This window comes from Cetorhinus maximus, chromosome 13 (assembly GCF_964194155.1).
Source record: "Cetorhinus maximus chromosome 13, sCetMax3.hap1.1, whole genome shotgun sequence".
NCBI classification, from domain to species: domain Eukaryota; kingdom Metazoa; phylum Chordata; class Chondrichthyes; order Lamniformes; family Cetorhinidae; genus Cetorhinus; species Cetorhinus maximus.
The window spans coordinates 46,988,314-47,060,402 of record NC_135891.1 but is presented as its reverse complement, the minus strand read 5'-3'; the positions used below and the strand labels follow the sequence as shown (position 1 = coordinate 47,060,402).

The window sequence follows — 72,089 nt, the reverse complement described above, 5'->3', positions numbered from 1 at the left end:
CTGGCTAGTTTACCCTCATATTTAATCTTCTCCCTCCTTATTTCTTTTTTAGTTGTCCTCTGTTGGTCTTTGTAGGCTTCCCAATCTCCTGGTTTCCCACTGCTCTTTGCCGCATTGTATGCTTTCTCTTTAGCTTTTATGCTGTCCCTGACTTCCCTTGTCAGCCATGGTTGCCTTGACCTCCCTTTAGTATGCTTCTTCTTCCTAGGGATGAGTTTTTGCTGTGTCTCCCAAATTACTCCCAGAAACTCCTGCCATTGCTGTTCCACTGTCTTTCCTGCTAGGCTCATCTCCCAGTCAATTCTGGCCAGTTCCTCCCTCATGCCTCTGTAGTTGCCTTTATTCAACTGTAATACCGTTACATCTGATTCCAACTTTTTCCTCTCAAATTGCACGGTAAATTCTATCATATTATGGTCACTTCCTCCTAAGGGTTCCTTCACCTTAAGCTCTCTTATCAAATCTGCCTCATTACCTATCACTAAATTTAGAATTGCCTGTTCCCTAATGGTCTCCACCACAAGCTGCTCCAAAAAGTCATCTCCTAGACATTCCACAAATTCCTTTTCTTGGGATCCACTACCAACCTGATTTTTCCAGTCTACCTGCATATTGAAATCCCCCATGATCACTGTAGCCTTGCCTTTCTTACACATCTTTTCTATCTCCTGGTGTATCTTGTGCCCCACATCCTGACTACTGTTTGGAGGCCTGTACATAACTCCCATTATGTTTTTTTTACCTTTGCGGTTCCTCACAGATTCTACATCATCTGACCTTACATCATTTCTTGCTATTGATTTAATTTCATTTCTTACTAACAAAGCAACCCCACCCCCTCTGCCAACCTGCCTATCTTTTCGATAGGATGTATATCCTTGGATAATCAGCTCCCAGTCCTGATCCCCTTGCAGCCATGTCTCCGTGATGCCCACCACATCATACCTGCCAATTTCAATCTGCGCCACAAGCTCACTTACCTTATTTCGTATACTCCGTGCATTCAAATACAACACCTTCAGTCCTGTATTTCCCGTCCCCTTTCTCATTGTCATCCCTTTATCTGGTGTGCTTGAAGTTAGATTCCTAGCCCTTTCCAAACACCCTGTCCTATTTTGTGTTCTGGAGACTTTAATAGCCTCTCCTGGGCTCTCCTTTCTTTTCAGTTTTTTCATAATTTTCCAATTTTCCATGAAGTTGAATCCACCCCCCCCCCACACGCTAACCTGCTGCTTTGTTTCCCATTAGTCATATTTCTTGGAGTTTTACCCTTCCCTCCCCCCCACTTTCTAGTTTAAAGTCCTGTTGACCATCCTATTTACCCTTTTCGCTAGAACATTGGTCCCAGATCGGTTCAGATGGAGACCGTCCCAACGGTACAGATCCCTCCTGTTCCAATACTGATGCCAGTGCCCCATGAAATGGAACCCCTCTTTCCCGCACCACTCCTTTAGCCACGTGTTTACTTCCCTTATTCTCGCATCCCTATGCCAATTTGCACGTGGCTCGGGTAGTAATCCAGAGATTACAACCCTTGAAGACCTGTTCTTTAATTTAGTTCCTAGTTCCTGATAATCCCCAAACAGGTCCTCTTTCCTAGTCTTACCTATGTTATTTGTCCCGAGGTGGACCACAACAACTGGATCCTCCCCCTCCCTCTCCAAAATCCTTTCAAGCCGGTCAGAGATGTCCCTCACCCTGGCACCGGGCAGGCAACATACCATGCGGGACTCTCGATCCTGCTTACAAAGGAAGCTATTAATTCCCCTAATTATAGAATCCCCTACAACTACCACTTGTCTTTTTGCTCCCCCCTCTTGAATGGCCTCCTGTGCCACGGTGCCGTGGTCAGCTGGCTCATCCTCCCTACAGCCCTCTTCCTCATCCACACAAGGAGCAAGTGCCTCGTACCTGTTGGACAAGGTCAAGAGCTTAGGCTCCTCTGTTCCTGAACACAGGATCCCTCTACCTGCATCACTTGCAGTCACACCCTGCTGACCCTGACCACTGACCGGACTTGAGGTACTTAATCTACCCGGTGTGACCGCCTCCTGATACTAAGCGTCCGGGTAACTCTCCCCCTCCCGGATGTGCCGCAGCGTCCGGAGCTCGGACTCCGGCTCATCAATTCTGAACTGCAGTCCCTCCAGCAACCAACACTTGCTGCAGATGTGGTCACTGCGGCTCGCAATGGGATCTGCCAGCTCCCACATCATACAGTTACAGCACATCACCTGCCCAGCCATCTCTACTTAGATAATTAATTTATTAATTAGCTTTGCTTTTTTTTTTTCAAATTTGGTGCTTCTTGGCCTTTTGGCTAAGATCAAGTGTAGTATCAATCAACTTAGTGTTTTGGTCAAATGTTACAGTAAATAAATATAAATAACACCTTTTTATATTGCTGTGAATATACAGAGATGAAAGACATTAGAATTGACAAGATGAAAGGATCAAAAGTGAACATAGGCCAGGATTTTCCCCTCGGCGATTTGGGGGTGGGGCCCGGTCGCCGAGGGGAAAATGATGCGGGATGATGTCGGGAGGAATCCCCAACGTCATCCCGGTCCATTTAAATTTTTAGGAAGGTGGGCGGACAGCAAAATCAGCTGTCCGCCCGCTGACCTGTCAATGGCCAATTAAGACCATTGACAGGCTAATTAAAATAATTAAAGACCTGCCCGTCCAACCTTAAGGCTGGCGGGCAGGCCAAGAGCCCCAGCGGGCTCCAGATTATTGATGAAACTTCATCCACTGACGGGATAAAGTTTCATGTCCGTATTTTTAAAAATTAATAAAGTTTATGTGGTCTTTATTAACATGTCCCATCTCGTGTGACATTGTCACATGAGGGGGACATGTTAATAATTTTTTAATTTTTGTATTTTTAAAGTTTTTCGGACTGTCACTGGTCTCCCTGAGACAGCACTTTGACAGATGCGGAATCCCTCCCCCCCGCACAGGAAGCGCATAGTGCTTCCCGTCAGGGATGCCACTGGGTGGGCTTTAATTGGCCCGCCCACTTAAAATGGTGGCGGGCCCCATTTCAGTGGAGGGGGATGGCTGCCTGCCTGCCACCAAGCCGGTGGGACCCGCCCGCCATCCAAGGGCAAGATTCTGCCCATAGTGTCTGATAACATCAAGTCAACATGAATGAGTACTGTGTACCATTTCGCACAAAATCCCAGGGGTTACCATTGACCAGAAACTGAACTGGACTAGCCATATAAATATTGTGGCTACAAGAGCAGGTCAGGGGCTAGGAAGTCTGTGGCAAGTAACTCACCTCCTGGCTCCCCAAAGTTTGTCCACCATTTACAAGGCCCTACCAGCGATGCCTACACACTGTGAATGAATAAAAAAAAAAAGAAAAAATCCTGACACCAGGTATCCAGGAGACTCACGTCTCTCCATCGCCAATGACCATGCATTCCAACACTCTGTTTATTTCTAGTGCTTTGTCCTCCACAGTGATTAGGTTGGCTATGACTGGGGGACCACCAGCATGCCCCCCCCACCCCCCCACCCCCAACCTCCAACTACCCACTGTTCTGCCTCTCCTTGGAGTTCTGTGCTCTCTTCTACTGCAGGGAGAGGGAGAAGTGAGTATGAGAAATGGAAAATGAAGGATGGAATCACAACATTTCCAGAGGGTGACTCTGAGGATGTGTGTGAGATGCACCAAAATGGGTGTGTCAGTGGTTACTGTTCAGAGGGATGTAAGGAGCTGCCTCAGTAGAGAGGGATGTGAGTTGGTCCGAGGAGTGTGGTGCAGGATGAGGCTGGGAAAGTAATGGTGAGGGGATTGGCACTTGAATATGCATGTCACTCATTTTTCCTGCCCCGATGAGGACTTTGAACCCCTGTGACACAACATCCACGAGGGAGGGAATGCACTCCTGCTGCTCACCTCCTCAGCCATTTCCAGTCACCCCTGCTTGGCTTCAGAGGCAGTCTATTTCCTCGTGTCTGCTGAGGCTTTCACAGTCAGGTGCGGCTTGTGATCATGCCCACTTGTTCTGATTGGTTGGGAAACCTGGAAGCAGAATACAAATGTTGTGATTCAGTTAAAGAAAAACCTGCTCCACGAACTTCCAGGTTCCCAACCTGCTGCCAGCTATTCCCACTGCAACGGGCCTGAGTATTAAAATCCAGCCCAATAGGTTCAGTGATACAAACAAAAAACTACTGCGGATGCTGGAAATCCAAAACAAAAACAGAATTACCTGGAAAAACTCAGCAGGTCTGGCAGCATCGGTGGAGAAGAAAAGAGTCGATGTTTCACTGCTTGCTTGTCCCTATAACCACCCCACCCTCAACTTCTCTCCCCCCGCCCCCCACCTTAAACCAGCTTATATTTCACCCCTCTCCTAACTATACTTCAGTTCTGTTGAAGGGCCATGTGGACTCGGAACGTCGACTCTTTTCTTCTCCACCGATGCTGCCAGACCTGCTGAGTTTTTCCAGGTAATTCTGTTTCTGTTCCAATAGGTTCAGTGTTCATTTTCCTTTTTCAGAATGATGGAAGAAGGAATTGTTAGCAGAGCCACAGGCATTTTGAAGACTGGATGTCTGTCAAATGGCTTCGACACAACCTGAACTCTAGGACCTTGGAAGCTGAACCATAAAGAAACCAGTATTGAGGCCTTTTTTGTTTGAGCATGTATTAAGAGCTTCATTAGCTGTAAGGTCATAAGACATATATCTTCAGCTTGGAATGCTTAGTTGGTGTAATAACAGTTCACTTTGTAACTAGATAACCTTTTTGCACTCTCTGACCTGTGGAGTGATTCAGTCAATGAAAATGTAAACATGAGTTTGTTGCTACAAGATGAGCAGGTAAACTCTTTAACATTAACATTAGCCAAATGTGTCTGCTTCAACCTTACTTACAATCATGGCCCTTTTTTGATTGCAGCTCTGATCATTTGGAGACAACAAAACACAATTTAGTACAGGTTCAAATAAATTGCTAAGTTTGTCAAGGCAGCATTCTGTTGAGTGCGATTAATAAGTAACATTCTTTTAGCATTTGGTATGGATTTTTTTTGTACTATCAAAGATTTTTCCCTCTGCTATTCAATTTTTGAGTACAAAATGTAAGAATTCAGGCTATGTATAAAACATTGCTACTTGTTATTACATGTGACACTTTGATATTTCCCATGTAGTCACACTTTTGTTGTGTTTGTGTGAAGGTTTTATCAAGCTATATTGAAGTGCTTTTTTTTCAGTTTCCCTACAAACTCTCTGACCTTAGGTTCTGCATGTTCCTTGTTGAGCAGATTAACGTCAGAATGAAAAAGCACATTTGAACCATCCTTAATGAATTTACTCACAACAGTTGAAATTTTGCTGTTGGTAGGAAGGTTCATTCCCAAATTTGTTACAAATACTGAGCAAATGCCACCATTGCCTACTTCAATTCTCACTGTCAGTGTGAATACCATCGCAGAAAATGGCTGTGCCAGAGTTGATATAATTATTAGAAAATAAAACTTCTGAGAAATTGGACAAGGAAAGTACTGGCCAAAAAAAACCCCAGCCCAAGATAAACTAAGTTGGAAATTTTACTCCTAATTTGATGCCCTGATTTCAATTGTTGACAAAAAAAGCAGGATGCATTTTATAAGTCAGATTTTTTTTTAGTAATTCATTATATTGTGATTCCTCAGAATATGAAATTGTTTGGCTTTGATTTTTTTTTCTCTAATTCTGGTATGAGCAAGTCAGAGGTGGGACCATTTTGCAGGGCAGAATTAACAATAAAAACCACACGCGTGCAATAGTAATAAACAATAGTACCAACTTTAGTTCAGTAATATTGAACTTCCTCACCCTTTTGTTTTATTTTATAATCGGTGAGAACTGCCCAGTGAAAGTTAATAAGATCTAGCAACATTGTTTAGGGTAGTGTATTACTACAGAGGAAAAACCTTTTACTGGAAGATGAAACTTGGTGATCATGTAAATTAAATTGGGAATATTCACCTGTCACTAAAGAATAGAGACAAAAAAGCTTAGTGTACTTAAGCTGCCACTTCAGCCAATAATTGGGTGAGTAGCACACAACCTGCAAAATATTTTGCATCAAGTCCGTAGATAATCATAGATTTTTCATTTTCAGTTGTCCTCAGAATACTAAAGGTACAATATCAATAATAATGTTTGCTTAAAGAATTAGTGTCTTGATGGTTTGTTCAATAAAACCTGCTTCAGTTGATCTTGTATGTCAGCCAACAGTTGGTGTACGAGAAGAGAATATGGAACAATGGATAGAATTAATTATAGAAATGTAAGTGGTACTGAAAAATGAACAAAACTCAAGGTGGATAAGTCATCAAGGTCTGATAGCGTACACTCTGGACTATTGAAGGAAGTTAGGAGATGGCAGAGGTTATGGCCCCAAATTTTCAATTCTTCTTAAATATCCAAATTGTTCTGTGGAACAAGATGGTAGCCAATGTAAAAACCTTTGTTCAAAAAAGGGAGTGAGGGCTAGATAGTTTATTGCTGTTTGTGGGCTAACTCTTAGAGCAGAATCTTTTGCTTCCGCCAGCAGTGGAATCGTGGCAGTCATTTTGCATGAATGAGAAAAATCTGTTTCAAGCCGGCGGAAAAATAGTTTAGAATTTTGTTCTTTCAAGGCAGGTAAAAGGCAAGTCGAGTTTCCTGCTGAGCAATGTTGGGAACCCCATTTAATCTTTGAGGAAGAGACCAATAGATAAAGGGAATGCAGATGATGTAGTGCATGTGAATTTTAAAAAGGGATTTGATAAGGTGTCTCACAAGAAACTTTTTAGAAAAGTTCAGGCAACTGATATAAGTCGGACTATAGCAACATGGATAGAAAGTTGGTTGACAGACAGAAACAAAGGGTTAGGGTAACAGATCAAACTGCAGGAGGTGTGGGCATGGTATACTCAAGAATCCATGATGGTTCCCTTTTTGTTTTTAGTAACTGTTGATTTGTTCTTGGGTTCAGGAAACATTTTTTCCAAAATTTGCTGACACCGAAAAGTGGTGGGTTTGTCAAACAGTGAGGAGAACTGTAAAAGATGTCAGGAAAGTAGAATGGGCAAATGGGAGGCAGATGCAATTTAATGTAAGTAAGTATGAGGTAATATACATTGCGAAAAAAAAGGAATAGGAATATAAAATCAATGGAAAGGGTGTAGGGATTCAAATACATAACTCTCTGAATTTTCAAATGCAGGTAAGTGAAGTCATATATGGTGGATGCAGGTTCAATTGAAGCATTCAAATGGGAATTAGACTGTTATCTGAAAAGGAAGAATGTGCTAGGTTACGGGGAGAAGGCGGAAGAATGGCACTAAGTGAATTGCTCATTTGGAGAGCCAGTGCAGACACAATGGGCTGAATGAGCTCCTGTAGTACTGATAGAATTTTGTGATTGTGTGATGAAAGGCTAATAGCACTTTGGCTCTACCCCTGTATAAATGAGGACATACAGTACAAGCATAATGAAGTTGCTATGAATTAATACAAAGCATTGGTAAGTACATATTTGGAGTACTGTATGAAGTTTTGAGTGTTCCATTAGAGAAAGGAAATTAAAGCCTTTGGATGGAATTTTACACACGCACACACCACCGCCCCTCCCGCTCTACCACCGGAACCAGTTGGCAGGTGGGTGGCCTAAAATTGGGTGGCATGGAAGGGGCACCACTAAAGAGTCTCCTCCCACCATTGCTGGTATTTTACCAGTGGAGGGGGTGACCATACCACGTCGCAAAGCCGTGAAGTAAACTCTGACATCCTGACTGTGGGCTCAACAGTCAACCACCAATGGTGGTTACTGACTCCACATGGCCCCCTCACCCAAGGCCTCCTGATCGCAGTTCCCACTGCCCCACTTACCAAGATCCAGCCTCATTCATGGCCCCTAATGGGGATTGCCTTTAATCCCAGCAGTAGCCACCATTCCTTGGTGGCGCAGTTTGGACATGCTTGGAAGCGGGACGTCCTCCTCTTCTGGGGGCAGAAGCCATGACCTATGTCAGTTAACAGCCTGATGGCTGGAAAATTAGGTCATAGCTTTCTGGCTCTGCAGAGGTAGGCTCGCTTTCGACTTTTCAGCCAGAGGCAGGGTCACCACCTCCATGAAAAATTCCAGCCATAGGGAGCACTGAGTTGTAGATTCACCAGAATGATGCTAGGAATGGGACACAATAGTTTGGAGGAGAGATCTAAAATAACGGGACTATTTCCACTTGAGCAGGGAAGGTTAAGGGCAGGTTCAACTGAGGTATTTAAAATTGAATGAAAATGAAAAGGCTATTTCCTTTGAATGGGGAGTTGACCATGAGGGTCATCAACCTAAAATCATTAAAGCAGATTATTTGATCATTATCACATTGCTGATTGTGGGACCTTGTTGTGCACAGATTGGTTGCCACGTTTTCTACAATACATAAAAACATAGAAAATAGGAGCAGGAGTAGGCCATTCGGCCCTTCGAGCCTGCTCCACCATTCATCATGATCATGGCTGATCATCCAACTCAATAGCCTGCTCCCACTTTCTCCCCACATCCTTTGATCTCTTTTGCCTCAAGAGCTATATCCAACTCCTTCTTGAAAACATACAATGTTTTGGCCTCAACTACTTTCTGTGGTAGCGAATTCCACAGGCCCACCACTCTCTGGGTGAAGAAATTTCTCCTCATCTCAGTCCTAAATGGTCTACCCCGTATCCTCAGACTGTGACCCCTGGTTCTGGACTCCCCCACCGTTGGGAACATCCTTCCTGCATCTACCCTGTCTAGTCCTGTCAGAATTTTATAGTTTCTATGAGATCCCCCCTCATTCTTCTGAACTCCAGCGAATATAATCCTAATCGACTCAATCTCTCCTCATATGTCATTCCCGCCATCCCAGGAATCAGTCTGGTAAACCTTCACTGCACTCCCTCTATAGCAAGAACATCCTTCCTCAGATAAGGAGACCAAAACTGCACACAATATTCCAGGTGTGGTCTCACCAAAACGCAATTGCAGCAAGACATCCCTGTTCCTGTACTTGAATCCTCTCGCTATGAAGGCCAACATACCGTTTGCCTTCTTTACCGCCTGCTGCGCCTGCATGCTTACCTTCAGCGACTGGTGTACGAGGACGCCCAGGTCTCGTTACACATTCCCCTCTCTCAATTTATAGCCATTCAGATAATAATCTGTCTTCCTGTTTTTGCTACCAAAGTGGATAACCTCATATTTATCCACATTATACTGCATCTGCCATGCATTTGCCCACTCACTCAGCTTGTCCAAATCACATTGAAGCATCTCTGCATCCTCCTCACAGCTCACCCTCCCATCCAGCTTTGTGTCATCTGCAAATTTGGAGATATTACACTTAGTTCCCTCATCTAAATCATTAATATATATTGTGAATAACTGGGGTCCCAGCACCGATCCCTGTGGTACCCCACTACTCACTGCCTGCCATTCAGAAAAGACCCATTTATTCCTACTCTTTGTTTCCTGTCTGTCAACCAGTTTTCTATCCATTCAATATACTACCCCCAATCCTGTGCGCGTTAATTTTACACGCTAATTTCTTATGTGGGACTTTGTCGAAAGCCTTCTGAAAGTCCAAATAAACCACATCCACTGGCTCCCGCTCATCACCTCTACTAGTTACATCCTCGAAAAATTCCAGTAGATTTGTCAAGCATGATTTCCCTTTCGTAAATCCATGCTGCCTCTGTCTGATTCTGCCACTGTTTTCCAAGTGCTCAGCTATTAAATCTTTTATAACGGACTCTAGAATTTTCCCCACTACCGACATCAGGCTGACTGGTCTATAATTCCCTGTTTTCTCGCTACCTCCCTTTTTAAATAGTGGGGTTACATTAGCTACCCTCCAATTTGTAGGAACTGTTCCAGAGTCCATAGAATCTCAGAAGATGACCACCAATACATCCACTATTTCTAGGGCCACTTCCTTAAGTACTCTGGGATGTAGATTATCAGGCCCTGGGGATTTATCGGCCTTCAATCCCATCAATTTCCCCAACACCATTTCCCTACTAATACTGATTTCTTTCAGTTCCTCCCTTTCACTAAACCCTGTGTTCCCCAACATTTCTGGTATGTTATTTGTGTGCTCCTTCATGAAGACAGAGCCAAAGTATGTATTTAGTTGGTCAGCCACTTCTTTGTTCCCCATTATAAATTCCCCTGTTTCTGACTGTAAGGAACCTACATTTGTCTTCACCAATTTTTTTCTCTTCACTTGTACAGTCATTTTTTATGTTCCCCACAAGCTTACTCTCGTACTCTATTTTCCCCTTCTTAATTAATCCCTTGGTCCTCCTTTGCTGAATTCTAAACTGCTCCCAATCCTCAGGTCTGTTGCTTTTTTTTAGTCAATTTGTATGCCTCGTCCTTGGATCTAATACTACCTCTAATTTCCCTTGTAAGCCATGGTTTGCTTACCTTTCCTGTTTTACTTTTGCTCCAGACAGGAATAAACAATTGTTGCAGTTCACCCATGCACTCTTTGAATGTTTGCCATTGCCTATCCACTGTCATCCCTTTAAGTAGTGTTTCCCAATCCACCATAGCCAACTCGCGCCTCATACCATCGTAGTTTCCTTTATTAAGATTCAGGACCCTAGTCTCAGAATCAACTATGTCACTCTCCATCTTGATGAAAAATTCTATCATATTATGGTCGCTCATCCCCAAGGAGCCTTGCACAACTAGATTGCCAATTATTCCTTTATCATTACACAATACCCAGTCTAGGATGACCTGTTCTCTAGTTGGTTCCTCAACGTGGTCCAGAAAACCATCCCTTATACACTCCAGGAATTCCTCCTCTACGGTATTGTAATTAATTTGATTTGCCCAATCTATATGCAGATTAAAGTCACCCATAATTACAAATACTCCTTTATTACATGCGTCTCTAATTTCCTGTTTAATGCCATTCCCAACATCACCACTACAGTTTGGGGGTCTATATACAACCTTCACTAACATTTTTTGCCCCTTAGTGTTTCTCAGCTCTACCTATGCAATTGTGACTACATGTCAAAAGCACTTCATTGGATGAAAAGCACTTTAAGACCTCCAGTGGTTGTGAAGAGTGCTTTATATTTAATTCTTTCTTTTTTCTTTTGCAACTCATCCATGATTTTCCCTCTGAACTGCTCTAGTCTTGTTTGAATATGTGAAAATGAGAGCCAGTGGCAAAAGATGTCCAGATTTCTTGAGGTTAGTTTGCTAAATTGAGATGATTGAGTTCTGCTTACTTAGGTTTACAGTTGGACTGTACTTTACTAAAACTTAGGACAGCTCTCTTGCTCATTTTACCCATGTGCATCATTTTATGGGACATAATGGAGCAGTAAATTTTGAAAACATAAAATCAATGGCACCTTTGCCACTGGAAGTACTGAGTCCAGATGTGCACTCTTTCTCTACTAGCTCTACAGAAAAAATAATGTCACTTATCTTTGCAGTGAAAGCCATTGGCTAGGTTGCATTCATGGGGCCCACCTGATTTCTTGTAAAGGATCTCAAACAGTTATTAGGTCATTCATTAGGGTATGAAAGCCCCTTAATCATTGTCAAACACCTGAAAAATGGTCAGATTTAATTTTGGGTCAAACATTTTCACGTGTCCTTGAGCCTGAGGAGGCGGACTTTTCCCTACCTGTCCGCAGTGGGTTTCGTGGTGGGCGGGAGTGGAGAATCTATCAGGAGCCAAAAAATTGGAAACCCTCCAGCGTAAAAACAGTTTGCAATTCTCCCAATGGTGGGCTAATGGCGGGTTGGGTGTCCCACTGAATAGTAACGAGAATGCCATTTGCATTCATTAGCATCTCATGAATGCTCAATAAATTAGCTTCTTGTCAGAATCACATGCAGCCTTCCAATCTTGAGTCATGCCAGCCAGAAACCAGCTGCAGGTGGGTGCCACCTTTCTCCAGAAGGACACCACTCTGCTGTAATACTCAGACAGGGCTGAGCATTCAGAGACCAGCATTTCAACTGGGGTGAGGGTGGGGGTAAGGATAACAAGCAAATGGTGAGGGGGGGGGGGGGGGGGGTGCCAAAGGGGAGGAAGGCTTTGCATGGGATTAGGTGGGGAGGGTGCATGATGGAAGGCAAAAGGGCATGAAGGCTTGTCAAGGTGTTGGGGTGAGGGGGAACACATGGCGGGGCAAAGGGGCAGGAAGGCTTTGCAAAGGCGTGTGGGGAAAGAGAGCACCTTGGAAGGCAGAGGGGCAGGATGGCTTTGCAAAGGGGTGAAGCAGGAGGAGAAATGATGGAAGGCAGAGGGGAGACTGGAGGCTGGGAAACTGGAGCCCGACACGGGAAACCGAAATGCTGACAAACAGGAGGGTGAATGGGATACCACATATATGAACGGGAGAGGATGCACACTTACTTTAAAATAGGAAAGGGGGCAATTGTTAGTGTGGCACAAAAGGGCTGGGTCGAATGGAGACTCATAAGTGGGCTGGTTGGGAAGGGAGCCAGTGTAGTCTTCAATCATGAGGGCAATGGGGAACTCTGTGAAAGTCAAAATTCTTGCTCTGAGACTGCACCCAGGCGTCAGAGAGCAGAGACAGTCCTGGGGCTGTGTGCACAGGAGTCAGAGAGTAGAGACAGTCCTGGGCCCTGAGAACAGGAGTCAGAGAGTAGAGACGGTCCTGGGGCTCTGTGGACTGGAGCCAGAGAGCAGAGACAGTCCTGGGCTCTGTGGACAGGAGTCAGAGAGCAGGGACTGTCCTGGGCTCTGTGGACTGGAGTAAGAGCACAGAGACAGTCCTGGGCTCTGCGGACAAGGGTCAGAGAGCAGAGACAGTCCTGGGATCTGTGAACTGGAGTCAGAGAGTAGAGACAGTCCTGGGGCTCTGTGGACTGGAGTCAGAGAACAGAGACAGTCCTGGGCTGTGTGTACTGGAGTCAGAGAGCAGAGAGAGTCCTGGGCTCTGTGGGCCTCCCAGTTTAGAGTCAGAGATTTGAGACAGTCTTGCTGCTGGGGTATTCATGATCAGCACTGTCCTCCTCCAGGGAGGGGCAAGGCGTGTGTGCTAAATAGGAATATAATGCACAGATTGGTGAGCAGGGCGTTTTCACAGTCGCTGTCCGTGGGCTTGTCTGTCTCTGTACTGGACTGTAGGTGGTTGGTAATGGTTATCAGAATCAACGGCAGCCTGTGTATGGAGAACACATAATAAAGTTGGAGGCGGGGGAGGTATGTGAAGCTTTCCTGGAGGTGGGGGGGTGGTTCTCCTCAGTATGTGTCCGTACACACAGCCTCTATATAGGAAGGCTACAGGTCCACATGGGGCATGGGCATGTCAGTAGCGATGGGCTCAGGGGGAGGGTAGGAATGTCCACAACTATGGGATCCAATATTAGGAACATAGGATCATAAGGAACAGAAGGCCATTCAGCCCATCGAGCTTGCTCCACCATTCAATACGGTCATGGCTGAATGAACACTTCAATGCCTTTTACCCACACTATTCCCATAATCCTTTACATTATTGTTAATCAGAAATCTATCAATCTCTACCTTAAACAGACTCAATGACAGCTTCCAAGGCCCTCTGATGTAGAGAATTCCAAAGATTCACAACCCTCTGAGTAAAGAAATTTCTCCTCATCTCGATCTTAAGTGGCTTCCTCCTTATTTTGAAATGGTGCCCCCTGGTTCTAGACCCCCCAACCAGGGGAAGCATCTTACCTGCATCTACCCTGTCTATTCCTTTAAGTATTTTGCAGGTTTCAATGAGATCACCTCTCATTCTTCAAAACTCTAGAGAATGCAGGCCCAGTTTCCCCAATCTCTCTTCATAACACAGTCCCGCCATCCCGGGAACAAGTCTAGTGAACCTTCGTTGCACTCCCTCTATGGCAATAATATCCTTTCTGAGGTAAGGGGACCAAAACTACACACAGGACTCCAGGTGCAGCCTAACCAAACTTCGATACAATTGAAGCAAGACTTCACTACTCCTGTACTCAAATCCTTTTGCAATAAAGGCTAACATTCGATTAGCCTTCATAATTGCCTGCTGCACCTCATGTTACTTTCAATGACTTATGGACAAGGACACCCAGGACCCTTTGTACATCTACACTTTCTAATCTCTTGACATTTAGGAAATACTCTGCACATCTGTTCCTTCTACCAAAGTGGATAATCTCACATTTTTCCACATTATATTCCATCTGCCATGTTCTTGCCCACTCACTAAGTCTGTCCAAATCCTCCTGTAGCCACTTTACATCTTCCTCACAACACACATTCCCGCCCAGCTTTGTGTCACTGGGGAAGGCTGGAGAATAACAGGAGGGAGCTCAACCTTCACATCGTGAAGTTCCAGGTGGATTTCTGGGATGCAGACAGTGAGAGAGAGAGAGAGAGCGTTGGAGCTGGTCTCAAAATAATAGTTCAGGACCACCATCTCGCACTATCAAAGTTATGGCACAATTATAAATCGAAAGTACCAGTGAATCTGCATGGGATTGGTCTGAGGCAGTGAGGGAGGAGCACACTGCTGGGCTGAAGGGCCCTTTCTGGGGCGTACTCTAACTCGTTGGTGCCATAAGAGTAAACTGGAGTCTGACTGGAGAGCAAGGAGGGAGACCTCCTTGTGAAGAAAGCCATTGGAAGACAATGCCGTTATCAACGCTGAAACAGGGATATTCAGGAGCCAATGGCTTAGCATCACAGTCACTGCATCTCAACATTAACACATAGGAATGTGAAATTTGGGATTGCAGGCAACTGTTAAGGAGGCACAGATATAGCATATATGACATCCCATCAACAAAGAACAGTCACCTGCTTTTCAGAATTGGCATTAGTAATGGGCCAAAGGGCATCCAGTCATTAATCATAAGCAATTTATTGTTAATTAGTATGCAGGATCAGAGATTGGAGCAGTGAGCTAGCTCAGGTCACGCATGTCATTCAAACTTTCTCCAACCAATGAGAGATTCAGATGTTAAGTATTGGGGATGGCATCTTGGTTACCTACATGGGCAGAATTTTACGACAGTGGGATTTTATGTTCCCGCTGTCGTCAATGGCATTTATAATGGCTCGCCTTATTTTACTGCCCCGTCCCCGCCAAAACGGGGCTGTAAAATTCTGCCCCATGTGTGCATTAGCGCCTCAGTCAAAAAGCTGCATCAGCGATAAGGCAAGTAGGGCAGAAACCATTATAGAGCATCATAGTTGCAATTGGTAAAAGATTGTGAACTTCACTATGTTGACCTATTAATCATTAAACTGTTCAATCTTTCATTTCCGAGAGAAGGATAATGCTATTATGGATCCAGGACTCAATGCTGTCTTTTTGAGGGTTCAACTTAAATGGAGGAGGAGAAGGAGGTAACACTGAGCACAGCTCCAGGAGGAGGCCCTGCCTGATGCCCAGAGTCAAGGGGAGCCACAGCAAGATCATGAAGGTCAGGAGGAAAGACCCAGACAATGGAAGTGACTCGCCAGATCTAGGGTATACCAAAGAAGACTCTCCTATTTACAGATGAGTGAGAGATAATTCCACACATGCTTGCGCTTGTCCTGAGCTCTGGTAGATCACATCTGCCACATTCTTCGCGAAGACCTAATGCCCTGTGGAGTTAGAGGCTATACCCTGCCAGTGGCTTTAAAGGTGACTGCCACACTCAATTTCTTTGCCTGCAGGTCATTCCAGGGATCCATAGAGGACCTGTGTGGTGTCTCGCAGTCCGCAACATATAGATGCATCAAGGAGGTCACAGCTGCCCTTTACAGCAAGGCACATCACTATGTGAGATTTACACTCGATGAGGATAGCCAGGCTGCAAGATTCACTGGCTTTGCAGCTATCTCAGGTTTCCCAAGAGTGCAGGGTGCAATCGACTGTACCCATGTGGCTTTAAGACCTCCGTGGCAGCAGCCCCTAATGTTTGTAAACCGTAAATTATTCCACCAACTGGTGTGTGATCAACGGAAGCACATAATGAACGCTTGTGCACAGTATCCTGGGAGTTGCTATGACTCATACACCCTGGCCTGAATTTTCAGCTTGGCAGGTGGCTGCAATCGACAGGGCCAGGAGTGGTTGGGAAATGAACCGCCGACCGCGATTTCATGCTAGCTGGCCAATTGACAGCCAGCCAGCATGAAATGCGTACTGAAAAGCTCAGCACTACTGGGGTTGGGGCAGCAGGAGGACAGGCGATGTCACTTCCGTGGGCACGGGCAAGCATTGTGAGAAAGCTCCTTGAAGATCGAGAGCTGCCTCAGGGAGCTGCAGACTGGAAAACCATGAAGTAAAGTTTTGAAATTCAGGAAAAAAGTGTCCAAGCATCACAATCAGGCACCTGAACATATAGATGATAAAAATCCTGTCCATAGATTTTTATTTTTATTTTATTTAATAACGGAAACCTCATCCCACCCTTGGATGATGTTTCATAAAAAATGCAAAGTCTGCTTGGCCGATTTGCCCGTCTGCCAATTGTAAGGTTGGACAGACAACAAAAAATCGGAGACAATTGCGCCGTTAATGGGCTTAATTTCCCTCTAAATTGTTGGCGGGCACGTTTCCAAAATATTGTGCGAGCATGGAATGACGTCTTCTCGCGCAACTTTTCACCTGATCGGGTTGGGCACGTGCCCACCCACGGGACGTAAAATCCTGACCCCTGAGTCACTCCCAGGTGCCTCAGATTTTCAAAGGGCCTGAACATCTACAGGGATGGCTGCTTGGGGATAAGGGCTATCCACTGAAATGCTGGCTGATGACACTGGTGTGTCGGCCTCAGAGTTGTTAGGAGGAGAGGTACAACGCAGCTCACAGCTCCACACGGTTCCGAATTGAGCAAGACTATTGGCATTCTGAAGATACGGTTCAGATGTTTGGAACGCTCAGGTGGCTCATTACAGTACACTCCTGATAGGGTGTCTCGCATCATCGTTGTGTGCTGCTCACTTCACAACCTGGCACTGCAAAGAGGTGATCCCTTGCCAGAGGGTGAAATGGATGAGGATGAGAGCTCCTCGGAGGATGAAGAGGCCCTGCAGAAACCTCAAGCGTGTGATGAAGGTCAGTTTGAACACGATGATATCTTGGAGGAAGCAAGGCTTGAGAGAAGCTCCCGTGACACTTTAATTGCTACCAGATTCCAGGAGGAGTAAAGTGAAGGCATGGGGAGATGGCCACATTTCTCCTGGCCCTGAATGCCATTCCATTTCGTTGAAAGGGATGCCCAACCTGTCACATCTAGAGCTAGTTCAGCATTCACATTTGCACCTTCTAGCTTCATAATTCACCTGGCCATGATCTCTAAGAAGGTCAGCGTTGCCCTCTGTATGCGCTTGCTCTGGGATGTGATTGCACTGGAGGGGGTGCAGAGGAGATTCACCAGGATGTTGCCTGGGATGAAACATTTAAGTTATGAAGAGAGATTGGATAGACTTGGATTGTTTTCGTTGGAGCAGAGAAGACTGAGGGGCGACCTGATTGAGGTGTACAAGATTATGAGGGGCATGGACAGGGCGGATAGGGAACAGCTGTTCCCCTTAGTTAAAGGGTCAGTCACAAGGGGGCAGGAGTTCAAGGTGAGGGGCAGGAGGTTTAGGGGGGATGTGAGGAAAACTTTTTTACCCAGAGGGTGGTGACGGTCTGGAATGCGCTGCCAGGGAGGGTGGTGGAGGTGGGTTGCCTCACATCCTTTAAAAAAGTACCTGGATGAGCACTTGGCACGTCATAACATTCAAGGCTATAGGCCAAGTGCTGGTAAATGGGATTAGGTTGGTAGGTCAGGTGTTTCTCACGTGTCGGTGCAGACTCGATGGGCCGAAGGGCCTCTTCTGCACTGTAATTCTGTGATTCTGAAGTGAGAGTCCACTTAACAGTGAGAACGTGTAAAAAAATCACTTGAAGCAGTTATCGCCACATAAATGAGAAACTGCAATGGCCAGTGAGATGAGGACATGGCTGGGCATCTCCTCCTCCCCTCCAGGTCTTGTCCTTTGACACTACCACTGAGGAGACACAATTGCCGCTAATCCCTCAAGGCTGCTGAGCTGCCCTCACACAATGGTGTATTGTGAGGAAGAAGGGTTACAAGTGCTTTAATCACACACTTCTAATAAAGATTTTAACACATCTCCCTGACATCACACGGGGGTGCGGAAACTATCTTTGGTGAGGTTGAATGTAAATTTCGCAGAGGGAGACTATCACTTAGTGGGAAGATGGTTAAACCTTGAGACATGAGGATTCAACTGAAATCAACGCCTTCAGTTGACCAGGCCATTCACATAAACATAAACATCTAATGTATTTACAAAAGTGCAATATTTTTACAGTGGTAACACACCTGTGACCCAAAAGTGATTTCAATATTTCTTAATTTTCCTATCCCTACCGCTACGCCTGGGTGCAGCCCCGACATCCACAGCAGAGATGGAGGCAGCCTGCTGACTGCTATCTCCTGATGACTGCGATTACCTTGGCGGACGTCCTCTGGTGGTCCGAGGCTTGGAGGGCCCCGGCCTGATAAGGATCACCTGCTCAGGGACAGGTGCATCCTCCTCAGTTTGAGTAGCTGGAGTGGATTGATTCACAGGCAGAGGGGACTCTGAGCAGCTGTACACTCTTGGAGTGTCCTGAGTGGAGGACCCCGGGTGTCCGGCTGATGCTCATCCTCGCTATGGGTGCCTAAAAGACCCACCATGACTCTTGCAAGAGAGGGTGCACCTGCAGGGGGTCAAGATGCTCATCCTCTTTCACCTATCTCTTGTTGGTGCCCACCAGGGTGTGTGGCCATGGAGTGCAGGGCCGAGCGCAAATCCAGCTAAACCTGCTGGACCAAGATGTCCATGGTGGTCGCCAACCTTCCCATGGTGACCTCAAGGCACTTGCATATCGGAGCCATGACATCAGACAGAACGTGGACAGGCTCCTCCATCCTTAGCTCTAGTCTGCTGGGTGACTGCTGAATCTCTGCCTGATTTTCCGCTGCCTGTTGTTGCATCTCCAGCATTGAGTTGGTGGCTGCTCGCAGGGGCTCATTGTCTGACGTGAACTGAGCTGTGCCTGATGTCCCCGCTTCTGACTGCTGTGGGGATGTGTCAGTGAAGTGTTCTCCAGTAGGTAAGCTCAAGCCTCACTGAAGTGTGTGTTTCTGAGCTTATTAGCACTGTGATGGTTCTTCCTCAGCTTCCTCTTCAGATGAAGTCTGGGAGCTGGGATTTATGCTGGCCAGCCTGGGGGTCTCAATCTGCTGGTTCCTATAAGAGAGAGAAAAGAGTTTTAGTTGATAAGCATGGGGAATATAAGACTGCATGTCACTCACTGTGATTATCAGGATGTGATAAACTGATGAAGATGTGATCCGTACTGGGTTACTGAGACAATCCGATCTCCCCTTCCCCACAGGAACAATCCCTGTCCTCCCCAATGATCTCGGCGGCATCCTCCTCAAATTCTGTGAGGACAGTAATGTCAGCTGCCCCTCCCTAGGTGTGATATCCTTCCCTTTTATTGTGGGCCAGTTTGCCCTGGAGGAAGATAAAAGAAAGGAATGTGATGAGAATGGATGGAACAGAGTTTGGGGAAGATGCACGTCCCCTGTGTGTGGTGAGCCCTCCCCAGAAGGGGCTGAGGATGGAGTGTGAGCTGCATGACAGATGGGATGGTGGTGATGTGAAAGTTTCTGTGAGGCAATCAGTGGTGATATGTGTCCCCCAAAAGTGGTTGTGTAAGATCCCTGAAGAGGCTAGCCCTTTGAGTACATGATGCCATGATGAGATCTTGATAATGGAGGGAGCTGAAGGATGACTCACCCTTGCGAAGTGGATGAGATCATTCATCCTCTCTCTGCACTGGATGGCATTTCGGGTGTGCTGGCCAGCTGTGCTGACATCCTTTGTGATGGCCTCCCAGACCTGAGAGGTGAGACTGGTGTGCTTTCTGGAGCCGTCCCTGGGATAGAGCACATCTCTATGTCTCCACACTCCTCTTATCGAGGCCTAGAGGGCACTGTGGCTGAAGCAGGATGCAGCCGCCTTCTTTTGGGTCACAGACACCTCTAATGGTCTCCTGGAGACAGCTGGGCTGGAGAGTGTGAGATGTGAGATGTGCTCTGGTGGGGTTTAAATATGGCGTCCGGACCTTCGACCCTGCCAGGTAACGGCGTGGCAGACGAATCAGCTCCTGACTCGCCAGGTGATTCAGAGAGATACTTACCTGTGCATAATCAATGAGCATCCAAGTGTGGAATTGGGCTCAATTTCCCGCCATTCCAAGCAGTGGGTTATGCGCCACGGAACACACTCTCCACTGCACTTAATTCTAAAGATGGGATATTCCGCCCAGAGCGTTATGCCCCAATTTGGTCCTTTTTGTGCCCTTAACAGACACATCAAGATTTGCTTGCTCACTCTTCATGCCTCCATTAAAAACTTCCTTGATTTTCTTTTTTATATACTTATTGTTATTAATTTCTTTTGACATACCTGTTTTCCTTCTAAGCTCTAAATAGAGTGCATGATCATCCAAGCCCTTTCTCCTCCCCCCATCCCTACTGTGTTGAAGTGAAGGCTCATCACTTTTTTATTATTCATTCTTTCCCAAGATGTCGAAAAGGTGAACCTTCCTTAACTCTCCATATCTTTCATTCCATGTATTACCTTAAAGGTTCATATCATCTAATTACTACTCTCTGGTTTACCTTGTCTTCTCTTTACTCTCTTCAGCTTACACACTGTACACTGAGGGCCTTGATTGTTCAAGCTGATTGCTCAATGGAAATGTTTAATGAGTCTTTCATGTTCACCTAATTGTATTACATAAATTTACTAAACAATCAAATAAATCAAGAATGAATAATATTCATTTTAAAATTAAAATTCATTGCCCTTGAGGTATGCAGGTTCTCTACATATTCTTACAGAATATACAGAAACATTTTTTTGAAGTGATAAGAGTTCATTGAGTTCATTGAGTTCATCTCGTCATTTGGAAATGCATTTTTGCATCACACATCATCTCTTCTAGTTCACCTCTTCCCAGAATAAACCTAACAGCCTCTGCCTCTGTCTTGAACTTTAATGTTATGTTTCTCTACAGTTTTCATTATCAGAGCTTTGTCACATTGTGTAACGGCTACCAGGAAAGGCATTCTGTTCCACCTATCCACACCTTTTGTTCCTTCACATCGGTTCAGTTTAATAATTAAAAACTGTCCCATTGACTTATTTTCAACCATGCACTCAAAGTACATTGTAGTTATTGTGAAGTTTTGTAAGGCATTTTAGGATTTATTTTGCTCTGTTTTCTAATATTAGTAAAAATAGTATCATGAGTGTACAGAAATTTTCTCTAATTTATCCTAAAAATATTTTACATTGTGATTAATGAATCATGTAAAATATGCCTTCATTAGTTTTTTATATGTATAATGGTACAATAAGTGATAATGAAATATCACTGCTCACATTAGTTGCAACAAATTAATTATTTTTAAAATGATTTTGTTTTCACTAACCATCCTTAATGCATTGAGATCTAGCTGAACTACAGTTTTACAGGTGCTGATCCCTTCTAGCTACTTAACTAATTGTCCAATAATCACAGTGATAATTAGTAGGCCATTAGCTCACAGGGAGCATCTCATGCAAGCCCACTTCTGTCTACATTCAACCATTGCACATGTGGTGCAACAATCAAAAACAGAATTACCTGGAAAAACTCAGCAGGTCTGGCAGCATCGGTGGAGAAGAAAAGAGTCGACGTTTCAGGTTCACATGACCCTTCAACAGAACTTCAGTTCTGTTAAAGGGTCGTGTGGACCCGAAACGTCGACTCTTTTCTTCTCCACCGATGCTGCCAGACCTGCTGAGTTTTTCCAGGTAATTCTGTTTTTGTTTTGGATTTCCAGCATCCGCAGTAGTTTTTTGTTTTTATCATGGTGCAACAATCAAGTGTCAGAACCTCTTGGCTTCTTGAGTGTTTAGAGATTATGAGCATTCTATTACCTAAATCAACACATACAGAAATTGAGATTAGAACTTTTCTAGACTGCCTGGCTTGAATTTTTCACTCATCAGGCACGTGCAATAGGCGGGCCCTGGAGCGGACGGGAAACGGGCGCTCGACTGGGATCAGCCCCCAACTGTGACTTCACGCTGGCTGGCCAGTTAATGGCCAGCCAGCATTAAACACGCGCTGAGAAAGGCTCAGCGCTGCCAGTGCGGACAGAAAGGAGGTGGGTGCCAATGTCACCGCGGGTGCTGGTGTGCACTTCCACTGAGCTCCCTGAAGGCAGACAGCTACCCCAGGGAGCTGCAGACCTCCACAGAATAAACAAAATAACAAAAATGCTGCAAATTATGTCCATGCAGAACAATTAAGGACCTGAAAGCACACCTCATAAAAAAAAACACTCCCCAGGTCTCTCTTTTTATTTTATTTCCCCACGGAAATTTCATTCCGCCCTGGATCGAGGGTTGAGCAAAAATGTAAAGGCCGTCTGGCCGATTGGCCCGTCCGCCAACTGTAAAAGTGGACGGTCCATGAAAAATCGCTTTCAATTGCCTCTTTAATGGGCTTAATTGCCCGCTTAATTGTCGGTGGGTGCGCTTCCAACTGCTGCGCGTGCCCTCCGAGCGAGATATCGCCCGAATGTGCAATGATGTCGGGACACTCGCCCGACGTCATCGCGCTCTATTTCGTGGCTGGATGGGTTGGGCCCATGCCCAGCCGTGCGACGTAAAATCCTGGGCTATCTCTCAAGTTCAAATCAGCTATTACATTTATCCTTCCTTAGTTACATTCAGCATTATCCTGATTTTAATCAAGGAAAATAAAGTAATCCATCCAGATTTTTCAGGCGGTTTAAAATCCAAATACCCTCACTTTTCCTTCAATTCCAAGGACAAAATTGTGTTCCACTGATTATTTTGACATTTGTTATTACGTTCCCCCTACACTCAGCAACTTTCTTCAGATTGAATATCCTCATGCACACAACCTTCAGTTCTCTCAGTGCAATGGCTGGATCGCTCTGGCCCAGGTTTACAGTAGTTACAAGAGTGAAAGTGTCTTGTTCACCATCATTCCTCCTCTCAGCCTGACAGTCACTTCGCAGTGAAACTCAGAAATTCAGAAGTTGCTGTCAATATTTCTATACTTCCCCAGAGTGTGCACTGTTGAAGACCACCCTCCCCCTCTAAACTGCAATCAATTGGAAATCATTTGAATTGTCCAGGATTCCACTCTTATGCAGTTAGTCACAGAATCACAGAATTGCTGCAGCATAGAAGGAGGCTTTTCTGCCCATCATGTCTGCACCGACTTACAGTTTTAAAACCCTTGAAAAGGTTACACTTTGTTGAAAGAGGCCTAATTGGGTTTTTAATATTGTACTAAGACCATAAGACATAGGAGCAGAAATTAGGCCATTCGGCCCATCGAGTCTGCTCCGCCATTCAATCATGGCTGATAAGTTTCTCAACCCCATTCTCCTGCCTTCTCCCTTTAACCTTTGGTCCCCTTACCAATCAAGAACCTATCTATCTCGGTCTTAAATACACTCAATGACCTGGCCTCCACAGCCTTCTGTGGCAATGAATTCAATAGATTCACCACTCTCTGGCTAAAGAAGTTTCTCCTCATCTCTGTTCTAAAAGGTCTTCCCTTTACTCTGAGGCTGTGCCTTCAGGTCCTAGTCTCTCCTACTAATGGAAACATCTTCCCCACGTCCACTCTATCCAGGCCTTTCAGTATTCTGTAAGTTTCAATCAGATCCCCCTCATCCTTCTAACCTCCAACTTCTAACTTCTTAATTACTGCTAAACAGCCTCATAGGTCCTGAAAGAATACGCTTATATGTGTTGAATGTCAAATTTCTCCATAAAAATGCCACATATTTTTAAAATAATGTTTCGAAAATGTGTATATTCTATTTTATCTTCTACCTGAAGCCCATGCATGTGTTCCAATCATATATTGCCTCATTTATCTGTAAAACTTTAAAGTTAAAAGTGAAGGGATTCAGGGCTAATATTTTTCTGGTTTGCTGTCTGTGGGAATACATCAATGTGAGTGGCTGCTAACCCTGCTTGCCCACGTTGCTGTGACTGGATGCCAGGAGATGTCCTTGATTTGGGTTCAGATTTAAACAGCCATCAGGAGAGCGGAGTCTGTGCTGCAGAGATCATTAGTATTTGTGGCCAGCTTTCTTCAAGATCAGTGAGGAACATGATCATTTCATCGTCGACTGCAAAGGACAGCCCTATATCTTGGTTCTCTATCTTGACCTTCTCCTGTCCTCAAACAGTACAATGAATGGGATTTGTATATGTAATGGCATGTTTACTGATACTGAATTATCATTGCCCATATCAGATGCTACTGATCAATTCTTTTAGAATGCTTTTGCCTTCACCAATTTTCTCCCCTCCTCCTAAATGATTTTGATTAGTTGCTAGAATATAATTCCATTAGCACTGGTCCCCTTAGCCAAAATTTGAGTCTTCATAGTGATTGTCAGTATGTTATTTGACTGAGGACATTGTAGGCAAGCCCAATTCTATCCTCTCCAATATCTGTACATGTGCATGTGCATCAACCAACTATAGTGATCAGGTGTGAGAACCATTGTGGATCTTGCATTTTCTATCAAATGCAAACTATGAATAATTTTGGTGCTCTCCAGAGCTCTGATTTCCCAACTCAGTATGTACCAGAAATTAAGCCTGGTGACTTCCTGTATAGTTTATGGTTCTGTTTTATACCAATTACTACACTTCACTTATCTTTTCTTCATATTATCTCCATTTTAACCCAGGCAACTAGAGTAATCTTTTTAGATTTTACAGGCTGTTTAAAGTCCAAATGCCCTCACTTTCCCCTTAATTATAATGACACATTAATTATACTCCATTTATCATCTAACTCAATCAGCACAGCTGGTGATTGTACTCTACATTCATTAACCTTCATTGGTGCTCACAATCTCCAGTTGAATGGCTGAATCATTCTACTTTGACCTGCTTTCAATGGAACAATAACAATGGAAAAGATTTTGATGCCTCCCGCCCATCGGACACGAGGTGGCATCACCCCAAAATAGTGTGGAATGACTTACTGCCCTGTTCCTTTGGCCATCATAATCTTCCTCAGGGCCTACTGCTAGCCTGCATAGAACCCCACCACTGACTCAAGCAGTAGGCAGGTTTAATTTGCAACTTGGGATTCTAAGGCATACATAGGATTCCATTTGCCATTGTGGATAGTACTGAGGGGAGTGGGCACTTTGCCATATCCTGGAATGAACTGGTCGTCAAACCAAAGTTGAATTTTTCTGTATTTATGTGGAATTGTGAGGAGCAGAATTCTCATTCACAAAACTAACCTGGGCTGTTGCTGCTCATGGTCTAGCTTCCCGACTTGAGATCTCACCTCTGCCTGCCCATCCTCCACACACATGAGTTCTTCCATCCTGGGCCAGCTGATATTGTAGCATGCTGGGCCGTTCCAAAGCATTTGCTTTCTATCCGTAACCTGCCAACCAAGTAAAAATGGTGTTCGCCTACACTCACTAATGCCTGAAGTCACACCAGAGGAAAATCATAGAGTCAGAGAATGGTTCCAACACAGGAGGAGACCATTCAGTCTATTGTGTCTATATTGGTTCTCTAAAGGAGCAGTTCACTTAGTACCGCTCCCCTACATTTTCCTTTTCGCTCCACAGAGAGCCAACATGGACTTGACAGGCTAAATGGTCTCCTTCTGTGCTGTAATAATGATGACTCTAACTATGACTCTAAGATAAAGCCTCTTTTCAAAGCCTCAGTTGACCGTCTCTGCCACACTCTCAGGCAGTGCATCCAGACCCTAACCACTCGCTGCATGAAAAGGTTTCTCTTCATGTCACCGTTGCTTCTTTTGCTAATCACCTTAAATCCATGCCCTCTGGTTCTTATCATTCCAACAATTGGAACAGTTTCTCCCTATCTGAAGTAGTCCATGTCCAAATGCAGCAAGACTTGGACAATATCCAGGCTTGGGCTGACAAGTGGCAAGTAACATTCATGCCACACAAGTGCCAAGCAGTGACCGGCTCCAGAATCTAATCATCACCCTTTGACATTCAATGGTATTACCATCGCTGAATCCCCCACTATCTACATTCTGGGGATCACCATTGACCAGAACTGAACTGGACTAGCCATATAAATACTGTAGCTACAAGACCAGGTCAGAGGCTAGGAATCCTGCAATAAATAACTCACTTCCTGACTCCCCAAAGCCTGTCCACCATCTACAAGACTCAGGTCAGGAGTGTGATAGAATACCCTCTACTTGCCTGGATGAGTGCAGCTCCAACAATACTCAAGAAGCTTGACACCATCCAGGACAAAGCAGCCCTCTTGATTGGCACCACATCCACAAACATTCATTCCCTCCACCACTGACGCACAGTGGCAGCAGTGTGTACCATCGACAAGATGCACTGCAGGAATTCACCAAGACTCCTTCAACAGCACCTTCCAAACCCACGACTAGTACCATCTAGAAGGACAAGGGCAGCAGATGCATGGGATAATAGTCACTTGGCCAAATGTGAGTTAATTAAGGAAAGCCAGCACGGATTTGTTAAGGGAAAATCATGTTCAACTAACTTGCTTGAATTTTATGCTGAGGTAACAGAGAAGGTTGATGAGAGCAATGCTGCAAAAAGCATTAGTTACAGTGCCACACTGCAGATCGGTGAGCAAAGTTAGAGGTCATGGAATAAAAGTAGCAACATGGATACAAAATTGGCTGAGTGACAAGGAACAAAGAGTTGTGGTGAATAGATGTTTTTTTCAGATTGGAGAAAGTTAAATATGTGGGGAAGAACTTTTTCACCCGGAGGGTGGTGGGAATCTGGAACTCACTGCCTGAAAGGGTGGTAGAGGCAGAAACCCTCATAACATTTAAGAAGTATTTGGATGTGCACTTGCGATGCCATGGCATACAAGGCTATGGGCCTAGTGCTGGAAAATGGGATTAGAATGGTTAGGTAATTGTTTGACTGGTGCAGACTTGATGGGCCAAAGGGCCTTTTTAAGTGCTGTAGACCTCTGTGATTCTACGAACCTGTGACTCTAAACAGTGAAGTTAGAAATGTTCAAGATCATGAGGGGTCTGGAGAAAAGAGTTTTGTTTATTCATTCATGGGATGTGGGCTAGGCCAGCATTTATTACCCACCCCTAATTGCCCTTGAGAAGGTGGTGGTGAGGTGCCTTCTTGAACCACTGCAGTCCATGTGGTGCAAATACACCCAAGTTGCATTCACCAAGGATCCTTTGACAGCACCTTCCAAACCCACGACCTCTACCACCTAACTACCAAGAAGGACAAGGGAATGCAGATGCATGGGAACACCGCCAACTGCAAGTTCTCCTTCAAGTCACACACCATCCTGACTTAGAACTATATCGCTCTTCCTTCACCTTAGCTGGGTCAAAATCCTGGAACTCCCTTCCGAACAGCACTGTGAGTGTACCTACACCATATGGCCTGCAGAAATTGAAGAAGACGGCTCACCCACCACCTTCTCAAGGGCAATTAGGGATGAGCAATAAATGCTGGTCTAGCCAGCGATGCCAACACCCCATAAAAGAATATTTTTAAAAATGTGCTCAAGTTGTCAAAGTGACTTGCAGTGTTCTGGATTTGACATTGAGCTCAGGAGTTTCAGATGGTAGTCTCTTTCCCCCATTTTGTTTCACTTTCTTTGCATGTGTCAGCCTCTGCCTTGCCTATCGTGCTTTGCTTTTGGACGGCAGCCATTCATTACTCTGCTAGTCATGCCTCCTCTGGACCCATATTTGTTTCTACTTGTCCCATTACCTCTATCTTTGGTTCTGTCCCACCAACTCCTTTGTTATTTAATGTCTCCCATCTTCTGCCCTATCACAGACTTTCCTTTTATTTTTCAGCTTCCTCCATTTCACTTACATAAAAGCTGTTACATTTCTAACATTTCCCAGTTTTGATGAAAGGTCATGATTTAAAATATGATCTCCATTTCGCTCTCCACTGATCCTGCCAGACCTGCTGCATATTTACAGCATTTATCGTGTTTATTGCTGATTTCCTCCATTGCTAAATCTACCATTACAAAACTTGATTTTCTCTTTTGACTAGAAAACAAAAGTAACCCTATTGTCGTTTTTTACTCTGATTACAGCCCTGTGAATTACTTTTCTATATTAACGATGCTATATAAACTCAAGTTGCTCTTGTTAACTGATAGTCTATCTCTCTATTCCCCCAATTTCATTCCACCAGTTTTAGGGATTACCTGATGTATCACCATTAGTTCGGTCCATACACTTAAGAGTTTTTTACTCTCGTTTCTACTAAAATCCAAATACACATCCTGCATGCTCTTCTTCCTTCCTACAATTCCACTGTGTTCGAATGGAGATGGATCACACAATCTTCTGCTCTAAATCATTCTTTCCCAGGTCATCAAAATAAAATCTCCATTGTTCCCTAAATCTTTCCTTACTTCTATGGTTTTTAAAAGCCAATGTTGGCATTGTGTAATCACTACTGTCTGATTTCTGTTACCTTCTTTTTAACTGTCTCCAAATGTCATGCTGTCCTGCACTCTGGGCCTTGGCCCTTCACCTTGGTTTCTCAATAAAAAAGTTAATGAGTTTTCCATGTTCTCTTAATTGTACTGTATAGATTTACTATGTACAACAGTATCAAATAAACCAATAACCAAGAGCACTGATTTTATAATAAGCAACCTTTTAAACCTTTTCTCTTATTATGCACACTTTCTGTCCATTTTTAAAAAGAAAACATATTTACAAGTTGTGGCGTGAAAGGAAGTCATGCAGTTCATTGAGTTCATCTCGACTATTTGGAAATGCATTTTTGCATCACCCATCACTTCTAGTTTGCTCCTCCCTAAAATAAACCTAACAGCCTCACTCTTTATCCTGCACTTTAATGCCCTGCCTTTCTGCAATTTGCATTATCAGAACTTTGTCAAGTTGACTTTTGAAGGTCACTATAGAGAAAGCATTAACTACACAGGATAGCATTCTGTTCCACAAATTCATTATCCTGTGTTCTCATTTCACTCTAGCTGAGTTCATGGTTTTAAAGTTTACAGTGTATCAACTTTATTTTGGCTTTCAGGGGTTAACACAAGGTGCATTCTTCTCTTCTTGGTGGTCCCTTGGAGCGAGAAGGACACTTGCCACAAAGTCTTGCAGTAAGGAAAGGGGGAGAGAGAGAAAAAGAAAGGGGAACAGAAAGAGAGAGAGGCTGTAAGAGATAGGGTTGAAGACTGCACAGTAAAGGAGATTGAAAGGGGAAGTAAATTGCCTAAGGGAGATATAGCATTAAAAATAAATCCACGCAGCACTATCATCAATCAGACATTAGTCAGTATGTTGGTCAGTCTGTGGTCAATGAGGGATTGCGAGCTCTCTTGAACTTTCTTCTTGCTCTCCCACCTTTGTCATCTGCCCTGCTTCAAAACCAGCTACACCTTGATGAAGCAGGGATCGCCATTGTGGGTGGTCCAGTGCACTCTCTTTCCAGCTGTTGAGGTCAAAGCCAATCTTCTTCATGTCGGCTTTCAGGGTATCTTCAAAACGTTTCCACTGGCCACCCTGTGATTTTTGACCAGTCACGGGCTGGGAATAGAGAGTGCACTTCAGAAGGCGAGTGTTCAGCATTCTGATGCAGTGGCCTGTCCAGTGTAGTTGTTGCATGAGAATAGTCGCTTTTGTGCTCAGGACACCTGCTTCCTGGAGGATACTTGTGTTCGTACGCCAATCCATCCAGGTGAGGCGTAGGATCCTCTGTAGGCAGCGCTGATGGTATGTCTCGAGTTTTCTCAGGTGTTGGCAATACATCACCCAGATTTCACAGCCATAATTGAGTGTTGGGAGGATGACTGGCTTGTAGACTGCAACTTTTGTGTCCGTCTGCAGGTGATGGTTAGTGATGACTCATTTGAGCAACTTCCCAAAGGAGGAGCTTGTGCACTGGATCCTGTGCAGGATCTCCAAGCTGATGATTGATGACTGGTACACATGACTACTGCGATAGCAGAAGTGGTCAACTACCTCCAGGTGGTGACCCGCAGCCATTAAACTGGGGGGATTTTGGGAGAACCCTGGTTTTGGCTGGAGGAGAATCTTTGTCTTATCAGCATTCAGATGCAGCCCTAGGGCTCAATATGTTTTTTTAAACAGGTCAAGGGTGGCCTGTAGGTCTTCTGTGTGCACCAGGATACCACAGTCATCCATATACTGGAGATCTATTAAGGTCATGCACAAGGCTTCACTCTTCACTTTCAGCTTTTCAGTCTCAAAGTCCGTTAAAGTACAGTAATTGCAAAGAGTCTTCTAAGGTACTGCACTTGTTAACTGATAGTCCTGATCACTCTATCCCCCAATTCCATTCCACCAGTTTTAGGGTGGCTTATATATTTCTTTGTTCTCTCCAGTTAGCAAATTAATAGCGTGAGTGTAAAGGAATTTTACCTGCTTTATCCTAATGTTGACTTTGATTACCAAGAGCTATAATATATCCTTGTATATCCTTGTATTAAGTATGTACGGACAACAATAACATTGTAATATTAGTGGACAAATTATGTGCTACAAACCAATTTTTTAATAGAATAGAGGTAGAGTTTTCTGAAATATTTGGTTTCTTGCTGTTCCAGGAATTGAGGATACCTCAAAATTTCTCAAGATGGGATGTTTAGCTATATAAGCAGCTATTAACAACTTTAACACCATCATCTTTATAAAAGTAAAAAGGCAAGACTGCAAAAGTTGGAAATCTGAAATAAAATTTTTAAATGCCAGAAATACAGAGCAAAGTTCTCATCTGTAAAGGGAAAAGGCAGGCTACGACATTTCAGGTGTTCTGATGATAGGGGTTCACTAATGCCCTTCCGGGAAGGAAATCTTCTACGCTTACTGGGTCTGGCCTGCATGTGACTTCAGGCCCACAGCAATGTGATTGACTCTTAACTGCTTTCTAAAGCACCCTAGCAAACTATTCATTCATATTAAACCTCTACAAAAATATATCAATAAAGAATAAAACCTGCCATTGACTTAGGCAATGGAAATGACAATGGTTCACCCTGCCTAGTCAACTCTGCAAAGTCTTCATCATCGAACAGCAACGGTTGGTGGATAAAGGGACCTGAAGGACTTGGGCTAAAGAGATGGAGGCATCAAACAAATTCAGATTGAAAGTTGAGGGGCAGGAAACAACTTAATTAGGTTCACTGGAGAAAGTGACCGACCTGCCAGGGACATCTTGGAAGAGATCTCTAAAAAGGGGGGAAAGAGTGCCCCCATAGAACCCACTGGGAAGGTGCCCTGTTACTAAGTGAGCTGGTGATATGGTCATTGTCCATTCTGATGGGGTTCCTCCAGTGAGGAGGAGAACTGAAGAAGGAAGGCAAGTCAGATGGATGGCCAAGGACAGCAGCAACCTGCTGGCCACCAATGGGGGAAGCCTAATAATGGGGAAGGGGCAGAGGGCCACAGAATTCACTGGGCACAAAGACCAGCAAGGAGACAAGGCTACCCAGCAGGCAGCGTGTGCTGGCAGTGTATGACCTTGCTGTGCCAGGGTCTCCGACAGCTCTGAGCTGAGACAACTCTGTGTGACATGACGGTGGTGAAGGGCAGCTCTAATTGTGTGCTTGGACCCCTGATGCCAGCCGCTCTCAGAGATGCAGTCACATCCTGAATTTCCATACCGCATTTCAGTGTGCCAGCGGTGATATAGGTGGATCTCGCAATCAGCCGCGCATCACTGTATCAAGGTTATCATCAATGCCCTCTTTAGGAGGGCCAATCAGTACATCAACCTGACAACTGATGAGGACAGCCGGACCAAGAGAGCCAAAGGCTCCATTCCCACAGGCCCAAGGAATGATTGGCTGTACAGATGTAGACATCAGGGATCCTGCAGACCAGCCAGGGACCTTCATCAACTGGAAGGGATTTTACTCCCTCAATGTCCAACTCGTCTGTGACCACCACCAGCAGACCCCGAAGGTGTGTTCTTATTATCCTGGGAGCAGTCATGACCTGTACATTTTCCAGCACTGATGACACCAATGAGGAGCCTGTGGTCTGAGGCAGAGGAATGCTACAACACGAGCCATACAATCACCAGAGCCACCATATGAGATTTAGGTGCCAGAACTGCTTGGGTGGCACTCTTCAGTTTGTTTCAGCAAGGATCTCCTGGATAGTGGTTATCTGCTGCACCTTGCAGAGGGGTGAGGCCCTGTCTGTAGAAGATATGGTGAACCACAAAGCATCCTCAGATGAGGATCGTGAGGAGATTGGTGAAGAGGAACTGCAGCATTCAGACCAGCCTGCTGGACCACCTGGAATACCTCAAGATTTAGGTGCCAGGGATATGCTTGGGAAGATCTTATACTAAGGTGTTTCTCCTCAACTGCAGCATGCCAGCCATCTAGTCCACCAAAGATCCCCATTACAGGCTCAATGCAGCCTCTAATGTCAGCTGGCAGCCCAGAACAACTTGCCATCAGCCCATAGCACTTCAGTATCAGTTCCTCTGTTCAGCATACATGCCAAGGCCAACTTCAAGCAGCCCCTGACTCACCAGCTCCGACTTGCATTCATCTGGCTGTGGCCCCCATCAGTGCATTGGGACAGTCTTAAGCAAAATGTAACATTTTATAAAGGATGCCCAGCACAATCCATATTCTACAAACATGCCTCTCGCATCTATGATTCTCAAGTGCAGTTACAGTGATTTACTAATTCAATTCCAGGTACTCCTTGCTGGTGCTGCCCCCTCACCATCAGCTACTGTGGAACAGGTTGCTGGCCATGCTGTCCCGTTGCATGGAATGACATTGGCGTCTGTCCACTGGTAGCCTGAGGCCACCTGCACAGCAGCAGGAACCTTCTCTTTCGTTGCAGCACCAAGAGTTGCTGGTGTCACTGGGAGAGGGGCTGAGAAGCTGCTGTCTACTCCCAGAGCACCCTGAGAGGAGTCCACAGATGCAGACAGCTATCACCTCCATCGTTGTGATGCACATGGAACCTCCCTGCTGACCTGAGAAGGACAAGGACCTGATGCAGACCCTAGGTGCCCTGTCCCCCTCTCGCCTTGCCATTGCTCCCTTGCACTCAGGGACAAGGTTATGTCATGCAGATCTGTGCACATCTCTGGCAGCTACTGATTGGTCTGCTGGATTTGACTCTCATGAGAGTTGCCAATCTCTTCATGGAGGACACCAAGTGCACAGACGAGAGGGAGGTTGCAGCACTCATGGTCTGGATGGATTCTCCACTGTTCGAATCAGGGTACCCATACCCTCTGGAATCTTTACCAGATCATCACGCACCTTATGATGTACGTCCAGCATTTGCCATGGGCTGGCCATCGGCCTGAGGCTCAGCATGTACCTGGACTCCCACAGGTCTCCGACTGTCAGTGGGCTCAGCTGTCACAGCCTCCGAAAGCTGGCCTGGCGCTAGGGCAGTGTTTGAACCAGGTTGTGACCCCAAATCTTTTACCACATGCATACCCACCAAGGTGAAAGTATCTGGGCTGGTGGAGGACCAGTAAGGGGGAAAAATTGACTTGACCTCACATTCACCAATCTACCTGTCACTAATGCATCTATCTGTGACAATATTGGTCGGAGTGACCACTGCATGATCAAGTCCAGTCTTCACATTGACGATACTGTACTCTCCATCATGTTGTATGTTACTACCGCCGTGCTGAATAGGGTAGAGTCAGAACAATCTAGCTTTGCTCAAAACTGGATATCCATGAGGCACTGTGGACAGCAGCAAAATTGCATTCCACCACAGTGTGTAACTTCATAGTCTGAGCATATCCCTCACTCTACTATTACCAGCAAGCCAAGTGACCAACCTGGGTTCAATGCGAACTGTAGGAGAGCTTGCAGGAGGAGCACAGGCATATCTAAAAATGAGGCGCTAACCTGGTGAATCTACAACACATGCTAAAGAGTGGAAGCAGCATGTGATAGACATAACTAAGCGATCACACAACCAATGGATCAGATCAAAGATCTGCAGTCCTACCACATCAAGTTGTGAATGGTGGTGGACAATTAAGCGATCAACTGGACGGTGAAGCTATACAAACATTCTCATCCTCACTAATGGGGGAGCCTAGCAGCTCAGTGCAAAACACAAGGTTGATGTATTTGCAACCATCTTCAACCAAAAGTACCAAGTGGATGATCCATCTCGGCCTCCTCCTGAGGTCCTCAGCATCACAGAAGCCAGTCTTCAGCCAATTTGATTCACTCCACATGATATCAAGAAATGTCTGAAGGCACTGTATAAAGTAAAGACTATAGGCCCTGACAACATACTGGCTTTAGTACTGAAGGCTTGTGCTCCAGAACTAGCTGTGCCCCTAGCCAAGTTGCTCCAATACAACTGCAACACTGATATCTACCCAAAAATGTGGAAAATTGCCCCAGTATGTCCTATCTCCAAAAAGCAGGACAAATCCAATCTGGCCAATTACCATCCCATCGGTCTACTCTCAATCATCAGCAAAGTGATACTCTTTCGAGTTATCAACAGTCACAGATTGCAACTCTTTTCGAGTACAATCACAGTTCTTGGTTTCCGGGAGTGGGACATGAACCCACAACCCTCTGATTCAAAGGCGAGGGTGCTATGAAATCAACTGCAATATCAAGTGGCACTTGCTTAGCAATAACCTGCTCACTGATGCTCACTTTGGGTTCCATCAGGGCCACCTGGCTCCAATCCTCATTAAAGCCTTGGTTCAAACACGGACATAAGAACTGAATTCCAAAGGTGAGGTGACAGTGACTGCCCTTGACATCAAGGCAGCGACTGACTGAGCGTGGCATCAACATGTCCTAGCAAAATTTAAAGTCAATGGGAATAAGAGGAAAATACTCCATTGGTTGAAGTCATACCTAGCACAAAGGAAGATGGTTGTGATTGTTGGAGCCATCATTTGAGCCCCAGAACATTGCTGCAGGAGTTCCTTAGGGTTCCTTAGTTCCTTGGGCCTAACCATCTTCAACTGCTTCATCAATGACCTTCCCTCAAACAAAAGGTCAGAAGTGGGGATGTTTGCTTTGATTGCACGATGTTTTGCACCATTTGTGTCTCCTCAGATGTTGAAGCAGTCTGCCCACATGCAGCAAGACCTGGACAAAATTCAGGCTATGGCTGATAAATGCCAGGTAACATTCATGGTACACAAATGCCAGGAAATGACCATACCCAACAAGAGAGAATCTAATCATCTCCCCTTGACATTCAATGACATTCTGATCGCTGAATCCCCCACCAATATTCTGAGGGTTACTTTTGACCAGAAACTTAACTGAACCCGTCATATAAATTCTGGAAATTCTGCAGCAAGCAACACACTTCCTGATTCCCCAAATGCTGTCTGCCATCTACAAGGTACAAGTCAGGAGTGTGATGGAATACTCTGTACTTGCCTGGATGAGTGCAGCTCCAACAACACTCAAGAAGCTTGACACCATCCAAGACAAAGCATCCTGCTTTATTGGCACCCCATCCATCACCCTAAACATTTATCTCCTCAACCAACACTGAAGTGTGGCAGCAGTATGTACTAACTACAAGATGCACTGCTACAATTCACCTGGCATCCTTGACAGCACCTTGCAATCCTGCAACCTCTATCACCTAGAAGGAACAGGAAAGCAGACACATGGAAACACCAACACCTACAAATTCCCTTCCAAGTCACACACTACCCTGACTATTGGGCTTTAATTGCCGTTCTTTCCCTGTTGCTGGGTCGAAATCCTGGAACCCCTCCCTAACAGTACTGTGGGTGTACCTACACCAGATAGACTGCAGCATTTCAAGAAGCTAGCTCACTACCACTTACATCCCTTGAACAAATAAGAAAAAATAGATATTTTAAACAGATATTGATTATATAAATTATTTTAGATAAACAACTATTCCCAAAGATATAATGTTGCAAAATTGCCTTCTGGTGATTAAGAATTTGATATTAAGTATTTTATCAAGGCAAAGTTACATAAAAATACTAAGTTCATTAGTAATTGCAGATCCATCACATATTATTGTATCAAGAACACGTCAGCAATTTTGAGCAATTTAGTTACTTTGCTGATGCATACAAAATACTACTGAGTAGAAAAAATATGGCAAAAGCTCAAAGGAAGAGGAGGAGTGACTGCAGATAACCAATTACCAGCTCACTTCTAAATGTGATAAGGTTGTTGACCAGGTTATGATTATTTGAGAACATCATGAGATTTTTGGAAGAGCTGTTCTGTCCCTGAAATCTGTAAGCTATTTTTCACAACTGCCTTGTCTGTCTGCACTTTTTAACATCTGGAGAACTTGGGCTACCCCTGTTATAATGCAACAAGATTTGGAATAAGATTCCTGTGTGTAAAATTAAGTCCAGGAAGGTATCAGGCTTCACTTCTATTCTTTGTTGAACCTGTTGATCTCAGATGGGTATTAGGTTAGCTTTGTCTTTAATCTGTTATCTTTGATGTTTAGCATGCAGCTGTCTGGGTGTAGCTTGACTAGGTTTGTGCCTTATCCTAAGGTGTGTCTTATGCTATTCTTGGCACACCCTTCTACATTCCATAACAAACCTGGATCGATCTCCCACTTTGATGGTGATGGAGAAGTAAGAAATGTGAAAAGCCATGTCATTACAGATTGTGATACAATTCTGCTCCTGTTGTTGGCCCATAGTGCATCATGAATAACTGGTTCCGTGCTACTACATTTATCCTTCTCCTATCTGACTTAGCACTGTAATAGTGTGACAGTACATAATGGAGAGTGTTCTTGATGCGAAATGAGACTACTTTGTTCCCAAGAATTAGACGATTAATTAAATTAATTTAATACCAGTTCTATCGTGGTCAGACATACCTGGAACAAATAGTTTGGTGCTCAAGTAGATTATTCCCTTTTGTTAGTTCCTTCGTGCCCTGACGCAGGCTTTAACTGGCATCCCTTCAGTTTCGGCCAGCAATGGCACTACTTAGCAACTCTAGATGGAGGACATTGAAATCTCCCATCCAGAGTCCATTTGATGCTCTTGCTTCTGACAGTACTCCCTCCAAGTGATGTTTAACATGGACAAGTATTGATTCATCAGTTGAGAGGCGTGGTGGGGTGGGGAGGGGGAGGCATGGGGAATATAGTAATTAGCAGGATATCTCTTTTGCCTTGTTTAAACTGGGGCAGAATTTTATGGCCCAGTCGCAGTGGGCGCAGGGCCGTAAAATGCGGAGAGCCGTACAAAACTCCATTGACTTCAGCCAGAATGGAAAATCCCACTGGTGAGAGGGGCCTTAAAATTCTGCCCCTGATGTCAAGAGAATTCATGAGATCTAGAATCAATGTTGAATATTCCCAAGGACATGCCCAACCAATTGTGTATGATGATGCCTCCAGCTCTGGTGGATCTATCCTGGTGGTATAGGACATACTCATGGATGGTGATGCCAGGAGCTGAGATGTTGGTTGATACCTATGACTGGAAATGGCCATACTGTTGCTTGAGTAGCACTTCCAATTTGGACACTGTGATGACATTTGATCTGGAAGGAATACATAGGGAAAATTTGTAATTTCTTTAAAAGGTCTATGGAATCTAATTGTTTTTAAGAATGTATGAAAATAACCTTTTAAGAGTTTGCATCAATGGTAAAGAGTTGCAATTTTATTGGATAATAAGAAATACTGGTCCATGGGGCTGGCGACCCTTGACCTGGAAGCAGTACCCAACAGGAAGGAAGTTGACAGACAGATACGTGTGGCTGAACACAAAAGAAAACAACAAGCAGGAGAACTAGAGGGTGAAGGCGATCAGCATACAGATTCAGATAAAAAGAGAAAACAGACAGAGAAAGAAAGAGGAACACACAGAATTCATGTGAGGAGGAGCCAGCTAAGTTCTATGAAAAGGTCAGTTTTGACTTTGCTAGAAAGAAGAAAAATAGAATTCCAGAAGCTCTTATTAAGTGATGTATGAGTGACCTAAAAGAGACTGAACCCTAAAAAGTGGTGCAAATAGTTCATGCATGTGAAAGAGCTAAGAGTATATATCAACGGACCAGATCATGACCTGGATGTTAAACAAACACAAAAATAGCTGGAAAAACTCAGCAGGTCTGACAGCATCTGCGGAGAGGAATACAGTTAACATTTCAAGTCTGTATGACTCTTCATCAAAACTAAGGAAATATAGAAATGAGGTGAAATATAAGCTGGTTGCGTTTATGTTGTTGGTTGATTGGTTGAAAAGGAACTCTGGAAAAATACGCCATCAAGACTGACGTGACCCAAGTGAGAGTGTTGGTAGACATGTGCCGTGTCAGTGCTAACCATATCTGGGCACCTTGGATAGTATACACCTGCCAGTGAATGTGTCTCAAGGACCAAATCAATTGAATTGGAAAGACTATGAGATTGTAACTGTTGTCACAGTTGTGTGGGGAATAATGTGCATACTTGTGGTTGGGTAAGATGTATCATTGTTGTATCGACTATTTAAACTGAAAATTACCTTTTTATTTGAAGTGTCATTTGCCTGTTAATTCATGTTTAATTTATGTTGCTTCTGATTGTGTTAAAGTAAAAAGTACAAAAAGTGAGATCTTGTTGGTAATTTCTACATTTGGGGGTTATTCAGTAAATTTGGTTATTTTGGTTTACGGTTCTGCCACAGAGATTGTAACAAAACTGGGGGTTTGAGGTTCCCTGAAGCTTTACAGTATTTAATCAGGCAAGATGTCATGTTTGCTTTTGCTGCATTTTATTGGGAAATCGACATGAGTCCTTTGAGGCTCAAGCCTTTGTTGAAAGGGAAGATCTGGCTCTCAGATACTTGAAATGGTTGAAAAAAGATTAATTACAGGCCTTAGTAAAGCACAAGGGGATGAACATAATATCAGGAACTAAAAGCACCCAGAGCTCAAGGAAGAAACAACCAGTTCCATTAGTGATCAAGTATAACTGGCCGGAATTAAAAAAGAAATAGAACTAAGAAAGTTTGACTTAGAAAGAGATAAGGAAAGAGATGGGGAAAGAGTTGAAAAAAATAAAGAGAGAGAGATGAAAAACTCGAAATGAGTTTCGATTAGGCAAAATTGAGTTGACAAGAAGTGAGCCTGACTTGGAAGGAACTCCTCTTAATTTTGATTTGGTGAAGAATTTTTGCTTACCGCGGTAAATTTAGTGAGGAGGGAGTGGAGATGTACTTTGTGTCCTTCGAGGAAATTACCACGAATCTGAATTGGCTGAAAGGACATTAGGCGATACTCTTGCAAAGAAGTTTGGTTGGGAAGACTTAGGAGGTGTACTCATCTCTTCCAGCAGAGTACTTGTGTAATTACAAGGAAGGAAAGACTTGCTATTCTCAATGCTTGCAAGTTGGAGCTAGAGACATGCAAGCAGAAAATTAGAAATTTGAGAAAGAGAACAGGCCAGACCTATGTAGAATTTGCCAGGGATCAGGAAATGGCGTTCGATAGGTGGTGTGGGTCAATGAAGGTGAAACAACACTTCAATAACCTTAGGGAGATGCTATTGGTGGAGGAATTCAAAAATAGTGTCCCTTTGGGGTTAAGGGCTCACTTGGAAGACCACAAAGTTCATATAATAACTGAAATATCAATAATGACAGATGATTATGAGTTAACTCATAAGATGATTAATAACGGACCCTACTTTAGAACCTTCCAGAGAAACTAGAATGAGAGGAAGATGGATCATGAGCAGAGGTCAGGCCCCGATGATAAAGTTAGAAAAGGTAAAGATCCAGGTCCTTCTCAGGTTAGTAGAAGTGAAGGTTCGGAGAGTAGCTTTAGTTCAAGGGGACAGACATTATACTTTTGTCATGAGAAAGGGCATATGAAGGCTGAATACCGGAAGTTAAAAAGAAAGCCTGTTACATTTGCCCAGTTAAATGGTATTCCCTCAGGTGATAATATCCTGAACAGTAAAGCTCACAACAAGCAGGCAGTCCCCCCCACATTTGCTGAGAGATGAATCAGGTGATGGAAAGGTATAGAAATTTTTTGCTCAAGGGTAAAGTGTCCCCATGTTCACCCCATGAGACAGACATATTGATTATTATCCTTAGAGATACAGGATTAACATAGTCACTGATGTTGGCAGGTGGCATGAAGCTCCCCAAAAGGTTTGCTGAATAAAAAAAGTATTGATTTGGGTTACTGATGGAAATTATTTACCCGTTCCTTTGTATAAAGTTAATTTCAAACGTGGCTTAGTCACTGGTCCTGTTATTGTTGGTGATGGTCCTATTTTACCTGTTGGAAATATTGATTTCTTGTTAGGAAACAACTTGGCTGTGGATAATGCATCACTCTCTCCGGCAGTTTTGGGGAAGCCCACTGAGGCTTTTGAAACTGAAATTGTGCAGGAAAAGCCAAGTAACTTAAAAGAATCCACAACAAACCTGCTGCGAAAATTAATGATTCAACTCAAGATGTATCCAACTCAGCCTGCTAATTTCAAAAGGACATTGAAGCACCAGGAAGAAAAAGAAGAAAGTTAACTGCAGTTAGGGATGAGTTAAAGCCATCTGAATCAAAAATGCAGGAAAAACATAAGCAAGATGAGGCAAAGCAGATGGAAACCCTACTCAAAGCTAATGATGAAATTAAGGGAAAGCACACTTTAAAGGAGAGTGGAAAAGCTGATTCCAGGACTGATGCAATATAACTGCAAGGAAGGCTACGTGTTCTTGAGCGTAAATTAAAACTTCAAAATGAAGAGGCAATCACCCTTGCTAAGAAAGAAATTAGACAAAGCTCAAATGCAGTATGAAAAGCAATAAGAAATGGAGAAAATTTGTAACTAAATAAAAAGGAGTATCAAGCTTTCTCAGCTGAACATCAACATAACCTAAATGAAGTTCTTAAAGCAGCTAAAGAGGATTTTACTTGACGGAAAATTTGACTGTTTGCACAAAAGGAGGTGATGTTATACCTGTGTCTCCTGGAAAAGAAAACTGAAGTATTAAATCATGGTGAAGAACTGTGTCCTGAATTTAAGCAGTGTGAGGTGAATTCTCTTGCTATGAAAGACAATTCAGGTGTTTGACTAGTTGAAACTTTTTTCCAAGACTTGGACACTAAAAAGCATGCGGGCATGGCAGAAAATGGAGACCAGGAGTTAAAAACTGAACAGAATAGCCAAGAGTCTGTTTCAAACATTGGAAACACTGATGACAAATTAGTTTCTAGTTTAAAGGAGAACAAAGCAAATTGCCAAATCTAGAGGGTAAGAAGTGATAGTTTTCCGTGCATTCCTATTCACAGCCACCAGAAGGCTGTGAATAGGCAATCACAAGGCAAGGTTTGTCAGCAATCTGCAATGTTTTTTTGACAAAGTTAGCCAGGCCAAACAAATTGTAAGACTTTCAGATGCCTCACGAATGCTAAACCAAGGTCCTAACTGTACAAAGTCCAATGCAAAAAGCAACTAGTCTATACAGACCACAAACCTGGTGTTCAGAGAAAAGTTTGAAACCAAGAACCAAAGGTTGTTTCTGTGAATTTTGATGAAGCAGCCATTTACACTAAAAATTGTTTTGGTCTGGAACATGCACAGTGTGATTACGGGTGCCCTGTTGGGAATTTAAAGAACAAGAGACGATAACAATGTCTTAAAACAAGGGAAACACATTGGGTTTTATTAGATTGTAAAATAAAACTGTATGTTTGTAATGAAGCTTGTTTTGTAAATACGGTTTATCATTGTTGCCTGTAAGACATGTAATGTGCTAATTGTTAAAATGTTTATGATGTTAAAAATTTACTGTATTTCAAACACTGTTGTAAAGAAATATATACTACAGTAAAGCTTTCTATTTTCCAAGAGGGGTTGAGGGTGGTGGGGGAAGTATGCTGACCTTTGACCTAGAAGCAGTACAGTAAGTAAAATTTGTAATCTCTTTAAAATGTTTGTTGAATTTGAAATTGTTTTTAAGAATGTTTGAAAAGTGTTTGCATCAGTGGTAAAGAGCTCAATTGCAAATTTCTTGGATAACAAGAAATATTGGTCCAGGTTACATTGCAACCCTTAACCTGGAAGCAGTACCAACAGGAAGGACGTTAACAGATAGAAGTCATGTGGCCAGCCACAAAGGAGAGCTACAAGCAGGAGAGCTGGAGACTGAAGGTGATCAGCACACAGATGCAGGCACAAAGAGAAAGCAGACATAGACAGAAAGAAGAACATGGAGTTTGTCTGAGGAAAAGCCAGCAAAATTTGAAAAAAAGGTCAGTTTTCTGTTTGGCAGGAAGAAAAATAGAGTTCCAGAAGCCCTTGGGAAAGTGATGTATTAGTGACCTAAAAGGGGCTATATCCTAAAACATGGTGCAAATAGCTCAGGCATGCAAAAGAGCTGAGAGTTTTTATCAGAGGGCCAGATCATTAACTGAACTCTGGAAAGCCATCAAGACTCACGTGACCTGTGTGTGAGAGAGTTGGCATGTCAGTGCTAACTGTATCTGTAGATTGAAGATAGAAGATTTATTCCCACAAATGACCAGATTTATCTAATTTTATAATTCACTATGATGGGGTTTAAAGTCACAACTTCTAGATTGTTATTTCAATAGCAGAACCACTAGACTCCTGTAACACTTGTTCAAATTATGACACAGGATCTTTTATATCCAGCTAACCAGACAGGTAAGTTTTCAGTTTAACATCACCTCCAAAATACACCACCTTCAACAATGCAACACTCCTTTGGTTTTGCATTGAAGTGACAGTTTAGATTATGTACTCAAACTAAAGCAGATGCATAAGCAGAAGGTCCTGAAGTAGGTCTTGACTTGTTACTGAGATGCAACAGTTCTACTGCTGATCAAAACTAACACATGTACATCAGTCACAGGGACTTAACATGACATATCTTTATGACCGCACTCTAACATTGTCTGACATGCATTTGAAAGGTATCTATTTTCACCATAATTGTCAAAATAATATTTCATGATTATTTACATTCCATACATGAGAATTACCAATAGGATTTTACAAAGTCATGCCTGTCTTTAAGAATTCATCACTGTAATAAACTCTTCCCTATCTGCTACCTAAGTTTAAGGTGCGCCTATGAAGAAAAATCACCGATAAGCTGCAATATCATGATATAATTTTATATGTTTATTTGCAGGATATTCATAACGTAAGAGTGATGAGCACCTCATGGAGTTTGAGCCCTTAGATAAACCAAACTGGTTTCAGTTTATTCTGTTAATTCTATAGTTCAACAAGGACAAGGTCATTCAAGGAACTTAAATGCCCATTGTTGTCTTACGTTATAACCATGGGAACATTGAACTTTTACCATTGTTTGAACCCCATGACATTTATTTGGGTTTCCCAATAACATTTTTTTTTGCAAAGATTGAAGTTCTACTATAGTAGTGTCTAGGAAAACATACAACTGCAATCATATAATGGCATTTTTTAAAACATAGAAATATTATTTTGCCACATTTCTAAAGTGTAATACTCTCATCACCTTTGTTGAAGTCTTCTTTCCTGATTCATCATTTCAGGTGGAAAGCAGATTGCTGTTCTCAGCTTTTGATATGGCTCCTCTTAATCCAGTCAATAACAGGTGAGTGAGAGTAACCTAACAATTTCACTGTCCTAAGGCCTCTCTTTGTTGGCAAGTGCCAAGTCCTCACTTCAATTTTCCAGGATAACATACCTGGGAATGGGAATTTTCTCAGTAGGAACTTAGAACTATCGATCAACGCACTACCCCGTCTGATGTACTGATTCAGAAGACTAAACCGCTGTCTGTGTGCCAGTTTGGGAGATAAATGTAATTAACACCTAAATTGCTAGCACATACATTTCTACTAAAGTAAAATTAATGTAGGCTGAGAGGCACAAACATCTTGCCAGAAGATTGCAATCTGTAGCAACATCCTAATGTAGTGGGAACTTTCCTGTGTTCACTATTTTGAGCAAGTGACATAAGTGTTGAAAAAGATCCAAAGGAAATCTTCCACCATACTCTTAGTTGTTCCTCCCCCCTAACTGAACGTACCAAGTCTTGTTGGGTTTTGTTCTATAGTTGCTAAACACCCTCCAGTACTTTGTACAAATTATGAGGGGCCTGGACAGAATAGATAAAGAGAAATTATTTCCATTGGTGGATGGATCAAGAACCAGAGGACATAGATTTAAAGTGATTGGCAAAAGAATCAGTGACAATATGAGGAAAAAAGTTGTTATGCAGTGAGTAGTTGGGATCTGGAATGTGCTGCCTGAGAGTGTGGTGGAGGCAGATTCAATAAAGACTTTCAAAAGAGAATTGGATCATTATCTGAAGAGGAAAAAGTTAAAGGGATATGTGGAAAAGGCAGGAGAATGGCAGTAAAGCCTGCCCAGTGTCAAGGTAGCCGGTGCTCCTGAATTGTTTTGTAATAACATTTTGCATGTTTGTAATGCCATGTGTTTGTAGCAACAACCTGCTGAATCCTTTAACAATCTAATGGTCCCAAAATTCCTTGGATCATGATCCCAATGGATATGGAGAAATTGTGTCCAACTATATCCTGCAGTGCTGACCCTGTCAGTGAGTAGAGTCAGTGAATGGCATCTCATTCATTTGGGTTAGGCAGGAACATGCACCACTTCGGGCACATGTTCAGTGCATATCTGCCTATGCCTGCCAGAAACTTTAATGTCCACCTATGTGAATGCAAACACCACCTCCAACCCATATGCCCCCCACCCGAGACCCCTGCCCAAACCAAGCCTGGTAATGATCCTATCAGCTGCTTAAGCATAGGGGTCAATTGTGGGTTTCTTACTTTAAAACTCATTAGGAGTCCATGTCAACCGCCTGGCATGGGCACTTAATATTTCCTTGTGGAGCTCGGTGTACTTCCACTCTCTTGGAGTACTAGCCACCATTGTTATATTGGATTCCATTGGACCACTAAAGGAGGGAACAGAGAAAAAGTACTGAGCAAACTATTGGGATTAAAGAGTGACAAGTCCCCAGGACCTGGTGACCTCTTCCCAGGGTCTTAAAGGAAGCGGCAGCGGAGATAGTGGATGCATTGGCTTTAATATTCCAAAATTCCCTGGATTCTGGAAAGGTTCCAGTGGATTGGAAAAATGCTAATATAATGCCCTAATTCAAAAAGGGGAGGAGGCAGAAAGTAGGAAACTATAGACCAGTTAGTTTAACGTCTGTCGTTGGGAAATTGTTGGAATCCATTATTAAGGAAGTAGTAATGGGGCATTTGGAAAGTCAAAATGCAATCCATCAGAGTCAGCATGGTTTTATGAAGAGTAAATCATATTTGACTAATTTGCTACAGTTCTTTGAAGATGTGACAAGCAAAGCGGATAATGGGGATCCTGTAGATGTAGTGTATCTGGACTTCCAGAAGGCCTTTGATAAGGTGCCACACAAAAGATTAATACACAAGATAAAATCACACAGAGCTAGGGGTAATATATTAGCTTGGATAGAGGATTGGCCAACCAACAGAAAGCAGAGAGTTGGGATAAATGGGTCTTTTTCTGGGTGGTAAGCTGTAATTAGTGGGGTGCCACAGGGGTCAGTCCTTGGGCCCCAACTATTTCCAATCTATATTAATGACTTGGATTCAGGGATAGAAGGTACTATAGCTAAATTTGCAGATGACACCAAAATAGGTGGGAAAGTAAGTTGCAATGAAGAAATAAAAAATTTACAAATGGATATGGTGAATGGCATTTGGCAGATGGAGTTTAACGTGGATAAGTGTGAGGTTATCCATTTTGGTCGGAAGAATAAAAAGGCGACTTGTTATTTAAATGGAGAGAAACTTCAGAATGCTTCAGTGCAGAGGGATCTGGGTGTCCTCGTGCATGAATCGCTGAAAGCCAGTGTGCAGGTACAGCAGGTAATAAGGAAGGCAAATGGAATTTTGGCATTTATTGCTAAAGGAATAGAGTATAAAAATAGAGAAGTATTGTTGCAACTGTACAAGGCATTGGTGAGACCGCACCTGGAGTACTGTGCACAGTTTTGGTCCCCTTACTTGAGGAAGGCTGTAGTTGCATTGGAGGTGGTTCAGAGGTGGTTCACTGGATTGATTCCAGAGATGCGGGGCTTGACTTATGAGGAGACATTAAGCCATTTAGGCCTATACTCGCTAGAGTTTAGAAGGATAACAGGAGGTCTAATTGAGGTATATAAGGTGCTAAAGAGGGTAGACAAAGTAGACGTGGAGCGGATGTTTTCCCTTGTGGGGCATTCTAGAACAAGAGGCCATAGTTTTAGGCAAGGGGTGGTAGATTTAAATCAGAGATGAGGAGGAATTACTTTTCTCAAAGAGTCGTGAATCTGTGGAATTCACTACCTCAGAGTGCAGTGGATGCCGGGACGCTGAATAAATTTAAGGGAGAGTTAGACAGATTTTTAATTAGTAACGGGTTGAAAGGTTATGGGGAGAGGGTGGGAAACTGGAGTTGAGGCCGAAATAATATCAGCCATGATCGCATTGAATGGCGGGGCAGGCTCGAGGGGCTGAATTGCCTACTCCTGCTCCTAGTTCTTTTGTTCTTATGAACAGATGTCAGGTTGATAGTACAAGTGGGAACCAGGCTGAATAAAGAAAGTTCAGAGGGGAAGTAAAAAAGTAAATAACAGAGGCAAAGAAAGAGTATGAGAAGAGACTAGCAGCTTACATGAAAAGGAATCCAAAAGTCTTCCCTATGAATAGTAAATTAGTAGTAACAGGATGGGGGTGGGGTCAACTAGGGACCAAAAAGGGGGTCTACACCTGGAAGCAGGAAGCATGTCTGAGGTACTAAATGAGTAATTTGCATTAGTCTTTCCCAAGGAAGAAGATGCTGCCAAAATAATAATGAAAGGGGAACTAATTGAGATGCTGGATAGGCTAAAAATTGAGAAAAAGGAAGTTTCGGAAAGGCTGGCTGTACTTGCAGTTGATAAGTCACCAGGACCAGATGGGATACTGAGGAAAGAAAGGGTGGTAAGTAAAGGAGGTGGTGGGGTAGTGGTAATGTCACTGGATGAGTAATCCAGAGGTCCGGTCTAATGCTCTGGGGACATAGGTTCAAATCCACCATGTTGGAATTTAAATTCAATAAATAAAATCTGAAATTGAAAGCTAATTGCAGCAATTGTGACCATGAATTGATTGTCATTAAGAACCCATCTGGTTCACAAATGTCCTTTAGACAAGGATATCCACCATCCTAACCTGGTCTGGCCTACATGTGGCACTAGGTCCACAGCAATGTGGTTGATTCTTAACTGCCCTCTGAAATAGCCTAGTATGCCAATCAGTTCAAGGGTAATTAGGGATGGGCAACAAATCCTGGCCTTGCCAGTGACACCCATGTCCCATGAAAGAATAAGAAAAATACAGTGGAGGTACTAGCCATAACTTTCCAATTCTCCTTATACACAGGCATGGTGCAAGAGGACTGGGAAATTGCAAATGTCTCACCCTTGTTCAAAAAATGGTGTTGGATAAGCCCAGCAACTACAAGCCAGTTAGTTTAACCTTGGTGGTGGGAAAGCTTTCAGCAATGATAATCCAGAACAAAATTACCAGTCACTTGGACAAGTGTAGATTAATTAGGGAGAGCCAGCATGAGTTTATTAAAGGCAAACCATGTTTAACCCACTTGACTGATTTCTTTGGTGAGGTAACAGAAAGGGTTGATGAGGGTAATGTGGTGTACATGACCTTTCAAAAGCTGTTTGATGCAATGCCAGATAATAGGCTTGTCAGCAAAGTTGAAACCCATGGAATACAGGGACAGTGTAGCAAGGATATGAAGTTAGCTGAGGGACAGGAAACAGGGAATTATGGTGAATAGTTGGGTTTCAGACTTAGGAAGGTATTCAGTGGGGTTCCTCAGAGGTTGGTACTAGGGCCATTCCTATTTTTTGATGTATTAATCACTTAGACTTGGATGTACAGGGCACCATTTCAAAATTGTGTGGAAGATAGTGACGGACTTGAAGAGGACTTAGACAGGTTGATGGAATGGATGAACAAGTGACAAATAAATATTAATACAGAGAAGTGTGAAGGGATGCCAATCACTTTAAGGAAGAATTGGAAGAGGCACTAGGTCAATTGCTCTTGCAGAGAGCTGGTACAAACATGATGGGCCAAATGGCCTCCTTCTGGGCTGTAATTATTCTATGAATTTATGATTTATGTGTGACCCTACCTGGTGAGTGTCAGTGGACTATTTAATGGTGGTGGACCTCATTGCCAAGCTACATCCAATTGCCAAATCTCCATAGAGACATATTGTTCAACAAGGGTCACTGGTTTTCCCTCCCTTGTCTAATTATAGTGCCTGCTGCCCTGGAATATGCCCTTTAATACAGGTGGCAGACCAAACAGGGAACTTTCTGGCCTGTGTGGTTTAATTCATGACTGGACAATACATTTACCTGCTGAACAGTCAGGGCAGTACAGATAACTTTGGATGATGTGGAAATTATCCAGCAAACTTAAGGTTGGCTTGGCAAAAACTAACTTCAGATTTTTTTTGCAATACCATCCTTTAGATTAATGCAATATTTCCATAATATAATGCAACTCACTCCTTGTAATTCTGTCATCCTTTTCTCCCCCAAAGTTCAATTTCTTTCAATAAGTCTCCAATCATTGGTAACCTTACATTAGTTTGTTGTTTTTTTTTCTAATTTTTGGATTTGAAAAGAGAATTTTGCTTTATATTATTTGTTTAGCCTATTTACTGTATTTAGGAGTTCTCCATTTTGAGACTTTAAAGGCTTTCCCATCGCACATGAAATGCTGTGGTACAGAAATTGCACAGCTCATGTAACAGACACAATGGCCAGAGTTTTACCACCCCACCCGCCCAGCGGATATTACAGTCCCGCCAAACTGAATGGAGATTTAAATTGCTCGCTGCATCCGCTAGAGGGAGGCACGCTGTGGCGGGGCAGTTAAATCCTGGCCAATGTGTTTCTCAAATATTTATCCATGGAAAATCCCATCATGTTGAAGTCTTTGGTGAGCTTGAATTTAAATTTGGTGAGCTTAAATTGGGGGGGAATTTGTAACTGCAAATTGTCTGTGATAATCACAAAGGAACAAGGTTCAGCCATTCTGCCCTCTAAGGCTGTTCCACCATTCAGTTAACAGCATGAGGAAAGATTTTTTTTACACAGATTTGGGAATGCACTGCTTGAGAGGGGATGGAGGCAGATTCAATTGTGGCTTTCAAAATAGAATTGGATGAGCACATGAAGTGAATAAAATTGCAGGGCTACAGGGAAAGTGTGTGGGAGTGAGACTAGTTAAATTTCTCTTGCACAGAGCTGGCATGGGCTCAACGGGTTGAATGGCCTTCTTCTGTGCTGTAACCATTCTACAATTCTATGAACTCCTGGCCTGAGGAATTGCACCTTTCTTTTTATTCATTCATGGAATGTGGGCTTTGCTGGCTGGGCCAGCGTCTATTGTCCATCCTTAATTGCCCTTGAGAAGGTAGTGGTGAGCTGCCTTCTTGAACCACTGCATGTGGTGTAGGTACACCCACAGTGCTGTTAGGAAGGGAGTTCCAGGACTTTGACCCAGCGACATTGAAGGAACGGCGATATATTTCCAAGTCAGGGTGGTGAGTGACTTGGAGGGGAACTTCCAGGTGGCGGTGTTCTCTGGCTCCACCCCCTAGCTGTCATTGATCTAATAGAAGGCAGATGGCAGATCCGTATGAAGTCAAACAGGAAAATCCTGAATCTGCACTGTTTTCCTGCCAACTTATGGTAGGAAAAGTACAGAACCTTTGAAGAAAATCAGGAACATATCTTTTGCAAGTGAATTGTTACAGTTTTAGCATTAGAATTATTTTGAAGAGTTGTTAAAAGCAGATTAATAAAAAAAGAAAATATATTCATTTAATGCATCTTGGTATTGTTTAATAACAAATTGAAAGGCTTTTACAAATCAAAAAATAAAAATCTCTTCAGCTATATAGAGTTGACCAATACATTGCAAAGACCCTGAGTTTTTAACTGTTAGGTTTTCTGTAAGTAAAACAAACTCCATTGAAGAGTGCATCGTTACTTTTGATTCATATTGACTTCAATAACTGACAGTTTTTGATACTAGAAAGGTTGAAGCATAGGCCTTGATTTGTTGCATGAATGTGTGGAGTAATTCAGAGAAATAATATTCTAAATTGTACCATTTTCTTTGGTAAGATGTTTTGCTTTAAATATCTTGCTTCTTTTGGTGCATCAGAGAAAATGGGGTCAAGATTCATCCTGGGCAAGATTGCATGGAGTGTCCATTGCACACCCATCTCACATTCCATTCTATAGAGTTTAATTTAATGGTCCCAGGAGGCAGGCAAAAGCAAAGGAGAGCCGTGTAAAGTGGCAGGAAGGTGCGATGGTGGAGACTGTCGCCTTCCTGACTCTCCTTGATTAAGTTCAGAGTGGGAAGTGTCAAGGATGGCCTTCCCAGCTGGAAGCCAATTGAGGCCTTTACGTGGCCACCGAAGGCCCAGTTAAAGGCCTCATCCCACTGCCGTTGGTAGAATCCAGCACCAGGCAGGATTCATGCCATGTGGAAAAATTGCCAGGGAAACCCTGGTGGTTACGCCTGTGGCCTAATGGGGGAATCCCTCTTTCTTGGGCATCCTGACCCCACCAGAGGGACCTGCCACTGGACGGAGGGACTCTTGGGAAGCCAACCCCCTGCCCTTGATAATGACCCCCCTACACCTCCTTGCCAGGGTATCCTAACTGCCCCGGCAATCCTGCCCCACTCGCCTTGGTCCAGAGCCTCCAGCAACGATCCTTCTAGTAGGCTCCACTGCAGTACCAGTAGTGGCCACCGCTTCCGATGGCACTGCCAGTAATAGAGGGTGGCATTCTTGGGAGCAGGACATCCACCCCACACCAGGAAGCCTGACAGGAAATTGTCCCTGGTGGAGGCACGAACCCCAATGGCATCCAGCGGAGAATTTAATCCAAATGGGGCTCCCAAAATAGCTGCTGCGGGGTTGCTACCAGCCCTCCAGCCATTGCATGGACCCACTGCCATGACCATTAAATTCCGCCTATTGATTGCAATGCAACTGAATATTGGGCAGAGTAGATAACAGGCAGCCAATGTGATACGTTCCATTTTTCACTACCAAGGCGAGTTTCTACACCAATTATATTTTACTGTGAATCTCTCCCAATTAATCTGGGAAAATTCCCAGGAGCTCTTCTGTGTTCAGAATCCCAACTTCCCCTGACAACTTTTTTCATAGTGCATAGATTGTCTGCCTCCAGCTGACAATAGAGAGAAGTCCAAGCAGCGTTAGCAAGTGCCAGCCTATTTCTGGCTCCTGAAGTTCCATATCGGAGAACACTGGAACAGCCAAGCATTTTCAGAGCATCAGAGTTCCTTCTGGTTATTTGTAACATATTTTGGGAAAGTGGCATTAAAACAAATCATTCATTATATCCTAACCTTAAACATATATTAAGCATCAAATGTTACATATTATAGTTTTTATAGTTTTTCATTCACTAGCAAGGGCCATTGCTCAGTGAATAGGTCTGACAGAATAACTTGCCACATTACTCAATTTCTTATCAGACCAGCCTTAGGGTTGAAAAAGCTGTAATCCTTTGTGGGTCAGTGAATGTGTTGTAATCTTTCCTTTCCCACAACATTCTTTTGGCCTTGCGGTGCCTTTTTGAGTGATTATAAAATGCTGAGGTTAACAAAGGTGTAGGCTGGGCTGTGCTCTCGAAGAATTACAGTGCTCCTGAAAAGAAAAAGTATATGATCTGATGCAACAACTACGCCAGTAACAGATAAATAAATCAACATAATACTAGTTTTCTAAATTGAAATATTTAGTGCCTTGTAGCTATGCTCATTTGTTAGACTGTGACACAATGGCTGGATTTTATGTGCCCTGCCAGCATATTTCCGGCAGGGAGTCACGTAAAATAGGCGAGTTCCCACCCCCCAACCTTCCCACTCACCCCCATAATACGAGCTGGGGGTGAGGGATGGTGATGGGCAGGCACTGAAATTTGTAACTTGCCCGCCATATTCAAATAAATAATCAAGGGTCAATTAGGCTTGTTACCAAGCCAATTGACCCTGATGATATGCTACCCATGCCATAAAACATTCAGCATGGGCAGCTGGGTGGCAGCGGGCAGCCCAATCTTTTAAATGTACCCTTCAAAGGGCAGGAAGGAAGAAGGGGTTTCGATCTTTGAGGGCTGTCTTTCGTCGATTGGGGGGCAGCCCCCTCTAAGATCAAACCTCCCCTGTCTTGCTAAAACCCCCGCAGCCTTAAACCCAACCCTCCCTCAACTCCCCACCCCCTGCCTGAACTGCCGAAACCCTCCCTGCCCAATATCCCGGGCTTCCCGGTTCCGTGGATCCCTGGACCTTTTTACACTTCTTCTTGCAGGCCCGGCAGCGACCACTAACGTGCCTTTGGCACTGCCGGGACTGATGCAGCTGCCGGCCAATCAGGTTGACTGGCAGCTCCAGAGTGCAGGACAGCTTCCCCAGTGAAGGGTGGAAGTCCCGCATTGCTCTTGTTAAGCCAGTCCACAGCACATCATGGCTGTGGGGTGGGCCAGTGTGGAGCGGGTCAGCTCCATGCCACCTTTACTTCAGGGGGCTGAGGGGGCAGCAGGGGGAAAGCCGTCCGTGCCCCCCTCTGTAAAATCCCCTCCCCACAATGTTGTTTTTACAGTCCATTTACCCTTTGCTCCATTCCTCTTGTCACACAAACCCAAAACCAAAAGGCTGAGTGTGAAATCTGCTCTATCAAATCTGCTCTGTGACAACTGCTTCCAATTTTAGATAATAAACAAGTTTACACAACCTTTGGAATCCACCGCTGCTTTTTCTATAAGTACACAGTATGACTTACAGAAGTTATTCAGCAATAGGCTTTTATAGCTTTTAATCAAAAGTATTAAAGTGTTATAGGGAGAGCTGCCAGCACACTGGACATTGTTCCTGGGGATGCCAGCATTTCTGTTTCCCTCTGCCATTCCTCACACTGTGGAAATCAATTTAAATTTTTGCCAGCTGGGCAGTGACCTGGCACAGCAGGTCACCTGCCCGTTGCAGAACACAGAAACTTAGGTCAGGATTTTCCCAGCCACCGGGTGGATGGCTCCCAGATGCAGTTCCACTGCTCAGGAAGTTTCCCAGTGGCAGGACCTGACATAGTTCCACCTAACGGAGGTGGGGAGCCAACTTATAAAAATGAAAGGTCCTGGCCGGGATTTTCCATGCCCACTGGTGGCGTGAGCAGACAATATGGCGCGGTTGGTTTCATGCCAGCTTGAAACCAGTTTGCGATTCCTGCCATTGGGCGTCGGGAACCTCATTGGAATACATCTGCATATCATTATTAGGCCAGCCTGCCGGAATCATTTCCCTGCGCCCCCACCCCTCCACTGCTGGATCATCTGCCTACATTGGCAGGAAAACAGGCCAACGTGTTTCAAACAGCACATAAGTGATGTGCACCTGGCAAGCTGCACTTGGCTGAGGATTTCAAGGTTTGTTTGCCTACCTTGCTTTGGGCAACACTCGCAGTCATCAGCCATATGTGGGTGGCTTTTCAATGGCTGCGGGGCTTGGGCTTACTTAGGGAAGGGGGAGAAGTGGCCTCAAGCAAGGGGAGAGGCTGCAGGGCGAGGGCCTTACTGGGGAAGGAGGGTAACCCAGGGTGTGTGTGGGGGCACATATTGATCTGTGCAAATGGCCTCAAGATGGTGAGGGCTGAGGAGGCAGTCTCCAGAGGAGATGAGGCCAGATGGACATGTGAGGGTGTGTGTGTAGGAATGGGTGGCGATGTCCCTTGAATTGGCAGTGAGTGAGATGCCAGAAAATGTGTGATGGGCTTGAGTGTGTGAGTTTAGAGTGATGAGATGGTTGCCATACCCTGACGGCACAGATGAGATCATTCACCTTCTACCTGCATTTGATGGCCAACCTTTTCTGTGCAGCATTGGCACTGATCACCACTGCCATCGCCTACCAAGCCGGAGTGGTAATGCTGCTGCCTCCTGCAACCAGAGCAGGGATACAGGACATCACAGCGGGCCTCCACAGTGTCCAAAAGGCGCTCAAGGGCTGCAGTCTTCTGCCTTTCGGGGCTATGTCTTCTTTGCTGCAGTCCTGGGCTGGAAGCACTGAGCGCAGCTGTACTTTAAATGTGTTGCCTGGCGTGATGAAGTGGCGAGGTGACAGCATGGCAGGCGAATTGGAGCCCACCCGCCATGGAAACGATGTGTATTTCAGAAATGCATAATTAATGCAGCAGGTTTGGGACGATACAGCATGAAAAGCCGCCATTGTGGCCGTTGTTTTTCCCACCCACTACCACACTTAGTGCAAATCTGGGACGATTCCTCCCCTATAAGAGTGATTTTCCCGGTCCGCCAGCATTTTACCAGCAGTGGAATGGCATCCCCCTCCGGGTTGTGGTGCTTCCAGCTTCATGGATATGGCCTTCCTGCGGCCAACTGGAAAAGGCCATTGGAACTGGAGGCTCCATCCCACAAATTGGGGGCTGCAGGCAGGGAAGGCTGCACACACAGTCCCAATGGGCCACCCAGAGGAGCCAGTCTGGCTGAGCTCTCTGATGTTAAATTTTTCACTTAACTCTCTGAGGGCATCTCCATGTTGAGGCGTTCTCTCGATCCAGCCCTGCCTTGGCTGTGCCCACCTCTCTCAGAAGGGCTGCCAAGGCTCCAGAGGTGCCAGCCCTCTGATTGGGCCAGCAGCATCTACATCCCACCCACTGTCCTTAAATAGATGACACGCTCGAAGGCAGCCAATGAGGAGGCCGCCTACTGGTGAGCCAGTGTCACTGCCTGCAAATGCGGGCTTGGGACACCCAATTAGTCCGGACATTGGGGTCCCGAAGCCCATGGTAAACTTCTGCCCCTAGGAATGGGAGTAAACCATTCAGCAACACAGACCTGTTCCTCTATTCAATGGGATCATGGCTGATTACAAATGAGACAAGGATCTGGCAGGTTCAACAACAACTTGTATTCACATAGCAACTCGGATGAAGAAAAAGCATCCTCAGGTGCTTCACGGGAGCATTGTTACACAAAATTTGACACCGAGTCACATAAAAGGATATTATGACAGGTGACAAAAAGCTTGATCAAAGGGGTAGGTTTTAAGGGGAAACTTAAAGGCAGAAAGGAGGACAAGTTAGCAGTTTGCTTTACCACAGATGATGAAATTAAAAATTACCTCCAGTGATCTTGTGTTATCATTTGACAGGACAAGGCAGAGAAGGAAAGAAAAATATTAAGAATAAACTAATCAGGACCATTGTTATATAATCCGGCTTCCAGTTTAGGAGCAGTGTCAGGCATTGGTACACACTACACAAGGATAGGAAAAGGGGGAAACAAAAGGAGCAATGTAACTTATACACTAGACAACGATTTTAACAAATGATTTAATAACGATTGTGATTGTACCTTAACGTATTTGGAATGCAACTGGGATTTCACGATTAGGCACCAATGTTCCAGAATGCAATGTTTCCACAGGATCTTCATCAGTAGCTACTATTTTGTACCTTGGAACCAACTGCAGTAAAAAAGAAGCTCCCAAGTTAGAAATAGCTGTGACTCTGATTAATTGTTGCACTTGTACATAGTAGGCACAGCAATGATGATACCCAGCACACATGACTTACCCAGCAGAGGGCCAACTGCAACTGTAGCTCAGCCAGCCGCCGGCCTATACACATCCTTTTCCCAACACCAAATGGCACATGTGCAAAGGGATTGATTGTATGCTTATCCTGTAGCCACCGCTCAGGTTTGAACTGCATTCCCTCATTAAAATATTCTTCATTACACCCCAATGCATGACTGTTTATCATTAAAATAGTCTGGAGAAAAGGAACAAACAGTTTCTCCTTATATTTGGCGTAAAAGTGTAAACATCCTGAAAATACATTTTTTAAACTCTGACTCAGGTTCACGCTTCCATGACATAAACAATTAAATCATCTTACATTTTTATAAATAGCCAGCTGCTCTCCAGTAGTATTGTTCATGGACAAATAAAATGAAAGCTTGTGGTCTCATTCCCGACACGTGATTGTCTCTCTGTTTATCTTACACTATCTAATTCTTTCAGCTTATGTCTATCTGTCTGCTTTAGACATAGTTACATATTAAACATGAGTTTAATCTTAAAATACTATAAATAAAGACATGGCTTCAGTTTGATGATTTAACAGCAGCTATTGCCCAGCCACATAAATCATGATTGGCATAGGTAATCTCTCAAAAAAGCACTTAAACCAAATTGTTGTCAAGTGGTAACGTGATTCACTTGGCACCACTAGACTCAAATAGTTATGGCAAATTTACTTGAAAATATAATCTAGGGTGATATTTCAGTGTATCAATGAAGTAAGGGCTATTCAGCCTGAGATGCCCATCGGTTGGATGAGATAATAAAACCAAGATTCCTTTAGATTGTTCTGGTTCAGGTGATTGTTAAAGATCCCATATTGCTGTTCATAGAAGAGCAAGGAAATCTTTTGGTGTCCTGGCCAATATAGGCACCTTACCCAGCACACCAAAAACAGATTAATTGGTAATTAATTGTACTGTTGCTTGTGAAACACTAGTATGTCCAAAATAGCTGCTATGTTATGCCTACATAACAGGCAATGGGCTTCTGTTGTAGTTACTTTGACAAATGGACCACAGGAGTCTCAGGTACAGGTCACGATCATTTATTCGAGCAATTGTAAGGGGTGAACCATCTCAAAGCAGCTTGAGATAGCACTCTGCCAAATTACAAGTGTTCAACATATTTATACATTATTGGTCACGTACAAGAACAGTTTCCAGATTCCGATCTTGTCAACATATAGGTTTACATTAAACAGATATCTCTGGTAACAGGTACATGCATCGTATGTCCCTATTTTTCACCCAGGCAGAGACCTTCCTTCCTATCTAGGCTGGGACCATATGTCCTTCCCCTATCAGTTGAAGATCACACTTAATCTATGTTATTGTCATCCTCTGACTCCAGTCTAACTCCCAGGACCTTGCTGGTGATTGCAAACCCTGAGGATGTACAAAGTTTGAGAGTGTATAAAGTTCATCTGGTTTAACTGTTTAATTGTTGATTAACGGATTTGCGCTGGCCTGCCTATAGATTCTAATTTAAGTAATTCATTCCGTTACAATGAATTCTCCCTTACCATAAATTCTCATTTACTTTCTTCCCCCTAACAGCTTCAAACTTAATTCATTGCCTGTGTGTTTTTGAGATGTGATTTACTATAATATGAAAACTCCTTAAAGCTATGGGATGATCAACAATTTAAGATGTCAATGAGGTAACCACAAAATGAAACTATTTCGTACTTTTGGTTTGTATCTGGAATATTGCTTGATACTTACTCCTTTAGGTAGCAAATAGTCACCAAGAACAGTTTCTTCATCCAGGGTGCGACTTGTGAAGGGCACGGAAGGAGTAATCCTAAAAATGTATTTGACATTAGTCATAATTTTATTGAGGCATTTAGTTACAGTTGTATATTTAACAAGATTACAATATTCTCTATATTTGTAAATATTATTTGTAAATGCATGCATTAGATTAATTGGAATCAAGAATAAGGTTGCATAGAGTAGAAAGACATGTGCAGTGGCTAAGTATATAGATGTTGCATACTTTTTTGTTCTGAGGAAAAATAAATCTAAATGATTACAGTAGAAAAAGCAATAATAAAGTAAAAGAGTATTTCAGTTCTGGCTTGGTAGAACAATGCTCTACAGAACAAAATCTTTTAAAAATTCATTTACAGGATGTGGGCTTCACTGGGTAGGCCAGTTTTTATTGCCCATCCCTAATTGCCCTTGGGAAGGTGGTGGTGAGCTATCTTCTTGAACCACTGCTGTCTCTGTGGTATAGGTACACCCACAGTGCAGTTAGGGAGGAAGTTCCAGGACTTTGACCCAGCGACAGTGAAGGAGCGGTGATATATTTCCAAGTCAAGCTGATGAATGACTTAGAGGGGAACTTCCAGGTGGTGGTGTTCCTTTGTAACTGCTGCCCTTGTCCTTCTAGATGGTAACGGTCATGGGTTTGGAAGGTGCTCTCTAAGGAACCTTGGTGAGTTCCTGCAGTGCATCTTGTAGATGGTACACACTGCTGCTACTGTGCGTCGGTGGTGGGGGGACTGAATGTTTGTGGATGGGGTGCCAATCAAGCGGACTGCTTTGTCCTGGATGGTGTCAAGCTTCTTGACTGTTGTGGGAGCTGCACTCACCCAGACAAGTGGGGTGTATTCCATCACACTCCTGACTTGCGCCTTGTAGATGGTGGACAGGCTTTGGGGAGTCAGGAGGAGAGTTACTTGCTGCAGGATTCCTAGCCTTTGACCTGCTCTTGTAGCCACAGTATTTATATGGCTAGTCCAGTTCAGTTTCTGGTTAGTGGTAACCCCAGGATGTTGATACACTTTACCAGATAAAATCACGCATTCATGTTTCATTCTTAAGATGATACCGAAGTTATAAGCTGAAAGTTTAACAGTTCCATTGTATTTCAGTGTTGTAATTTATTGTGCATGCTATAGCATGATAGGATGCATTATAGAATTGTTTGCTTTCAGAATTCCCAATCTCGGCCAAGCTATATAAGAAAAGTGCTGAGTGCTTGCTCAATCAAGGAAAACCACTGTGGTGTATATATCCTTCTAGTTGTGAACAGCTGCCTACTTTTGACTGGGATTAGGTTTATGATACAAATAAAACAAAAAAAATGTGGTGTTGGAAATTTCAACATGAAATACAGAACTATTAAATACAAAAATGTAGAAAAGGAATAATAATGTGGTCAAACAAGCCTCATAGATTCCTTCAGGCAAGCCTTCAGGTAGGGCATTTTCTTAATATCCCCTGCAGTTGGGGCCTGGTTTTTAGGCAGCACATGCTGTATTTCTTGATTAAGCTTGTCTTGCGCCTTGGGATTGCGTGACAGATTAAAGATGGCCCAAAGCAAACTGTTGGCAGTCTGTAATATAAAATAGCATAAAGTGTTATTGGAGGTTTTGCAGAACTTTCATTTGATGGCCTTCACTTAATTAGCAGTTACTATTAACAGCATTTATAAAAAGTTGCTTCTCTATCTAGAATGCATAACTCAACTAATGTAATATATGTATGACGATATGTGTGAGGCACTTTGTAATTTACTCCTTCACAAAATGTAATGGTTAAAAAATGGATTGATGAAAAGTTTTGGGAAAATTCTGTAAATCTATACAATGTGAAGGAGACTTGTTCAAAACTTATCACTAAGACTTTAACAATTTGATTGTGAGATCAAATCAAATGGGATCAGATCATAGCTCTACTATCAGTTCTGTCACATCAAGTCATGAATAGTGGTAGACCATCAAATAACTAATAGGAGAAAAAGTCCCATGAACATCCAATCCCATAGGAGAGCCCAGCATGTGAGTGCAAAAGACATGGCTGAAGCATCTCAATTTTCAGGGTGAATACAGTACAAGAGGAGATTTTAAACAGAACACCACTCACTTCTGTCAAAGGCCTACCCAATGCAATGCAACTTAGGTGGCCAGCAGTCCTAGCCATAACAGGCTGGAATCTCATTAAAATCAAAGACCTAAAATGTGTTTATACTGGTCTTTCTGTGGAGTGTACTCTGTACCTCAGCCCAGTGGAACTGAGCTATCAGAGACCTAACAAGTCGCTGTAAAAGGAACTGTTAGAAGTCGCTCTGAAAACATGCAAATTAGGTTTTTGAAGGGCTTCCTATGGGAAATGAATGCTCTTCCTCAGAAATCAACCTGCCCACTGCTGGTCCCTCCATGCACCCTGCCCCTCCCCAGAGATTGCCCAATGCTCATTTAGCATTGCCAGCTCAGTGATTTTATTTTAATGAGACCTTAATGAAAATGGATCTGGCCTCCTGCTAGTGACATTGGGCAGGTGATGTGATGGACCCACCCACTGTCAGCCCAATCTCCACTTAACACCATTGTCCTATCACCTTTGTCAATACAGTCTTGTCTTAGCATCAAACTACCATACTAGGTCATGTGTTCAAATCTCGGGGAAGAACATGAAATTATAACATTCTGACTCCAGTGTGAGAATGCTATCACTGAGTCAAGTTGATATTTAGTAACTAAATTTTTAACCAAGTGCCTTCTCTAAATTTAGCTCTGAGCTGCATCTTTCAGACATTCTCAACAGCAGCAAATAGACTTCAGTCAGAATATTACCGTTTCTACTCCTCCAATCTGAAGCTCAGTGATAGCAGCATACAGCTCTTTTCTCGATAGTTCACTGCCATTGTAGATTTCTGAGAGGAAGTCATTGGCCGGACAGGCTGAGTGTCTATGCAATCTTCCATCTATGTGGCATTTTGCTGAAACAATGTACACAAGGAAAACTTAGATTATAAATATATAATCAAGAAACCAGAATAGATAAATATACAAATTCAGATCACTGTACCAATCTTCAGGCATTAAAGTTGTTTCCGGTTAACTTCAGTTACTAGGAATAAATATTTATTGAGAATCACTCTCTCTCTCTTCAGGTACCATACCCTAAGAGGGTGTTGATAACCATGGACTTCGATGCCAATCTTGTGCTAGAGACGTAGCTCAACTTTGTCGGTGGTACATTCATCCAATTTGTAAGGCTCTTTAAAAAGGTTGTTCTTTGTGTACCTCAATCTCTTTTACCATTGATCATTCACATCAGCACCAGGCTTTCTAAATCATAGGCTCTTATTACATGCCCAAGAATTTACAACTGTCTCTTCCTGAACTTGGTCAACAGAGTTCTTTTGGTCTCAGATTTTGCGAGCACCTTGAGATTATCGAATTCGCCTCAGGAGAACCTAAACTCTTCTTTTCGGTTCAGATAGTTCCTTGGTAAGGTCAACTTTTAAAATGGGCATATTCAAAGACATTTATCATTTGAATATTATTCCATGGAGATAAAAGAAATTGGATGATTCTGCAGTTTGATTATTTTTGAGATATAACAAAGTCTTGCGGGGGTTACATTCACAGGAAACTCGCAAATGGCAAAATCGCGAACGACGAACATACTTTACAATGGGAATCAATTAGGTTCCGGCCATCCTAAATTTCTTACATGTATAAAGGATCAAAGGCAATAAAAACTATATATTTTTTATAAATTTAAAGAGCAGTTTGCTGGAGAAGTTGTTTAATAAAATAAGAAAAATGTAAAACTTGTCACACCTACAGTACTTGAGAGTGAAAGTGGACTGCAATCAGGAATTAAATCAGAGCAACAAGAAACACCCATGTGCAAACAACGGCACACGTGCAGTTTTTCACTTTCTGCTGCAGGAAATACATCATGCACACCTTCCGTTTTTTAACTTTATTTTGGCCGTTTCCTATTTTTTATTTTTAAAACTGTAGCTAAGTGAACATTTGGGCCTGCAATGGGTGAACTGGTGTACAAAGACTTTTACGTGGGTAAGCGAATTCGTGAAAGAGGGTATCACCAGCAGGCAGGACTTTACTGTATATTAAATGAATAACTAATATAATTACATATGTTGTCATTGGTTAATGGTCTTGGAAAAGCAAACTGATCATTTTATGAAATGTATTATTATTTATAAGCTGGGTTACAAGAATTCAAACTTTTCAGTAATCTTGGATTCAGACACTTTGTGTGAGTGACGTAGTATTCCGGCTTGTATTAATTCTGGCCTTGTTTATTGCTTTTTTGCCTTCCTGACCTTGGTAACTCTTTAAAATCTACTAGAGCTGAAAAACAAGACCTACTTTGAACCCTTACACTCAAATAATTTTGTTTGAATAACAATTGTCTTAACAAGTCATAAATGCCTTGAAAAAAATCAGTTGTCCGATACAGCTGTGGTGGAGTCCAAAACTAAGGGCCATAAATATAAGATAGTCACCAATAAATCCAAAAAGGAATTCAGAAGAAACTTTTTTAGAAGCGTGGTTAGAAGGCTGAACCTGATAAATTGTTTAATAGTTGTGGCGAATAGAATAGATGCATTTAAGGGGAAGCTAGGTAGCTAAAGGAGGGGAAAAAGGAACTAATGGATATATTGATAGGGTTGGATGAAGTAAGTTACAAGAAGGCTCATGTGGAACATAAGCATCACAGACTTGTTGGGTCAAATGGCCTGTTTTTGTGCTGTATCTTCTATGTAATTATATGTAGCTATGGTGACTGGATCCAGTCTCCATATGTTGACTTCTTGATTTCAGTTGCCCCGTAAGGACAAAGGTTCCCTGTGAACAAAGGTTAACACTATCCCACAGATGGATGATGCTGTGGTTTAATTATTTTCAACATTCCACTGTTGTGCTATTCAATGCCTATTGACTGTGCTTTAACTAGGAGCCACCAAACAGAATGTGTTTTCTCCATCTAAATTGTTCCTTTTAGAGCCGACTTGGGCAGATCAACCTTCATATTGTAAGTGGAAACTCGCAAATACAGAAGTTGCCACCTGCATTATAAAGCGGCCAGAATTGTTGCCATTAGCGGCAGAAGTAGCAGTGAACTGTTTGGTCCATTTGTAGGCTGATAGAATAGGATCAGGGAAAATAAATGGTAATAAGGAAAAAGGAATGGTGTAAAGAAGCTGAGACAGGAATAGATGGCAATGTAAGGTAGGGGTAATGAGTAAAAGCTTGGGTGACCTTTTGGGGAGGGGAGGAGGGAGAATACCAATGTTAACTATGGAGACTGGGGGAAGAAATTGTTAGCATTAATGGGGAAGAGTACTAGATTGAACTGTGGGGTTTTCAAAGAGAAAACCCGTACCTGTTTGAATTGGGAGGAGAGGGGAAGAAGAGTGTGGTGTTAAATTTGAGAGGGAAAGAGGGAGATGGGGTCCAGTGTAACCTGGCAAGTTTGGAAGAGGAGTGAGTATCTATGTGAAATAATTTTTAAAATTCCAGGGACCATGGGCTTGGACCCTCTCCCCAAAAAATGCATCATCAATACTGTGCCTTCGACATTTTGATTTCCCCATCAGGCTTTCATATGTTAATGGCCCAGATCCTCTGTTCCCAGAGGGTTCTACCCCAAAGGTACACCGGAAGATGCACTGGCGGACTCTCCGGAAGTTCCCATGCAAGGGTTGCACATGAATTGCCCAGGAAATTTCAAGTTCTCTTGGGCAATTACACTGCATCTCGAACCATCCAAAACTCTGATTTAAAGTCGGAAATTTTGGATGGTTCTGACTTACTTGCCAGAATATTTACCCAGGAAAAGTTAGAAGGATTAAAACCAGTTCTAACTCCTGGGTAACTTTAATACTGACCGCCGGGCCCCCCACTGTACCCCCTGGCTACACCTCCCAGCCTGCCAACTACCACCCGACTACATACCCCCACCCCCCCAACTTACCCCCCGACCACCCAACTACCCCCCACCCTCCTGACCACCCCCCAGACACATGCTGGCCACCCAAATACCTCCCCCCACCTTTTGATCCTCTGCCACTGGACCCCCCAAATTCCCTCCCCAAACTTTGACTACCCTCCACTCCCCTGAATACACGCCTCAACCCCCGACTACCCTCCCAACCCCCAACTACACTCCCCCATCCCCCAACTACTCCCTACCCTCTGACCCCCCCAACTAGCCCCTCACCCCTCAACCATACCCCAAACCCCTGACTATATCCTGATCTCCCAACTAACCCCCCCCCAACCACTTTACTCTCCCATCCCTCCTGATCACTGGAGCCCCCCATCCCCTGACCACCTGATGCACCCCAACTGACCACCACCTAGAAGTTCCCTTCCAAGTCACTTACCATCCTGACTTGGAAATATACCGCTGTTCCTTCACTGTTGCTGGGTCAAAATCCTGGAACTGCCTCTTTAACAGCACTGTGGGTGTACCTACAACACATGGATTGCAGTGGTTCAAGAAGGCAGCTCCAGGCCAACCAGGGATGGGCAATAAATGCTGGCCTAGCCTACGATGCCCACATGCCATAGATAAATATTTTAAAAAGGGTTATGGCTTCATTGTCCCTGATACTTCTGCACTATACTGAAGGACTTCAGGGGAGGTGATGCCTCCATTTCTCAGCAGGCCTGGGTCAGACACCAGGGCAAGAAATATGGAACTTCAGTCCACGGTAATAAGAACAGAGTGGCACAGTGATTGCCACTCCACGGAAGATTCAACCCAATGTTTTATTCCTCCAATATAAGTAAAGGAATATTGTGTATTCTAGTGCTTTGGGTTCAAAGACCATGTAACTACTAGTTTTTGCATGCAATAGACATATAATTAGAGCCCTTCTTGAGGGATTAGCTTTTTTGAAACTGCTTTTAGATTTTGTTAGTTTTCTGGTTTGACATGAATGTTATTGGCCCTTAGAGGATTGGCTGTTTCAGAAATTGAACTTAAAAATAAAATGAGTTTGTCATATCATTTTTACAGAATTTAAGTTAAAAAAATATAGGCAAATAACATGATCACTACTGGTTATTCACTTAGAAAGCAAAACAAATGCTCTCTGACAGGTTAACAACTGTTACTATGCCCAAAAGTCATGTTGAAAGTGCTTTATCTTTGCTAATCTACTTCAGCTATTTTCACTACTGAAATGGGAAAGTGGGTGTGTCAATCAATAGTGCCTTGAATGAATAAACTATGTGCGCAACAGAAGCTGAATATCCCTGTCAGTTCAGTGACCTCATCCAATGCCTCATGTTAACCTTAGACAGTTATAAACACTTGGCTCTAGTACTGACTCCAGGTCATTCAGTTTACTAGTGCAAATCTGATGACCGATCCTAATGCATGCCATTCCAGTGAAATGGCATCAGGTTCAGCATTCAATCACATAATCTAAAAAGTGACTTTAAATCTCCCTTTTTTTAGACTGAATATAATTAATACCTATTTCTCAAAATACAGCGAGATAGAATAGTTCTTAAATTAGACATTAATTGCTACCTTGATTGTTTAACAACATACCAATTCAAATGATATTGATTTTCAAAAGGCCTTTGTAACAGAGATAATGGAATAGAAAATTAAGAGGAATACAGTCATGAAGACAGAGAAATGGTGAGGAGGGACAGAAATTAAATTGTGAATGTAAAATAAAGTTTCTTGTACTGGAAAATATGACAAGCGGTGTTCCACAGACCTGTGTTGGGACCATGCTTGTTTAGTACATATGTATAAATATTCCAAACTTCAGAAATGGGGAAACAAGATTGAAATTTACTGGATTCATCAAATTTAGGATATAGCAAATTGTGACAATGACTATGAAAGACTGATGTTGGAGACAGGAAGGTCATCAAGAATGCAGAGGGGTGATAGGTGAATTTCAATGTAGAACAAGGTAAGTAGAACATTTCAAAAGTAAAAATAGGGAAAGGATGTGCCATTTTAAAAGTTAAAATTTTAAATGACGTAGAGGAGTAGGGTAGTCTTGCTTTGCAGATGCATAGGTTATTAAAATGAGCAGCAGGGATGGATAAGGTCATTGAAGAAAATGCAATTGGAATCCTTGGTTTTATGTCCAGAGGCACAGGGCATAGGGCACATGTGGACAAAAGTACTAGTGCAGACTCAATGGACCACATGGCCCAGTTCTGTGTTATAACAGTCACTGGTTTTCTGTTTAAGTTCTATGTTCTTTAGGAACTAGTCATACAGTAAATTACAGACTATTGTTCAAATTTTGAAAACTGGGTTATATCCAACCCTGTTTGATTAAATAGAGGTCTCTTCCTAGTTGGTGATAAAATTGTACATATGAAAGTAGTTTGGATAATCTAAATGCAAAACCAAATAGTTCTCAGCAACTCCATTTTTCTGAGTATTTCCATTTCTGGCATCAACCACCCTAATGGATTTTCAGAGTAAGATTGTTAAATAATGTCAGCTGTACAGAATTTGGGGTAGTTTTGGGCTGCCAATTATATTCATCAAGAACTGGACTGAAAAGCTATAAATGTTCTTTTCATTTAGGACCTTACAATTGGCATAGGCATTTACATAGAACTGGGGAACAACTGCTACAGAATAGTAATGTTATAGGGTAATGCACCTCCAAAACAATGCAATTTGTTAATTGCATAACCTATTGAACCATGGCATGCAGGTTTGTAGCTTATGTTAGGTGGAGTTTCAAACAGTATGAGAATGGAACAATGGATAAATAAAAAATGAGCATAGAACTGCTGCTCTCAAATAACAATTACGTTGACAACGTCTTCAGCTATTCACACTGTAACAGATTTAAAATATCAGTCCTTCATATTACACCATATGCTAAACCACCAGTTCACAGAAAAGTACTGCTTGGTAATTGTTTTGTTAAATGAGAATCAGTGAGGAAACAAGGACTACTTTCTGTTCGAAATATTTTTTGCAAGTATACGAAATATGAACCCTTTCCTCCCATGCTTAGCGAAATCACCAACAATATATAAGGGTTGACAGTGCTTCAAACTTCCCAAAGTTTCTGCAAGATGATGCCCACGAGAGAGCAGTCATTTTCATCCAATCAATCTGTATTAACAGAAATTCCAGAGTCGTCTTCAGATTACTAACATTTCAAATTCAAAGAACCTGAAGAGTCAAGAGCTCCCCTGAGATTATACTGAAGTTGAAATTTTAGGCATTCATTGCTGTTCAAATATTTCACAAATGAATAATTACATGTACTCCATAATCTGTAGGACTAAAACAATAATTTTCTAGAACCCGCCTGTGAATATTATTTCTGTAATAGTTGGAATTACGCATACACCCTTTAATTAGGCATGTACCTGTTTTGAAAATATTGTCCCAAGCTTCTGTGTGGTCTTTCCATGTCTTTGTATTAAAGCTTTTATGGAGCGCAACTGGAGTCACCATCATCTTACCAAATGTATTCATCATCTGAGATATACAGGAGGTAAAAAGAATGTTTGGTCATTTGTAAATTATGTACAGGGAAATAAATGCATTCTTAAAAAATGAAATTAGCTTCTCTTCATTGTGTTATATTCAATCCTTTCTGTTTGAAACTATTATCCCTGCTTGTTTGGGTCAGAAATCTGCAAAATATGTTTCTTCCAGTAAGAAAGATGCAAGTAAACAGTTTTGTTGCATTTTTTTTCTGTCAGTTGTAACAGGCTAACAGAGATTTGGTCTATTAGTCTACAATCATTTTTAGATCCCATTTATTTGAGGGGTGTACATTAATTCCTTCATTATGTCTTATAATTCAGAATAACACAGAGAACACTACAGATACACAAATTTGCATCTAAAAAGAGAAAAAAATGAGTAATTATTTTGCATGTCGGCCTTTCGCTAAAACTTTGAACCTGTGTTTCATTTAGATTTTCATCATTTTTATCATTGTAATTGATAGCCAGCTTTTACCCAAAAATAATAATTATACAGGGTCCTGCAGAAAATTCCACTTGTTATTTTGGTGAGATATTAATCCAGTAATGTGAATACTTTTTTATTGCACTGTTTAATTTGTGATAATTTTACAGAAACAAACATTTTTGGTACCCTTTAGGACTAATTGATGATCTATACTAAACTCATTCATTGCTGTGTACTTACAATTTTAACTGCCTGTATGAAGTTCAAAGATTCTTCAACTACATCTTGTTCCAGCAGGCCAAATCTTTTGTCATACAACACCAAGCAAATTGCTATAATTAGAAAGTTACTGATAAGTGCATAATGCAATTACCAAACACATTGCCTGTATATAACATATTAAATTGTATCTAAATGTTTTAATAAAGAGCTAAGAATAATTATTTGCAAATGAATATTTAATTCAAATATATATTGTTTATAACCTATGACAGAACAATTTAGGATGCGGTTTCTGAAGAATGGAGGAAAACTTTTTAATGCTATATGGGTACTTGGGTTTTTTTAAATGGCTTTTCTCAGATCTTTGGGGTGGAGCAGAGGTCAAAATGTTCCCCAGAGAACTTTGGCAACCAGAGGGAGGGAAATTTGGAAAGCTAGTCAACAATGATCTTCCTCTTGCACTTCCTCTTGCATCTCCTTTATTTTTTGTTAGCTTGTTACAGAGTGCTATAGGCAAAGCTTGGGAGATCCTCTCTTCTGGGGAATGGAGAAGGAAATGGACAACTTAAAGCTTGGGGGAAGGAATTATTAACAAATGGAGGGAGGATAACTATTTCAAATACTTTCTTCTTAGTACCACATTGTTATAAATATATTCAAGCTTTCACAAATGTGTTTTGTGTCCTTACGCAACTCTTCCTTACCATTTGGCTCTTATTGGATGATGTTATTTGTTATTTGATCTTATTGGATGATGGGTCAGAATTGAAAAGTGGAGCTCATCAAACTCACCTTCACTCCTAGTAAAAAGCCTTTAACTAAGCAAACTTTCTCACCCCCTACTGACATATTTGAGAAAGCATTCTGTGTCAACAATAGTCACATTAATGATAAAGTCACGTGGCATGTGCACTTCAATGGAAACCTTACTGGTGTTTTAATCTGCTGTAACATGAATGCAATTTATTTGAAGACATCTTTCCAGAAAAAAAGAATTGGAATACTTAAATAATCTTGACCAAATTAGTTTACTCCAATTTTTAAACTGGATTTTATTCTAAACCTGGTGAGCAAATAGGAATTTGTAACTCTATTCACTTATCTTCAATAACCGAGGAGTGTTTGGCGTAACATTTTCACAGGAGCTTACTTTCAAAGGACCATTTGTTCAGTTCCTGGTATAAATCATTAATCTTTCCTGCCTCGTCACGGATCTTCTCCATTCTGCCGATGAAATCTGCTAAAACCTGAGAAATTTTGAGAAAAACAAAGTAAACTCGTGTCCAAAGCGGGGGTTCCTGGATTGTACCGTCTCCAGTGGGGAGTCCCAGGAGCTCCTGTCTGGCAATCTGGTCATTGCATTTCTGGATTTTCCGCTGCTTGTCCAACCACGGCTAACATATCTTTCGCTATGCACGAATAGAACATAATAATAATAGCTCTGTTTACCTGTGGGGAGCCAATACCGCCTTGTGCAAGCTCGGAAAAGGAGACCCCCCGCACCCCATCCCCGTCCCCCAAATGTATCAATATTTGTAAGGGATCTCCCAGCGAACAACTTTTGAAACCCACTGTCTAAGAAGCAACTTTGCTAAGCGGATTCACTTCACCCGTCGCGCACATCTGTTTCTGTTATTTTTCTGGTGTTGGTTGAAAGCTGATTTCTTCGCAATATTTAACCATCCTTCCTCCAATCATCAAACTGCAGTACCGGTATTCGTTGGTAAAGTCCAGGGGCATTTCTTTAGACGTGTTTGCGAAGGTTACCATGGTGCTTGCCAACGTAGGGCGAGTATAGACCAGGTGTTTTTTTTTTGAGTTATCATCAGTCACAGATTGCAACTCTTTCGAGTACAATCACAGTTCTTGGTTTCCAGGAGTGGGACATGAACCCACAACCCTCTGATTCAAAGGCAAGGGTGCTATGAACTGAGCCACAGCTGACATAGACCAGGTGTTGATTCAACTATACAGAAGCAACCACTCTTCAGCAAACAGCGAACTCAGGAATGTCACTGATTACAGCGATTACACCGATACCTCTTTACATTGGCTGCAAGGCTAGGCTTTGACATGCGCTTCATGGCATGTTAAGTTCTCCCGTGCCAATATTTTAAACTGTGCTGTAAAAAATATCAACAATAAGATTGTGCTTTATTTTCAAAATCTCTGCGTTTCTGCATAGTCTTGCAGAGCCCTGTGAGATGGACATCTCTCTGATTCCTATTTCACACGGATTTGCATCGAAGCTCGGAGGCTTGCTCGCTCACTAATCTAAGCGCCGCAACAGGGAAGATTATAAGTGTTTCCGATGCCCCTATTATACATAAAGGCTTATATACAACCGTATGAGGCGCGGTCGAGTAGAATGACTTTACCCCGTTGATTTTTCCATCCAGTTTTACCACTTCTGTTGGCTTCATCAGCTTTTTTTGAAATATGCTCCTCACCCTTTGCCAGTCTTTTCCTTCCCTAAAATCAAGAAAGAAGAAACACAACTTTATGTAGTTGATCGGCCCGCCACTGGGAGTAAAGGATTTATATGCACGCTGTGTTAAACCTAGCAGATATTTCCCTCGTTTTTTTTTCTGAAAACCTTAACTTTGATCGAACTTCCTAATAGCAGCGAGCTATTTTTTAAGCATTCGTTCATGGAATGTGATCATCGCTGGCTAGGCCAGCATTTATTGTCCATCCCTAATTAAGAGTCCACCACATTGCTGTCGGTCTGGAGTCACATGTAGGTCAGACCAGGTAAGGGTGGCATGCGTGCATGTTTGCAAAAGTACAGCTTCTTGTGATCACCGTCTGATGTTCAACGTTTGCGAATGCAGCAATAATATTTAAAACAATTCCAAAGTTCTGCCATTTGTAATTCTCAATGAAATACACTCTTATGAAATAAATTGGATCATCATTTGTATCTATATATTTTGACGGATTATTGTTAATGGCGTAGTTGATGCGGGTTTTGCCCGGTTTGCCTCTTGTACTCACAGTATGAGCAGTCCATACGCCTCGTCTCTATAGTCTCGGTAAGCCTTCCACGGTTTGATCTCCAGACGCTGCGGGTAATTGCTTTCTTTGCGGTAAAGCGCTTCGAGGAGACACGGAGCACCGATGTGTATGGATTCAAATGGCCCCAATTTCATCTTAAAAATCTTCCCAAATTTCTTGTGAAATTCGACCTATGAAAAAAAACGCACGCTTAATGACACTAACGGGAGGAAAACCACCTGGATAATCACCTGGTGTCCGGAGTGCAATGTGACCCCCTCATTCCTATAGGTATATTTTTATAGGGAAAAAATAGCTTAGATCAGGTGAACTCGGACTTCTCTATTATTATCTGAAACCGCTAATAACATATTCTTATTACAAATCCATGGATGAACCTAGAATTGATTGGTCCATCCCTCAATTTACCAGTGTTTTGTGTTGTTTTTGGAGCCCTCCTCTCCTGATAATCTCCAGCAGGCTCCCCAGCACTGGCCAGTTGGTGGGGCCGGGGATGGAGCTATGCTCACACGGTGCTAAGGCGCTGCCAGTAGTAGAAATCGGAATGCTGTGTTGCAGCTTGCTCCCTTGTCTCAAAACCTGCAGAAGCAAACGGACGTTTTTGCTCTGAAATCGCATTTTTTTTTAAACCTCAAATGTAAAGAGCAGCAACGAATTAGCTCGGTTCTATTTGGAAAGCGACTTTCTTGCCGAGTATATATAGATCCAGCGGCTTGTGTGGCTGCCAGCCCCTGACCAATCAGAAACGGCACCTGGTTGGTGTGGCTGACAAGCCCACGATTCATTTTATTTTTCTTCTTCGCAAACAGGTGGAGAGCCCGGGCAGATTCTGGGAATCGACTGAAGCACGTCACGAGCAAGCACCCGAACAGCAGCACTGTAAACTGCAGCCTCAGTAGATTCTGGGCAGGGCATTGCGAATCGCTTCGTTTGAACAAGGATGAATTGATGTGCACATCTCATTTAGGAATAACATGCTTGTAAACAAAAACTAGGCTGAAAGAATAGACTATGCAAATAACTGCATTTCCTTTTTTTTAAAAAAAGTAATCAAACTGGAACCAATTTGAACGCTGTTGGGAGTGACAGAATCTCACATCCGATCACTGATTTTTTTTTTTAGCAATGCTAAAATGCGCACGGTTTTTTCCCCAATACTTCGCTCCTGTATTCCGTAACATATGCATTCTTATAAGGAATCTGGAAAATTCCTCTCCATTTCTTTCTACACCCCATTCGTTCTCGGGCTGTCCCTTCCCAATTT

At 43.0% G+C, this 72,089-nt stretch overlaps 1 protein-coding gene across 1 annotated transcript; it reads right to left on the bottom strand.

The window, feature by feature from the left end:
* Positions 1-50,057: 50,057 nt before the first annotated feature.
* Positions 50,058-71,502, bottom strand: cyp24a1 (cytochrome P450, family 24, subfamily A, polypeptide 1). Its single transcript, XM_078555360.1, has 12 exons — positions 71,234-71,502; positions 70,805-70,995; positions 70,186-70,279; positions 68,958-69,054; positions 67,826-67,917; positions 67,033-67,144; positions 60,469-60,614; positions 59,062-59,228; positions 57,611-57,689; positions 55,876-56,073; positions 55,655-55,766; positions 50,058-51,933 (listed from the first exon to the last, which is right to left on the bottom strand). The coding sequence occupies exons 1-11, from the start codon at positions 71,441-71,443 to the stop codon at positions 55,656-55,658; spliced, it is 1,497 nt and encodes a 498-aa protein (XP_078411486.1). The 5' UTR covers positions 71,444-71,502; the 3' UTR covers positions 50,058-51,933; position 55,655.
* Positions 71,503-72,089: the final 587 nt, after the last annotated feature.

Excerpts from the sequence above, each read along its gene's own strand:
- cyp24a1 (XM_078555360.1), bottom strand. The coding sequence starts at position 71,443 with ATGCGATTTCAGAGCAAAAACGTCCGTTTGCTTCTGCAGGTTTTGAGA. Across the intron at positions 67,918-68,957 it reads GAACAAATGGTCCTTTGAAA|CAATTTGCTTGGTGTTGTAT; the intron begins GTAAGCTCCTGT and ends TTCTAATTATAG. Across the intron at positions 56,074-57,610 it reads ACTATTTGCTACCTAAAGGA|ACTATTTTAATGATAAACAG; the intron begins GTAAGTATCAAG and ends CCTTTTCTCCAG.